General features: G+C 44.2%; 1 protein-coding gene across 2 annotated transcripts; it reads right to left on the bottom strand.

The window, feature by feature from the left end:
• Positions 1 to 18,311: 18,311 nt before the first annotated feature.
• Positions 18,312 to 59,548, bottom strand: LOC148508054 (uncharacterized). 2 transcript variants are annotated; one of them, XM_088445169.1, is made up of 11 exons: positions 59,487 to 59,548; positions 52,961 to 53,108; positions 50,729 to 50,920; positions 50,328 to 50,406; positions 50,118 to 50,215; positions 49,013 to 49,124; positions 45,209 to 45,306; positions 44,936 to 45,038; positions 29,187 to 29,284; positions 28,931 to 29,042; positions 18,312 to 21,646 (listed from the first exon to the last, which is right to left on the bottom strand). In XM_088445169.1, the coding sequence occupies exons 2-11, from the start codon at positions 53,036 to 53,038 to the stop codon at positions 19,899 to 19,901; spliced, it is 2,718 nt and encodes a 905-aa protein (XP_088301295.1). In that variant the 5' UTR covers positions 53,039 to 53,108; positions 59,487 to 59,548; the 3' UTR covers positions 18,312 to 19,898. The 2 variants fall into 2 exon arrangements, with proteins under 2 accessions (XP_088301295.1, XP_088301297.1); XM_088445171.1 differs by having other exon boundaries at positions 18,312 to 21,643.
• Between the last annotated feature and the right edge of the window lie 12,541 nt (positions 59,549 to 72,089).

Genomic DNA, 72,089 nt, shown 5'->3' with positions numbered 1-72,089 from the left:
TCTCAGTGTCTGTGCAACATTACTTTCAGGTCTTTCTTGGACTCCTGCCATATCCCTGCTGTGCCTGTAGGTTGCTGTGGAATTTGCTATATCTCCGCTCATGTTCCAGCTAAACTTCTGATGCCAGTTATCAGCCGCACTACAGAGCTCAGCATAGCCATTGCCTAAGTATTACTTTTTGCTCCACTGCTGTGGTTTCACCTTTTGCTGCACTATTTAATTTGCCTGTTGCCTCTCACTCCTGTGGACATCGAACCCATCTTCATTACAGTTGTCAACTGCACCGTTACAGATATCATCACCACATCGCGGGGCTCAACCCCGCTCCGGATTCTAGTTACACTGCAGGGCTCAACCCTGTTCCGGAACCACACCGCTTCACAGGGTTCAACCCTACTTCAACCTCATCGCATCACAGGGCTCAACCCTGCTCTGACCTCACTGCATCACAGGGCTCAACCCTGCTCCGACTTCATCGCATCACGGGGTTCAGCCCTGCTCTGACCTCACTGCATCACAGGGCTCAACCCTGCTCCGATCTCACCGCATCACAGGGCTTCAACCTCACAGCATCACAGGGCTCAGCCCTGCTCCGTCTTTCACCGCATCACAGGGCTTACTCTGCTCCAGATCTCCATCACTACAGGGTTCCACCCAGGTGAAGCTCCTCTATACCATCCTGAGGTATTAGCCTCATACTGGACTCGGGGTTCCCTACCATATTAACTTTTCTGTGTTAAAGACTATATGGGGGGTTTTCTCCTATACTCATTATTGCTTATGTGAACCTCAGTGTTGTTGAGACTTTATGTGAGACGTTGCTATTATATTTCTCCTGTGAATAAATTCTATTTACTTTTATTCCGTGCTATCGAGATTTCATGAAAAGGTCATTCCTAAAGCCACCACAGTTTATTGTGCCTAGTAGGCCTGCCTACTCCCAGGAGTCTCAAGTGTTGGCAGCCGTGACAGTTTGCACAGACTTAAAAATGAATCCGGATCTGGAACAGGCTACTGGGCTACAGGTGCTTCAGGGTTTGACCGCTCATTTGGAAGTCCAGGAAAACACTCAAGTTCAATTTTTGCAATGTTTACAGGATCTTTCCACACGTCTTGATAAACTTAAGATTCCTGTTGCAAGTACATCAGGGGTTTCTGCTTCTCATTTACGTTTACCGACTCCTACCTCTTATGATGGTAGTCCAAAAACATTTAGAGGATTTCTCAACCAATGTGAGATTCATTTTGAATTGTTACCTCAAAGTTTTACCACCTCTCATGTTAAAGTGGCTTATATTATGTCATTATTGTCTGGTGCTGCTCTTGAGTGGGCCTCTCCTTTATGGGAGAGAAATGATGCCTTAATGTCTAATTACCAAGCTTTTGTTTCTACTTTTAAAAGGATATTTGACGAACCTGGAAGATCAGTGGCCGCGTCTGTGGATATTTTGCGCATAAACCAAGGGACAGCTCCAGTTGGTCAGTATGTTGTTCGTTTTCAAACTATAGCCGCAGAACTTAAATGGAATAATGAGGCATTAAGAGCAGCATATTGGAATGGTCTCTCTGAGAGAGTTAAAGATGAGTTGGTGACTCGGGATCTTCCTGAGAATTTGGATGAGTTAATTTCATTGACTATAAAATTGATTTGCGTATGCTAGAATGAGGGGTTAAGAGGAGTCGCTCTGAGTGTTCTAAAAGTTCTCTGCCCCAGTCTCGCTCTTTTCATAGTACATCTGATGAGCCTATGCAAATTAATAAAGCTAAATTGTCTGAAGTTGAGAAGCAAGTTTCCTCCAAAAAGGATTGTTTAATTTCTGTGAGCATTCCTGACTTTGGTTCTTTGTGTCAAGAGTTTTCTGCATTGCTAGATTCTGGAGCAGCTGGCAATTTCATTTCATTGTCTTTGGTTCAGAAATTAAAAATTCCTGTTGTCAAATTAACCCGTTCTTTTTCCCTTTCTGCAGTTAATGGGACTAGAATTTCTAATGGATGTGTTACGCATCAAACAAAGTCTATGAAGTTGGGGGTAGAAGCTTTGCATGAAGAAAGTTTAGAGTTTTTTTTAAAGCTACCTTCCAATATTTTTCTGGAATTTGGAGACAGGTACATAAGTGTCTTAGGAAAGCTTGTCATAATTATAAGGTCTTTGCTGATAGAAAATGTTCGGCTGTTCCTAAATACTCTGTTGGGGATCGTGTCTGGTTGTCTACTAGAAATCTTCGACTTAAAATACCTACTATGAAGTTTGCTCCCTGGTATATTGGTCCTTTTCGTATTATAAATATTATCAACCCAGTGGCATGGAAGTTACAGTTACCTCCAACTATACGTGTACCTAACTCCTTTCATGTCTCCTTGCTTAGACCATTGATTCTTAATTGATTTCATAACAGCTTGCCTGAAGTACCTCCCATAACAACTGCTCGACGTGTGGAGTTTGAGATCGATAAGATTCTGGATTCACGTAAGCATCAAAATCAATTACAATACCTTGTAGACTGGAAGGGTTATGGCCCGGAGGAGAGATCTTGGATTAAAGACTCTGATGTCCATGCTCCTAAGTTGATATGTAATTTTCATGCTAAATTCCCTTTAAAACCTGGTGGGTGTTCGGAGACCACCCAAAAAGGGGGGGGGGGTACTATCAGGACTGCGACTATTTCAGTACATAAAGATAGATTACTTTTTCCAAGGTTCCTTTGTGGTCGTTGGAGGAGCTATCCATGGTTGCTGGTGTTCTTCACATACAGGGAATAGAGAGTTGAAGTGATCATCTGTTTCCAACGTGTTGCCAGGTTGTGGGATTCCTAGATTGCTCATTATTTCAAACCTGATTCCATTCGGGTCACATGTTCTGAACTTCCTATGGATCACAGACCTCTAGTATAAAGCCTGTTACTAACTGTGTCTCAGTGTCTGTGCAACGTTACTTTCAGGTCTTTCTTGGACTCCTGCCAGATCCCTGCTGTGCCTGTGGGTTGCTGTGGACTTTGCTATATCTCCGCTCATGTTCCAGCTAAACTTCTGATGCCAGTTACCAGCCGCACTACAGAGCTCAGCATAGCCATTGCCTAAGTATTGCTTTTTGCTCCACTGCTGTGGTTTTACCTTTTGCTGCACTATTTACTTTGCCTGTTGCCTCTCACTCCTGTGGACATCGAACCCATCTTCGTTACAGTTGTCAACTGCACCGTTACAGATATAATCACCGCATCTCGGGGCTCAACCCTGTTCCGGAACCACACCGCTTTACAGGGCTCAACCTTGCTTCAACCTGCATTGCATCGTGGGGCTCAACCCCGCTCCAGATTCTAGTTACACTGCAGGGCTCAACCTTGACCCGGAACCACACCGCTTCACAGGGCTCAACCTTGCTTCAAACTCATTGCATCACAGGGCTCAACCCTGCTCCGACTTCATCGCATCATAGGGCTCGGCCCTGCTCCGACCTCACCGCATCACAGGGCTCAACCCTGCTCCGATCTCACCGCATCACAGGGCTCAACCCTGCTTCAACCTCACAGCATCACAGGGCTCAACCCTGCTCCATCTTTCACCGCATCACAGGGCTTACTCTGCTCCAGATCTCCATCACTACATGGTTCCACCCAGGTGAAGCTCCTCTATACCATCCTGAGGTGTTACTCATACTGGACTCGGGGTTCCCTACCATATTAACTTTTCTGTGTTAAAGACTATATGGGGGGTTTTCTCCTATACTCATTATTGCTTATGTGAACCTCAGTGTTGTTGAGACTTTATGTGAGACGTTGCTATTATATTTCTCCTGTGAATAAATTCTATTTACTTTTATTCCGTGCTATCGAGATTTCATGAAAAGGTCATTCCTAAAGCCACCCCAGTTTATTGTACCTAGTAGGCCTGCCTCCTCCCAGGAGTCTCAAGTGTCAGCAGGCCGTGACACCCCCCTAGTGCCTAACCCTAACCCCCCTTCCCCTAGCCCTAAACCTATCCCTCCCGGGGGGGTGCCTAACCCTAATCCCCGCCGGGAGCCCTAAAACCTAACCCCCCCACAGCTGTCCGCTTCTGGCACCCAGTTTACCTTCGTTTGGTATGCTGGGCGTCGGGCTCCCAGCGTAGGTCTAATGACAGGCGTCAGGATTTCTTGCCGGGATTTGACAGTCGGGAAGCTGGCAGTCAGCATTTCGATTGTTGGCTTCCTGACTGCATCCCATGTAGACATCCATAGGTCTTCAGAAAATAAACCGAAAACCCGAGCCCTATGGACACACAGTGTACAGTGCTAAACCCGAAATGACACTCGGGGACACTGTCATAAGAATGTATGGGGAAGCACTGATTGGCTGAGAGCAGACACTGCCATAGCAATCATCAGTATGATCTGTGCAGTCTTCATTAAGTTCAAAGTGTTTCTGTTTGGACAGATTTGCCATAGTTTTTTCACTTCCATTTACTGCTGGTTTTGAATTGAAAGATTTAGAGCAGAAAAAAACGACTGAAATCGACATCGGGTTTCAATTGAAGCTGAAACCAGACGGATGAGAAATAGTCAGATTTTAGACAGCTAAACGCCGCCAATGTCTGTTGGTAATCAGTAAATTTATCCCTAAAAGCACAGGCAGAATGATCCATCCATTGACAGACCTCTTTTTCAGTTACCATACGCATGGAACAGATCTATGTCGTGGGCACATAGGCTGAGGTCCTTGTTTGCTTGGGGTATGTGTACAGAGATAGAGCACGTTTCTGATGCATCAGCATGGAGTGGGTCTAAATACTTATACTAATGATAAGGACTGCGGACAGAAGAACAGTGAGCACCTGCATGAAGACAGAGGTTTTATGATCATAGCCCAGGGATGATACTTGCATTAGATTAAGGTAGTAAGCAGGCCTGCTGCAGCCGGACGATAACCGGGTGACATATGCGTACAGCTCAGATTCAGGCTCGTTATGAGCATTTTCTTAACATCCAAAAAGGGAGACAAACTGGACAATAGACACCTGTCACAACTATGGAAAACAAGATCCACCTGATGTAGTAAACTCACTTCCATTCTAGTCTGTGCTATCTCATTGAATCTTAGCAGGCCTTCATCCAGTTTCCTCTCGCCGGTCTTGACTGCAGGCATCTATACATGCCGAGCATGGGGCAAGTGTAAGCTATTTTATGGGGAGCTTCTTGCTGCACTAGGGCTTGCACCTTCTCCTGTTACCATGACATCTTCTCGCCTCCTTACTATCTCTGGAAGCTCTTCGCTGCTCTTTCTCCGGCAGTGAACTCCCTCTTTGCTGCTCGCGATGTCTAATATTAGCCAGAGGGGGGAGCTATGACATGGATCGCCACAGTTGGCTTCGTGCAGGCATTTCCTATTGGCTGTCCCATGGTGGTGGCCAAGAATCTTGCATCACTAGGGCGACATGCTTTATCTGTATTTTAGGCGGCTTGCACTGAGCTATGTACACATGTTATATACCGAAAGATAAAAATTGGTGGGGGGGACACCAGAGGCGTTAAAAATGAGAAATACAATTCCTTATCTTTCATGAAATGAGTCTTCAATGATTAATTTCCAGAAAGATGAGGAAGGAGCGTTTATTTAAATTTTTTATCATATGTCTCATTTTTAATGCCTCTGGTGTCCTCCTCCAATTTTTATCTTTTCATATTTGTATGCAGTGTTAGGTGACATTGGTAGGAGGCCTACTTCTAAAGCTGGCCATAAACTAGAGTCTAGACCAACTTAAGACCCCCATACATCAGCAATTGATTGCAGCAATCGTGCAATTTGCAATCAATTGTGTATAAAAATCTTTCCCTTTTTCAATCGATTGTGGCAATTCTGCAATCGATTGAAAAAGGGAAAGATTTTTATACACAATCGATTGAAAATTGCACGATTGCTGCAATCAATTGCTGATGTATGGGGGCCTTTACACCCAAACATCCAAATGGTTGGTTGGAATGAAAATATGGTAAGGTATGGAAGCAGATGACAATCAACCATTTGCTCCCAAACCCTGGAAAATGGATAAAAACTATTTAAACAAATTGTTTAAATCAAACATTTTACAAACTTGTCTGAACAACCATTTTCGTATGTTTTCCTGTTTTTAGGAGGAAATTGCTGATTATCAATTGCTCCATTACCTTACCATATTTTCATTCCAACCAGCCAATTAGTTGGTCCTAGTGCACAGGTTCTCAAACTCGGTTCTCAGGACCCCAAACAGTGCATGTTTTCCAGTTCTCCTCACAGTATTACAAGTGACATAATTAGTTCCACCTGTGGATCTTTCAAAATGTGTCAGTGATTAATGACTCACCTGTGCACCTGCTAGGTGACCTGCAAAACATGAACTGTGTGGGGTCCTGAGGACAGAGTTTGAGAAACAGTGGTCTAGTGCACAGGTTCTCAAACTCGGTCCTCAGGACCCCAAACAGTGCATGTTTTCCAGGTCTCCTCACAGAATCACAAGTGATATAAGTGTCACCACCTATGGATCTTTTAAAACATGTCAGTGAGTAATGAATACACCTGTGCACCTGCTGGGTGACCTGGAAAACATGAACTGTGTGGGGTCCTGAGGACCGAGTTTGAGAACCTCTGGTCTAGTGTATAGCAAGCTTAAGGCTGCTTTATTGTTGTACGCACCTAGAATTCTCATATCCTGTTATTTACATATTATATATATATTGCTTAGGGAATTTATCTGGCTATTATGGAGTGACTTTTTATTTTTACATGATTGATTGATGGATAGCTTGATTTTTACCTAAAAGCATGACTAATACAAAAAGCCATGAATCAGCTTTAAGTAAAACACATATTCTTAGAAATACACGTTTTGGTCTGTACATAATTCATTTTTGCAGCGTAAATATTTGAAGAAGGGTGAAGCAAGCTCTTGGCCTTGAGCACAGCCACACACCGCTTTGGTATTATTAACGAAACCAAGGGCCTGATTCAGACCCGGACGCAACGCAGCGCACTTTCGCAGCAGTCAGGGGCCGGGTATGCAAATTCCGCGAACGCATGGCCAGGCTTAAGGAAGCCCTCTATGTCTTAGAAAGAGAGTGATGGCACGCCGGTGTAATTATGCCCACTTTTCTTTCTTAGCACACGTCATCTCCAGGAAGTGTATGATTATTCAGTAACATCGAGAGCCATCGGAGCTGCTCGCAGCCCTTGAGGTAGAAGCTACCCCGCCGCAAGCACTGCAGGCTGAAATACAACCAGGTGACGTGTACAATGATGCGTCCATGCTAAGTATGCACGCCCAAAGAACGCCGTTTTGATGCTCAGACACGCCAGCGTTCGCACATCCACTCGCCCGTTTTCCAGGACCTTCCCCTGTTACCACCCACAAACGGCACTATCTGTCACTCAAAGTAGCGCTCAGTCTTTGTGCTACGAGCGCACGATACACGATCACAGTGACTGGCTTGCGCACTGCGACCCATACGCATGCGCAGACGGGCCACTGTCAGCCATAGCGTGCGATCGCGGCTTAGCGACCGGGTCTGAATCATGCCCCAGGTTCTCTGGAAGAGCCGGAAAGATGTTTCCATTCAAGGCTGCGATAAGAGCTTCGTTTGTGCTGTGATATATTTTTCTTCCTTCATCATTGCTTCCGCTATTTGAAGATATCCAACACCAGTAGATGACATGCTTTCCTAGACCACAACTTTTGCACAGTCACGATTATACACTTGGGGTAGAATTCTATATGTGGAAATTGTGATTGCCATAAAGGCAGAAGTGACTTTTGTCACTAAAATCTAAGATAGCTGCTCCCTCACTCAGGCAAGTCAGTGCCTCCTTTGAAACCTTGTCAGTAGCAGCTATCTCATCGCCCTAAGTTCTTTGAGAAAAATCTTCTGAAGTATTCAAATGTCTATGGTGACAAACATATAAAACATCCAAGAGAGAGAGCAAGTGACGATCGTTTAGGCTAATGCACCGCAAAACGTGATATTGACGTAGCAAAGTCTTTCTTGGCCTACAAGATCTTGGCAATGGTACATTGGTAACAGCCGATTCTTCAACACTCTGTCTTCCAGCAATCATGGTCACCTGAACTCGGTTTTCTTTGCCAAGAGGCTTCATTGCTTAGGACACACTGAGAGAACACACTTCAAATAGGTCAAAAAGATTGTTGAATGTGCTAGCAATGCAAGACTTTTCATCAACATTGTAAAGCATGAATCTTTACAACCCCCAACGCCAACACCGTACTGTGGGCCTGATTCAGATTTGTGAATAGAGTAAGATAGAGCAAGTAACTCTGGACTTCATTCAGAGTCGGTCGTTGCAGCCGCACGGTCGTATAGAAAAAGGGTCCGGATATGCAAATGATGCACACGCATGTTGCGTCCCTAAGGTCGGATCGTTAGCTGGCTGACCAAGGGGTGGATGCGGTCGGTTTGCTAAAAATGCGCCCACTTCTCGTACGCATAGCACATCATCTCCGGCTATATATGGATTAATCGCGAGCATCGCATACCATCGGAACTGGTCGTAGAGCTAAAGGTTGACCTTACCCTCTCTTAAGCTCTACGATCATGTCAGTGTAAAACCTCCCCTGTCACGTGTGCCATGACACTCCTTTGTAATTTATGCACTCCCATAAAACGCCGTTCGCATAATTAGGCACGCCTGCGTTCGGATCTCCACACCCCCGTTTTCAAGCACCTTCCCGTTACCACCCTCAAACGCCGCAATCTGTCACTCAAACTACCAACCTGGCGGTGTTGAAGGAGAGAGAAATTTCTGATCGTAGCCGCTAGTTTGCGCACGCGCATTGCGAACTGTACGCATGCGCAGTAAAGTGAACATCGGCTGAGTACGACCGTGCGGCCGCTTCGACCGACTCTGAATGAGGTCCTCTGTACCTGGACAATTCATGTTTCACTGCAAGGGGTGTAAATAGATACATTTTATTTTGCATGTGGGGTAAATACTGGCTGCTTTTGCATGTAGCCCACAAATACTGCACAGCTTTATTTTTACACTGCAATTTAGATGTCAGTTTGGACACCTCCCTCCCAAATCTAAATCTCTCTGCACATTTTACATCCCCCCCCCCCCTCCCTTAAATGCAGCGTGGTGTTACCAAGATGCACAGTTACTTGCTCTTTCTTACTCTATTCCCAACTCTGTATCAGGCCCTTTGATACGTACCAGACCTGCTCCATAAGGTGGCAGCTTGCGGCAAATAAATTCCAGTGTCATTGTCTATCTCCTCCAGGTAATTCTTCTATACAGGGGAATATCTATCATGGGTGCAGGGTTTGCAGTGCGCACGGGCACCACGCTGCACCCATTTATTCAATATTTACCTCTTCGGAGTCCCACATCGGCGGTAGCATGGCTGTACACATCACCAGGAAAATGGCCACCACGGCCATTTTCCTGGTGTTTTGCGTATGTGCAGTAGGGAAATCACCGGGAAAATGGCTGCCACACCATTTTCCTGGTGACCTGCGTATGCACAGTAGACTCTGGCACAGACTAGAACCCAAAGGCTACTACTGTGCTAAGTATGCTGCTAGCCACCCGGTAAAGAGGAGGGGGCCCCAGATGGAGACTGCACATGGGCCCCCTCCTCTTAATACGCCCTTGCTTCTATCTGTATTCTATGCCCTGGGCCAGGCTTAGCTCTCCCCAGTGATGGGCGCTGCTTCTTGGTTTCAGCACTGGCATCCTGCCTGTTTCTCACCAGGCACCTCTTTACATTTGTAAGTATGAACCAACTCTCCATTGTCCTCTCACCCCTCTCCTAGTCATGTGTGTGGGGGAATAATTGAAGTAGTTCTTGCAGAAGGTCTTGCAGAAGGTCTGTTCTGAGTTTATGTGCCATTGCTTAGTGATTTTTTCCATCTTCCACTGCCAGTCTCTTGTGTAGATATGGTGCAGGTCTGTGTGCAGCTTCCACTTCCTGCTAAGCTCCTGCCTGTTCAGTGGATAAAGTGACATGAAGCTACGCGTTTCATTTGTGCAGGACTGACTTCTTCAGGGATATGGAGAAGTGGAAATTTATATAGTAGCAGGTTATTTGTACTTTCCTTAATTGTGTATTTAGATGTTAAGTAATGATTGATTCTCTTTTTATATTCATTCTTTGGGTTTCCAGTTTTCTTATGTCAGAACTGTATAGAGCCAATAATGTACATAGAATGAACGTTTGCCTTGAACCACTTGTAATAAACATTATTTTTGCTGCAATGAATGCTTGCATGATCATTAGGCTGAACAGGCAAATAGAAAATTAGAAACAAACCTTGTGGGAAAATAGTTAAATAGTCATGTGAAATTGTTATACTGGTGATGGTAGGCCAGTTGGCAATATTCATAAATATTTTGTTTGAGTAGAGTTGTATAGTAGTCTCTATGGACAAATATAATGATGGAGGCACATTCTTGGGAATGGCACTTGAACATCAAAAGTCATATAATGATCTCTATAGAGTGTGTTGGTGTGATATTTGAACTTCTATAGTTTTTTTTAAATAATTTTCTTTTATGTTTTCTTCTTTCTTTGTATCCATATGTCTTTTTTTTTTCATGGTGTTTCACGCTTTAAGAGATGAGAAGGGGTTACATTTGTTGGTGACATCTGCGAGAGACATCTTTGTGTATCTAACTTCCTTTTTGCTAGGGGAAGAGTGGAATTGGGAAGATATTTGTTTACAGTATCCAGTATTCTAAAGAGGTCTCCTATCCCAATACTAACCAGGCCCCTTCATGTTTGGCCTCCAAGATCGGACAGGTTTGGGCATTTTCGGGACTTTGTTCACATGTCTTAGGTCCGTTCACTCTTTGTGTGTTGTTACCCCTTTGCTCAAATTCCTTTTTGAGATTACTCACTGGTGTTGTTCTTGTTTTTTTTTCCAAAATCTCAGAACATTTATTCAAAGTCAAATTGTGTCCTCTTGTCGTTAAAGTATTAGTGGTGTAAATCCATTTTGCCTCCTCTCATGTTATATCGAATGTACCCAACTCCAAGGTACTTGAATCTTCTTTATGGCCATAAATGAAAGCTCTGATTGTTCCTGATTATGCTTTAGCCTGAAATGATCTGATACTCTGTGTTTAGTAAGTTGATGTTCAATATTTTTTGTATGATTCTGGTGCTCAATTGTCTTATTGTCTGGCCTAAATATTGCAGGCGACATGTCCTTTGCTGTTGCAGGTTATTATTTGTTTGAGTTTGCTGCTTTTGATGTAAATTTAGTATTTGGGTTTCTTGCTTTGTTATTTTGTGGCTTCTGATATTTTATTTATTTTTTAATTTGGGGATGTTCTAAAAAACACTTTTTTGCTTAACTTGTACTATATCCTTTAGTTGATTGTCCTTGTGCAAAATCGCCCAGTGTTACCATATATGTTTCTCCCTAAGTCCATAGGCTGAGAGTTGAAATGAGTGATAAAATGCATTATGGACTTCATGTTTCTTCATTTTATATTACAAGTCAAGAGGCTCTGGACCTGATTCAAAGGTTCACTCCATTGCAGCCCCTGTTGCATGTTTTTCGCAGCCGTGTCTACATTTTAATGCTAATGCCGCAACCACTGGGCTTTCTACTGAGACACCCACTGGCTTTCGGCGCTTAATCTGATGCTGTGCACTGCTTTGGCAGAACACGCAGCTCAGAGGCACATCTATTAATTTCTTCTATTTTGCTCTGTGTTCTATGGTGTTTTTAAACACAATTCTTAGTAAATCCGTGAGTTATATTCCTGTCTATGGAAAGTACTCGTGTGTTGGTCTGATGGTCTATTGATTTATATTTGCGTGTTGTGTCATCTCTGTGTGGGATCATGTTTGCCTTTAGTAAATCTCTGTTGCAAATCAGGGAAAACTCGTACGGGAACGCAATCTCGGTCAGATACGACTCTTGGTAAATATACCGCTAACACTACACTAATATAACTAATTTGGTTTTGTCTTTGTAGTCCAAACTGGTAATAGTACTGATGTAGCACCCCAGCTACATATAGATTAATAGTATTAATTTCTGTTTATCAATTTTGGTGGGACTTTCTAAAGTGGTCTGTGTGTAAATCACTGCAGAACTCTGGATGGTATGCAATTGGGAAGCCGACTGCCTAAATACCGGCAGCCGGCTTCCCGACTGTCATATCCCGGCAAGGGTGAAATGCCGGGCGTCTAGATGTAGACGCCCAGCATTTCCCCGACGCCGGGAGACCGGCGCCCGGCATCCCGATCGTAGTGATGCCGGGCGCCACGAGCAGACAGCCGCGGGGGGGGAGGGTTAGGTTTAGGTTTAGAGCTCCCGGGGGGGACTTAGGGTTAGGCACCCCCCCGGGGGGGTTAGGGTTAGGCTACGGGGAGAGAGGGTTAGGGTTAGGCACCCCCCCAGGGGACTTAGGTTTAGGCAGCGGGGAAGGGGGTGGTTAGGGTAGGCACTTGGGGGGGAGGTTAGGGTTAGGCACCCCTAAGGAGGGTTAGGGTTAGGGGGGTTAGGTTAGATTAGTAGATACTCACCTATCCACGATCGGGATTTCCAGCGCTGTCGGGCTTCCGCTGCCGGGATCTCTGCTGATGTCGGGCTGCCGCTGCCGGCATGGCCGGCGGTATTTCATACCAATTCCCTCTGGAGAGATGCAGAAGTGTGTCTTTACAAGCTGCAGAGACACTTCCTGAATAAGTGGATGGCTGTGATGCAGATTCCACCATGCACATTAAAGCATACATCTACATGTATAAATGTAAAATATACGTTTCTGAGTCTGGTTCAGGAATATACTTTGGTTTGGCGACTGTACTATGCAGAGTCACAGGTATCTCAAGACACAGCTCTGCATGCTATTTAAAAGTCATATTTGAACGCAATTTGCATCTGCGTAATTAACGTGAATGGCATAGGATGCTACAACAAGCCCACAGTCCCTAGTGTGTGAATATATAGACAGCACCCGCTGTATTTTCAGTTGCAATCTAATTTAAAAGTTTATAAATTGAAGCTTATAGCTAGAAAACATTGTTTTTCGAAGTGTCCTGTGGTCTGTTTTTAAATGTTACTAAGAAGTGTTAGTCTGAAGTTTTTGGAGGGTCTTCTCTTTTCGAACCACATTCCTGCAGTGTTCCCGTCATGCAACTTGTTTCAGGTCTGGAGTTTTCCTTTCCATATTTCTGCTACAACCATTCACATTCACTCCCTATTTTCTTGTACATGTTGTACTTTCTAAGGTCTAAATAGTTTCTCTTTATGGAGAATTAAAAGTCAGTGGTGCTAAAATCAGGTAGTATCCCCACCCCTACTATGATCCTGCATATTATTTATTTTAGAGAAAAGGACCGTAACTCACCCGAGAAAATGTACCAAATTGTTTACCGCTCTTCAAGTCCTATGAGACCTGATTTTTCTTCAGAGAATGCTCTTCATTACCAATCCTGATCTCAGATCTAGAAAACTGGCCCTAACCTATCATGCATGTGACCACAATAATAGGAATAGAGAGGCCTGATTCTTAATTCTAATTGGTAAACTAAATAATTTTCCATGCACTGTTGTACATGTCTATGATCTAAGGATGGCCATCTGTCGATTAACATTGATGGCATAACTAATTCGACAGGGAAACATCGATGGTTTCAACCACCGAAGGCAAGTCTGCTCTATCACTCACCAGGCCAATGAGAGGTGGAGGAGTGGGCAGGGCTATGCGGGTCGTGTTAGGGACAGAGCTGAGCTCTGTGTCTCGGGGATAGGGGAAAGAAAAGAAAAAAAACATTGCCAGGCTGTGCCATTGATGGCAATAACCATAAGATCTCCTCTATCAATGACATGGCAACATCTCTTATAAAACTCACTTCTAAAAACACGCACTTTAGTAAATTTACCCCTAAGACTACAAACATCTATTGCCCATACCTTTATGAACAGGAATATATTGTATACAATTTCCTTGTATTTCTAACTTATTAATAGCGCCTATTTTTGTGTTAATCAGTCTCATTATTAATTTGTTACACTTAAATACTTTTGGGTGTGGTGACACCGATTTGACGGACAGATACTTATCAAGGCTGCTCTGTGCACATTTTGAGGATTAATCCAATTTCCTCTTGTACTAGAGTTGTTTGGTTCTCCAGAAATCCGAGCCCACCCGACTTTCATGAATCTGTACAGATCCAAGTCGCAGTTCTAATCTCCTGAAGAGGTCCGGATAAATCCAAGTAATGGTTCTGATCTTCCAGCAGTTTGGATTTAAAATCATTTTAGCTGTTTTAAAAAACATTTAATTTTTTTTATCCAGATCCTAAACCAAAGCACCTGGAGATCCGCGCATATCTCTACAGTTTGCTAACCCTTCAAAAACAGAGGACTTCTGTGACCGGACGCCTTTCGTCTAGGCCGGCCTTGGTCACGGGTTAGCGCTTTTGGACTCCCACTCACCGTCAGTGACCGCCTACCACTGACACCGTCCACTGCGCCCTGGGCGTTTACTGAAGCTGCCACCACCAAGCTCCTTTCAGCGGCGCTTGGTACCGCTTTTTACGTACAATCAGGCTCCTTCCTCGGCACCTGGAACCGCTTCTGCTGCGTATGCACTTGATTAGCTGCCGCCACACCCCCTGATTGGTGTCGGCTGATTCCTCCTATTCCCTCGCAATGGACCAGGTCTGCACGGTAGCTTGGCAGAGGGCTTGAACTTGGAGACGCGGAGCTCTTACCCAGAACAGTAGGAGAACGGCATAGCATTTGGCGCAATTCTTTGGTCGCAGGGTACAGATGTAATCGAAGTAAAGGCAAAAAGGTGTTTATTGCTCAAAGTCTTAAAGAAGACTTGTCCCTTCTGAATGAAGGGGAATACTCAGCATACAAGAAATCTTATCAGTCAGCAGTTCTTCTCCACAAAGGATTTACAAAGATGTACAACATACAGGGCTCACAGGCCCTCTTTTTATATAATTCTTACACACAATATCACAGGGACGTAAATCCGCCCTGTGTTCCTCTCAACTAATCATGCGGTGTCACAAAATATAAATAACCACGTATTACATTTCAAAGGAGTCACCCAATTTCCTCCTTTCTAATCTACCACCTAAAAGCAGTTGCTTCCTAAACATAAACTGATTTAGCATCCAGTATAACTGTCTCCTAAAATGTTGATATAACATTTCACAGGAAATGGTAAATGACATTTATCCTTTGATACATTTATCACGCAGTGACAACATATCTATGTAGAATAACCAGCAATAGTATTCGCTTTCGTCTTCCTGCAATATACAGGAAATCAGGAAAAACAAACATTTTTTTCCCCAGAAGTGCAGACACACAAGAGACAGTCTCAGGGACATATCAAAAGAAGATTTGGCCATTGACTAAGGCCCTACGGATGAGTTGTCCCTGACTTTAGTACGGTAGTGACAACCCTTACAGATTGGATTAGGGAAGCACTTCCCAAGTCAGTGGACTGGATACCCGCTGGTGAGTTGGCATTCCAGTTATTGAAGGAGGCTCTGGTACCAGCTCCAGTGCAGATGGCGCAATTTGAGGACCAGGACATTGTGATACGAACGAATGCTTCATTGCACGGGCTTGGAGCAGTACTGAGCCAGTAGGAGCCATATGGGCAGGAGCACCCTGTGGCTTGTTTGAGCAGGATACTGCTATGGTGGGATGTGGGGTATGCCACAATTGGAACACAGTGGTTGGCAATTGTTTGGGCATTGGACCCCCTTCCGCACTATGTGTGCGACTGGCCCCCCAAAGGGGAAACTGACAGACTGTTGTGGTGGAGCCTTGGACTTCAGTGTGACTATTTGGACATTGTGCACCGACAAGGAAAGGCCCACAGCAAAATGGATGAACTGTCTAGGCCAGAGCCAAAGCCCCCCAGGTAGCTTCCCTTAACCCCCCCAGGAGACTGCAGGACCAGGAGCCAAATTGTTGGGACATGGCCCTCTGGTGGCCCGCTTGAGGGGGGGGGGGGAAGTGTGGCCGGAGGCTGGCCACGAGGCTAATGGCGGCCGCAGCACTGACGGGGGTTAACCCCCTGTGCTGTGGCACCATATTTAAAGGGAAAAAGGGTGCTAGGCGCCATGTATAAATGTATTATCGGCGCTAAGCGCCATCTTTGAATTGTATTACCGGCGCTAGGTGCCGGGTGTGTGGCTGCACAGGAAAAGTGTGGGCAGAGTGTGGCTGCACGCTGGGAGACAGGGAGAGCCAGCTCCCACTGCGACCAGCTCTGAAACAGTTAAAAGCACAGGACACAGTGTAAAAGCACACTGCACATGGTTTATAATAAACTGTATTAAAGTATATATATATTGCTGTAATGCACTGCAGCTGATCTGCAATGCATTAGTGCATGAAGCAAAGTATATTTAATAGGCTATGCACTTATAGGAATATGGTTCAAGAGCATTTTATTGTAATGGGGATTGGCCTCCTGACATAGGAAGTGATGTTAATTATCCTGACCTATGGTAGTGGTCAAACCCTTTATGTAACAAAGCTTTCTTTGAAGTGCATTCGAAGGTGAGACCAGGATGGAAGCTTTCTGTGTGAAGGGAGTCAATGGCCAAATCTTCTTTTGATATGTCCCTGAGACTGTCTCTTGTGTGTCTGCACTTCTGGGGATAAAAAAAGTGTTTTTTTTTCCCGATTTCCTGAATATTGCAGGAAGACGAAAGCAAATACTATTGCTGGTTATTCTACATAGATATGTTGTCGCTGTGTGATAAATGTATCAAAGGATGAATGTCATTTACCATTTCCTGTGAAATGTTATATCAACATTTTAGGAGACAGTTATACTGGATGCTAAATCAGTATATGTTTAGGAAGCAACTGCTTTTAGGTGGTAGATTAGAATGGAGGAAATTGGGTCACTCCTTTGAAATGTAATACGTGGTTATTTATATTTTGTGACACCGCATGATTGGTTGAGAGGAACACAGGGCGGATTTACGTCCCTGTGATATTGTGTGTAAGAATTATATAAAAAGAGGGCCTATGAGCTCTGTATGTTGTACATCTTTGAAAATCCTTTGTGGAGAAGAACTGCTGACTGATAAGATTTCTTGTATGCTGATTATTCCGCTTCATTCAGAAGGGACGAGTCTTCTTTAAGACTTTGAGCAATAAACACCTTTTTGCCTTTACTTCGATTACATCTGTACCCTGCGACCAACAGAATTGCGCCAAACACTATTCCATTCTCCTACTGTTCTGGGTAAGAGTGGAGTCAGGGACAGGCGGTCACTGACGGGGAGTCCAAAAGCGCTAACCCGTGACCAGGGCTGGCCTAGACGAAAGGCGTCCGGTCACAACTTCTATTTTCTGTTCAATAAAAGTATCATCCTCTCTAGGTAAAAAATATCACAAAAATCAGAGACTTACATATTTAACCCCCCCACCCTCCAATAAACCTTGTATTTTTTATCCCCTCCCAATTCCATTTTAAGTGGCAAAAAAATAAAGTTAACTACCACTACCAGGAAAAATTAAAGAGAGTAAAGCAGATTTTTCTGCATGGTGCTCCCTGGTTATTTTGTACCTTGACAGCACCATTGGCATTAAAATGAATACGCTTATTAAAGTCCTCTACCCTTCCTTTTAGAGTTCGAGGGGTTTATTGACAAAGTGTCGGGTTGTAAAACTTGACACTTCTGTTCATGTTTATATTTAAAAGAGCAGTACTTTTACTAGCAAGATGCAGCTAGTGCGCCGGAACGTGCAAGTCCTGGGATGCCCACTTTCAGTACCCGAGCACCCTGCAACTCCGCCAGTGGTTATGCATACTCCATCGGCTCATCATCGTGTTCACCACCGTCACTTGCTTTCAATGAGTCCCATAACGCGCCCACACGACTGATTATTTTTTGCGTTCACTTTAGGCCACCTATCAGTCACACCCAGGAATGCTCATGGTTTTGTTTCACCATTTCTAGTGCCAGTGGTCCCGCACACAACAGCGCATTCGTCCGTACAAACAGGGTAACGCATGCACCATAGGGGTTTTCAGAATATTTTGTGCATGTGCTGTAGGAAATAACTGCTTAACTGTGCAAGCATCAGCATTGTGTGCACCTCTCAATCATGTATAATTTGGTGTTTGCTTTTCCAAAAACACAATAGAAACATGGGGGTTAGATATATGAAGCAGTGAAAAGAGTGAAGTGTGTCAGTGGAGAAGTTACCCATGGCAACCAATCAGCTCCTACCTATCATTTTATAGAATGTACTTGTAAAAATGTAACTTCAAAGCTGATTGGCTGACATGGGCAACTTCCCCACTAGCACACTTTGTCACTCCAATTAAACACACTCGATCACAGAGCGTTTAACATCAATTTATTAAGAGAAACACAACTTTTAAACTTACAATATAATACAGAAACTTCAGTGAGTGATCTATGAGCAGCTAAGAGGATATTAAAGAGTCATACAATCAGTAGGCTCTTAAGTAATGAAAGTAAATCACGGTTTCTGTGGTTTCTACAATTGGGAAAAAGAAAAGAAATAGGTAAACAGCAGTAATACAAAACAAGTCAAATACATTCTGATGTAATGTCCAGATTGTCTCATTGTAGAGCTGGGCTCCATTGTACACTGCCCACTGAAATACAGCTTTTACTGTCCAAGTTTAGTCAGTGAAGCTGAAGCAGGGTGTTGATAAGTCTTGATGTTAGAGGAAGAAAGAGCTTTGTCCCAAATTAAATTATTGCTGCAATAGAGTAAGGGGACCTGGATGCGTTTCAGAGCTGACTTGCACGTTCCTCAGGTGGCTGAATAGACCTGCCTTAATCCCAATATATTACATGAAATATATCAATTTATTCAACCAATTACATATCAGCTGCAAAAGTGAAGCAATGAACAGCCAGGAAACCCTGTACACAGCACTGAGTAAGCAGTTATATTTTCCTCTTTCACGGTCTGTTACTAATATCTCATTAATCACCTTTGTTTCACTTCTCATAGCAGTGTAGTCAGTTTATTCATTTTGAGTTACAAGAACTCATTGTTCTCTTATAGTATATTTGACCTTTTGCAGACTTGCCCTAGCCAGATCCATACTGTGTATATAACTGCATTTATCACATGTGCATGTTACACCTTTACTGCTTGCAGTTTGCCGTTCTCTTACCTGGTTCTTTCTTACGTTACTTATGTTTTCATGCCTACCGAATCACACACTAATATACTGCTGTCCTTCGCCTTACACCACAATTAACCCACATACAGATTTTCTTTTCTATATTTTTACATCAGACTCCCATAATTTTGTACCAACTATTGCTTTCAATATTTTTTTTATGCTTTTTGGTTCTGTTTTAAGCATTTTTTTTATATCAGTCTAATGTATGTATTTTATCTACACTTTATCATGAATCTCAAATTTTTGCATCAAGTTTCTACCCACTCTAACCCACTGATGAACAACAGGGCTGCGAAAAGGGACACACATTGCCATTAATTAAAAAATTAAATCACAGCCCTAAAAACTACTTCTACATGCCCACATCATTCATCCCAAAATTCCCCTCATTTGCTTCAAAATTCCATGTTCTTCAAAGCTCCCACTTTCTCCAAAATAGCCTTACATGCCCTTAGACCTTCACTTGCTACAAATTGCACCCACTTGCGCTCAGAACCCAAACCCTCAAATCCCACATGTACTATTATAATCCACCACATGCGACTCACACCCCACCACGTGCCCCTCAAGACCCTTACATGCCCATCAGTCTTCCCTTAAAACAATTTACACATTCAAAACATACAAAATGCCTTCTCACCAGTGTGAAATATACAATGTTTAACAAGACTTGATTTTTGTATAAAACATTTCTACACTCATAGCTTTGAAATGTTTTTCTTTTGCTTATATGAGTTCTCTGAATTACAGTTTGATCATTTTTCACATTGGAAACCCATCTGCGTGACGTTTCTGATGTTTAGTAAAAGATGATTTATGTGTAAAACATTTCCCACAATCAGAGCATGAAAATGGCTTCTCGCCTGTGTGAATTCTTCGATGTTCAACAAGATGTGATTTTTGTGTAAAACATTTCCCACACTCAGGACATGGATATGGCTTCTCACCTGTGTGAGTTCTCAGATGTTCAGAAAGATGTGATTTATGTCCAAAACTTTTCCCACAATAAGTACACTTAAATGGCCTCTCACCCGTGTGATGTCTCCGATGTACCACAAGAGCCAATTTGTGTGTAAAACATTTCCCACAGTCAGGACATGGATAGGGCTTCTCACCTGTGTGAAGTCTTTGATGTTCCACTAGATTTGATTTTCGTCTAAAAAATTTCCCACACTCAAAACATGGAAACGGTTTCTCCCCTGTGTGTGTTCTCTTATGTTCCATAAGACTTGATTGATATGTAAAGCGTCTTTCACACTCAGAGCATGGAAATGGTTTCTCACCTGTATGAAGTCTCTGATGTGTAACAAGATGTGATTTCCATGTAAAACATTTGCCACACTCAGAACATGTAAATGGTTTCTCACCTGTGTGACTTCTCTGATGTTCCACAAGACTTGATTTATATGTAAAGCATTTCCCACACTCTGTGCATGGAAATGGCTTCTCACCTGTGTGAAGTCTCTGATATTTAACAAGATCTTGTATGAATTCTTCACCACATTCAGAAGATGGAAATTGTTTCTCAGCTGCATGAATTCTCTGATGTATTATAAGACGTGGTTTATATGCAAAGCATTTCCCACATTCAGAACATGGAAATGGTTTCTCACCAGTATGAAGTCTTTGATGTTTAACAAGATCTGATTTCTGTGTGAAACTTTTCCCACACTCAGAACATGGAAATTGATTCTCAACTGCGTGAGTTCTCTGATGTACAACAAGAGCTGATCTATATGTAAAACTTCTACCACATTCATAACATGAGAACGGTTTCTCACCAGTGTGTGTTCTCTGATGTTCCATAAGGCTTGATTTATATGTAAAGCATTTCCCACACTCAGAACATGGGAATGGTTTTTCACCCGTGTGAAGTCTCTGATGTTCAACAAGGTTTGATTTCCTTGTAAAATATTTCCCACACTCAGAGCATGGAAAAGGGGTCACACCTGTGTGAATTATCTCATGTTCAAGAAGATTTGATTTCCGTGTGAAACATTTCCCACACTCCGAGCATGGAAATGGTTTCTCACCTCTGTGAATTTTCTGGTGTGTGATAAAAGCGGATTTAACTGTAAACCATTTGCCACACAGCGAGCATAAAAATGGCTTCTCGCCTGTGTGAAGTCTCTCATGTCTAACAAGAATATATTTGTTAGTAAAACATTTACCACATTCAGAACATGAAAATGATTTCTCCTTTGTGTGAGTTTGCTGATGTGCTACAAAGGCTGACTGATGCATAAAACTCTTACGAGATTCAGAAGAGAAAAATGTTTTATCACCTCTATGAGCTGCACTATGTGAAGCAATTTCTGCATCATCAGGAGAACATTTCTCATAATAAGACAGATCAGATGAGATATCTGCTTTGTGCAGTACTGGACGTATATTTAGTGTAATTGCGTTTTCTGCTAGATACTCTTGTGTGATGTTTTTATTTTCGCTTTCAAAATCTGGGGCCAAAATGAGATATCCCACTGAGGTATTCGTGCTTCTGCGTCCATCTGCTGGAAATAAATGTATGAAAAATAGACATCATTTTCTACATTAAGGATCACATTTACAATATGATTAATGAGTTCAAGATCTTCCAGTGTTTAATCTCAATTTAAAGCAGAGATTCACAAACTCCACCATTACAGTCCAGGTTTTAAGGATATCCATGCTTTAGAACAGGTGACTTTAGCACCTCAGTCAATTTGATTTAACCATCTGGGCTCAAGCATGGATATCCTTAATACCTGGATTGTAATGGCGGAGTTTAGGAACCTCTGCTTTAGTGCAATTACAGTTTCAGATCTTTAAACAAGAATGAATATAAGACAAAGACAACTTGAATAAACACTAAATACAGTTTTTAACTGATCGTATCACTTATTGAAGGAAAAAAAAGTTATCCAATACCAAATGGCCCTGTGTGAAAAAGTAATTGCCCCTTTAGTTACTAATTTAAATGTAACTACATTTAATCTACAATTATGGTCAATTAGGCTAGAGACAATCAGGCTTGACAACTGCCAGCACTGTTGTAGCTAAACATCACTGAAATGGAACCTTTCCAGCAGCTTTAGCACATATTTTATCCAATTTTGAGGACCGGTGACTCGCTTTTCCAAAATGGGTGGGTCCCCGGGGACACTCTTCGCTGCAGCCAATCCCTAGCTGCCAAATAAGTGACTGATGTATCCTGGCCAGGCTGCAGGCTATAAAAAGCAGAGGCGGAGCAAGGACATTCATGTTCGGCGCCTCTCTTGGCATGCACTGGCTGCAACGGCATTATAGTGACATGATGCGGATCCCTGACCAGGTGTGAAGACGGCCCCTGCTCCCGGCGTACTACAGTGTGCGTGAGGCTGTAGAAGATGGTGTTTCTGCTGTGGCTTCACTAACAGGAGGATTCCAGTGAGTCATAGCGGGTAGTGGGTGGGAATTTCATTACCACACGTGTGGGGAAGGGGGGGTTTCTGAGTACCTAGAGACCCCCCATCAGACAGATTCCCCCCTACACTGGTTGCAGTGGGGGCACAACCAATATGGCAACCCCCTTCCCATATCCTCCATGATTCGCGACATTACATTGCGACCCTTACCCCCTCCCTACCCCCAAGTACTGCCTGCCCCTAACCACCTCCTTACCCCCCAGTACTGCACCAGCTATCTACCCTTGCCCCTCATTACCCCAAGCACTGCCCTTGCCCCCTCATTACTCCAAGCACTGCCTGCCCCTACTTGCCCCCCAGCACTGTCGCAAATGCCATTCCACCCCTACCCTTACTACCTTCTACCCCAACTTCATGCCTTTACCCCTAGCTCTACACCAACTGCTGCTTGCCTTTAACCCCAATGTTTTAAAATGAGAGTTCCTGGGGATGCACAATTTTTTTCACTTAGCGTGATCACTGTTCCAGCAATGTGAAGACGGGTAAAAGATCTCAACAAGCAGCATATTATGCTGTGATCAAAAGTTATTCCAGAAGTAATGAGAACATTATTGAAATGCATAAGGTTACAAAGCCATTTCTAAGACTCTGAGACCCCAGCGAAACACAGTGAGAACTATTATTTCCAAATGGAGATAACTTGGAACAGTTGTGAATCTTCACAGGAGTGCACGGGCTACCAAAATTACTCCAACAGCGCATCGACCACTCATCCCAGAAGTCACTAAAGAATCCAGATTACCATGTAAGGAACTGCAGGCCTCACTCGCCTCATTCATGATTCCTCCATAAGAAATGGACTGGGCAAAAATAGGTATCCATGGGAGAGTTATAAGGCGAAAACCACTGCTAACCAAGAGGAACAAAAAGGCTCTTCTCACATTTGCCAAAAAACACATTAATAACCCTCAAGCCTTCTGGGCTAATGTTCTTTGGACTGATGAGTAAAAAATGGATATGGTTTCTGTTACATCTGGCATAAAGCATACACAGCATTCCACTAGAAGACCATCATAACAATCACACATGGTGGTGGTAGTGTGATGGTGTCGGATGCATTGATGCTTCGGGACCTAGATGACTTGCCATAATTGACGGCATCATGAATTCTGCTCTCTGCCATAAAATCGAAGGAGGAATGTCCGGTCATAAGTCTGATCTGAAGTTCAAGAGCAAATGGGGTTAGTTTTGCAGCAAGACAATCACCTGAAGTACAGGAGCAAGTACATCCTTTGAATGGATTTAAAGAAACAAAATTACAGTTTTGGAGTGGCCTAGTCAAAGTCCTAACTTGAATCCAATTGAGAAGCTGGGCAGGAACTTAAATGGGCAGTTCATGCTTGTAATCCCTCTAGTGTTGCTGAAATAAAGCAATTCTACTAAAAAGAGAGGGACAAAATTCCTGCACAGTGATGTAAAAGAGCTGATCTTCACATATCGGAAGTGTTTGATTGAATTTGTGGCTGCTAAAGGTTAAAAAAACAGTTATTAAGTTTAGGGAGGGGGCATTCATTTCTCACACGAGTGATATAGGTGTTAGATAAACTTTTTTTCTTCCATGAAATTATTTAAAAAGTGTATTTTGTGTTTACTCACGTTGTCTTTGTTTTATATTCAATGTTATTTGAAGATCGGAAACAATCAAGTGTGGCAAATATAGAAGAAATTTGGAAGGGGGCAAAAACTTTTTCACACCCCGGTACAGAGAGCAAATAGGACTCCTGCTCCACAGAAAAAACATTGGCTTAAATATAACAAAACTACGATACCAAGCACACTGCATAGACAATGACTTGCAGATAGCATAGCCAAATTAGACACCACCCAAAATGCAGACTTTGATAACCGCACCCCTATTGCCAAGCAAGTGTTACCGCCTGCCTGTTGCTAAAAGTCGCACAAACCCTAGAGAGCTTGAAAGCTCTGCAAACATGAGTACTGTAAACCCATGGCAAGGGTTTTAATGCTGATTTATCTCAACGCTCTGAAAGGTGGATTCATAGGAAGCAAGACACCCCCATAACAATGAAACAGCCTCTATACAGTATGTCCATCTGGTTAACCTCACGTGGCACAGCCCAGAGGTCACAGTCAAGCTACTCATTTTATCTACTAATAAACGACACTGATTCTGACAGGGCACCTCAGCCTCAACACACACACAGGACTGCACAGACTACCCAGTCCTGATTGTCCTAAAATGCCAACATTTGGGGTTTTTATCAACTTAACAGGTGTTGCCTTGTTTAAACTGCTTTTGGGTCATTCACAGAAACTACCTACCAATCCTGCTATACAGTAACATACTTGCACAGTAACTGCTGGCGCTAGGTAAGCTCATACTGCGATGTCTGTATATGACAGTATAATTACAGCTAGACACCACAGCGCCCTTCCCCAGCTACCTCGGGGGTGGATTGAAAGATCTACAGTAAAAATCTTGACAATGTCTAGATAGACACCGGGGGCCAAATATATTAGGGTGAGTTTAGAAAATGTGAGAGTTTAGCAGCAATCTCTCACATTGGTCAAGTTTTATCGTCAAAATAGGACTACATCTGGATGAGAATTTAAATCGTGAGAGTTTTTGAGTCTAAAAACATGCGAGTTTGCACATTCTCATACTCTATTACATAGGGCGAGTTTGCATGTTCTCATACTTTACTACATTGGGCGAGTTTGCATGTTTTCGTACTCTATTACAAAAGTCCAGGAATGATGATGTTTGTCCATGAAAGATGAAGTTTTGTCTCTTTCTGAGACCCGATTTTTTTTGTGGGAAAAATCCGAACCTGCTCATCTCTAGTTTGAAATAAATATTCTCATACATTACTACATTGGGCTAGTTTGCATGTTTTCGTACTCTGTTACATCGGGCAAGTTTAAAATGTGTGAGAGTTTATTGCTAAACTCTAACATTTTCTAAACTCTCACCCTATTACATTTGGCCCCAGATGTTAGACAGTCAATAGGTCGACAGGGACAAAATGTCGCCAGAGTCAAAGGGTCGACACAAAAAATGGTCGAAATGTTTTTTTTTTTTTCTAAACCTAACTCTCCCTTCTGGGGCCTAACCCTACACATTGGGGTAGGTGCCTGGCCCTAACTGTCCCTTCTACTGCCTAACCCTCCGGTAAGTGCCTAACCCTAACCGTCGGGGTAAGTGCCTAACCCTCTGATAACTGCCTAAAACTAAACCTTTAAAAAATAAAAATAATTTAAAAAATGTGACGACCAATATTTGTAAAGACCTTTAGACAAAGTCGACCATTAGTACAGGTCGACCTTCTGACCCTGTCAACCTATTGAATGTCTAACATCTGGTGTCTATCTAGACATTGTCAACTTTTTTACTGTAGATCTATAGACCGGATCCCAGCTATCTCTATCCCAGCCGCTGTCATCTCCTGCCATATGGTGAGTGTGATGGGGGAGCCAGCGTGTGTTGCTCAGTCGCTACCATCAGCCTATGGCTGTGCCCAGCTTCTGTCCTCCATTCCTGACAGTCCAGAGCTTCCAGGATCAGGAAGAGGCCGCAGCGAAGTCACCGAGAGCAGGTAGCGGCTATCCCAGTGCCAAACCATGTCCACGAAGGACAGTACACACTCCAGTGGGACCACAAACACAGGACTGCACAGTAGTGGGGCCCAACTACTGTATGAGGATGTCCAGGAGACAGGACACGGCTACCATGGCAGACAAGCCATGCCCTGTGCAGAAACAGGTGACCAAATTTCTATCAGCAGTCATTTTTCTATAACAGATGTATTTATTAGGCTAATATAGGCTAAAGCTTCTCTTCAGACAACCACTGAGAGGTAATGAGATCAGCGGGACACAGCAATAGAGCAAAAGCATCTGGAAAGAGAAGGAGAACAGACTATGGCACAGACAGAGGAAAGCAGAAAGCAGTAAGGGGAAAGCAGGATATTAGACAGATCAGAATATAAAGAGCAAGAGTACATAGCACCCAAGCACAGGAATCAGAGGTGAGAGACATTGCAATAACAGGTGTGTGGTTATATTTGTATCTGTGCAGGAAGGTGGAGCTTGTGTGTTGTGATCTTAGGTAGAGGGGAGGAGACTGGTCAGATCTCTTGGCTGGTTGGATATAATGATGTGAAGAGAAGAGAAGCCTGGACTGGGCCCTGATTCAGAGATTTACAGGACTCTTGATGTTCAAATAAATTTCAAATGATTGAATATCTGCGCATGCGCAGAAGTACCACTACGCACATGTGCGAATCTGCCCCAAATTGACATGCAGCTGGCGATTGGGAGTGGAAATGAGAGGCGTTCCAAAAGGAAAAACAAAAACTGAAGCGCGCTGAAGCCAGGGGCTGCCTCCTTGGATGTAGCTACACCGGCCCCCGGCTGCAATATTTTGCCGGACATCTTGAGGGTTACTCAGATCTCCGAAGTTCACGCAGATGATCAGATGGCTGTGTCTTTGGACATAGCAGCGGATCACAGGAGCCGGCAGCTGTTTTTTAGTGTACATCTCTGAATCCGGCCCACTCTGCGATGGTAGTGACAGAGGAGGGTGTAGGATAAGAGAGTGCTGTAGTGACAGAGGAGGGTGTAGGATAAGAGAGTGCTGTAGTGACAGAGGAGGGTGTAGGATAAGAGATGGCTGTAGTGACAGAGGAGGGTGTAGGATAAGAGAGTGCTGTAGTGACAGAGGAGGGTGTAGGATAAGAGAGTGCTGTAGTGACAGAGGAGGGTGTAGGATAAGAGAAGGCTGTAGTGACAGAGGAGGGTGTAGGATAAGAGATGGCTGTAGTGACAGAGGAGGGTGTAGGATAAGAGAGTGCTGTAGTGACAGAGGAGGGTGTAGGATAAGAGAGTGCTGTAGTGACAGAGGAGGGTGTAGGATAAGAGATGGCTGTAGTGACAGAGGAGGGTGTAGGATAAGAGATGGCTGTAATGACAGAGGAGGGTGTAGGATAAGAGATGGCTGTAGTGACAGAGGAGGGTGTAGGATAAGAGATGGCTGTAGTGACAGAGGAGGGTGTAGGATAAGAGATGGCTGTAGTGACAGAGGAGGGTGTAGGATAAGATGGCAGTAGTGACAGAGGAGGGTGTAGGATAAGAGATTGTTGTAGTGACAGAGGAAGGTGTAGGATAAGAGATGGCTGTAGTGACAGAGGAGGGTGTAGGATAAGAGATTGCTGTAATGACAGAGGAAGGTGTAGGATAAGAGATTGCTGTAGTAGTGACAGAGGAAGGTGTAGGATAAGAGATGGCTGTAGTGACAGAGGAGGGTGTAGGATAAGAGATGGCTGTAGTGACAGAGGAGGGTGTAGGATAAGAGATTGCTGTAGTGACAGAGGAGGGTGTAGGATAAGAGATTGCTGTAGTGACAGAGGAGGATGTAGGATAAGAGTGCTGTAGTGACAGAGGAGGGTGTAGGATAAGATGGCTGTAGTGACAGAGGAGGGTGTAGGATAAGAGATGGCTGTAATGACAGAGGAGGGTGTAGGATAAGAGATGGCTGTAGTGACAGAGGAGGGTGTAGGATAAGAGATGGCTGTAGTGACAGAGGAGGGTGTAGGATAAGAGATGGCTGTAATGACAGAGGAGGGTGTAGGATAAGAGATGGCTGTAATGACAGAGGAGGGTGTAGGATAAGAGATGGCTGTAATGACAGAGGAGGGTGTAGGATAAGAGATGGCTGTAGTGACAGAGGAGGGTGTAGGATAAGAGATGGCTGTAGTGACAGAGGAGGGTGTAGGATAAGAGATGGCTGTAATGACAGAGGAAGGTGTAGGATAAGAGATTGCTGTAGTAGTAACAGAGGAAGGTGTAGGATAAGAGATGGCTGTAGTGACAGAGGAGGGTGTAGGATAAGAGATGGCTGTAGTGACAGAGGAGGGTGTAGGATAAGAGATTGCTGTAATGACAGAGGAAGGTGTAGGATAAGAGATTGCTGTAGTAGTAACAGAGGAAGGTGTAGGATAAGAGATGGCTGTAGTGACAGAGGAGGGTGTAGGATAAGAGATGGCTGTAGTGACAGAGGAGGGTGTAGGATAAGAGATTGCTGTAGTGACAGAGGAGGGTGTAGGATAAGAGATTGCTGTAGTGACAGAGGAGGATGTAGGATAAGAGAGTGCTGTAGTGACAGAGGAGGATGTAGGATAAGAGAGTGCTGTAGTGACAGAGGAGGGTGTAGGATAAGATGGCTGTAGTGACAGAGGAGGGTGTAGGATAAGAGATTGCTGTAGTGACAGAGGAGGGTGTAGGATAAGAGATGGCTGTAGTGACAGAGGAGGGTGTAGGATAAGAGATTGCTGTAGTGACTGAACAAGGAGAATATGTGACTCTGTTCTGTAATAAGTGATTATTACTCACCTGTGCTGATATCTGTAGGGATTTCCTCCTCCTTACACTGCTGGTCACCCCTCACATATATCTCTTCTTCTTCCAATACATCTTCTATCTTAATATCAGTCAGATCATCACCCTATACAACCCATAAAACAATAAACAGCATATTAATGTTTGGTATATTAAATAATAGAGGGGTCAGTATATAAGACACACACAGCTTCTCTACAGAAGTCACTTTGGTATGAAGATATTTGGCGAGTCCCCAAATCCTACCTACCTGATCCTCCTGTGGGGTCCGGCAATTCTCCTCTGTACAGTCCTGTGAATAAAGAGGACGGGGACATCTCTCTGGGGTATCTCTGTTACCAGCTCCATCTGTAGGAGACACACAGTGAGTGAGTACATTGTATATATGTGATTATATATTGTGTGTACATGAACATATGCAACCCATAGGGATGCTGCATTTACTTAGTAAATAAATAAGCATATGTTGTATATAGTGTGATAGAAGCACTGGAGAAGTTAGGGATGGCGTGTATATGTGTCCCAGATTCCAGCAATATGTATTTTAACCCCCAGGAAGAGTCTGTTTTGCAAACAGATCTGAGTGTCGGCTTTTGGTAAAAGCCGGAGAATGGGTCCTGGGGGTGTGGATGTGAGAGAGAAGGGAGGGCTCCATCCACAGGGCCGTTTCAGGTGTTAGGCCTTCCAGCCTGTGAGCAGGCTAATTAAAGAATACACCTGGAAGTGGCTCAATATAGCTGTGTAAGAGTTTTGATGCAGTGTTTCACACACCCTGGGGAGAACAGACACTGAGGTTTTGTTCAGAGACACTGGGACATTTTGAAAGTGCTGTGTTTGTTTCCTGGCTGCTGTGTGTAAGGAGGTGTCCACATACCCCAGGAGAGGGACCCCCTACCCCGATCATATCACAATTGGTGGAGAATGCACGCAATGCACACTGGAAATTGCAGCAAGAGGAAAAGTTCTTCATTTAAAGTGACAGACACCAATTTGTTGTGTTGGATAACAACTCGTGTTCTGTGAAGTCCATGAAGGTGGCATCAACAGGTGCTTAGAGAAGCCAGGTTTTGCTACAAACCTACAACTAAAGACAACATGGAGGACATTGTTAAGGCCTTGCTCCAATCTAACAAAACTCTGCAAGAAGCTACCAGGGCTCAGCAAGAAGCTACCAGGGCTCAGCAAGAATCCACCAAGGTGCAACTATTGGCCTTTGAGGCAGCCCAGAGGCAACAACAAGTCGCCATCGAAGCAACCCGCCAGGCCCTAGCGGAAAACAGCCAGGCCATAAAAGAGGTGGTACGACACCTAGTAGCCCGGTCTGGAGATGCTACTACTGGACTTCCAAACGACACTCGCTCCATTCGGGCAGTCACTTTCTGCAAAAGATGACCGAGAGTGATGATGTGGAACCGTATCTTACGGCCTTTCAGAGAACCGTAGAAAGGGAGAGTTGGCCCAAGGAACAGTGGGCAAGTCTTGTGGCACCCTTCCTATCTGGAGAACCACAAAAGGCCTACTATGATTTGTGCCTGGCTGATGCCAAGGACTATGCAAAGCTAAAACGGGAGATCCTTAACTCACTTGGGGGGTCACCTCATTTGTTCGGGCCCAACGAGTCCACCGCTGGGAGTTCCAAATGGAAAAGTCTCCACGCTCACAGATGCACGACCTCGTCCATTTAACCACAAAATGGCTACAGCCCGAGACGCTGACAGGACCGCAGATCGTGAAGAGAGTCGTGGTGGACCGGTATCTGCGATCGCTACCTGCATCTCTGCGCAGACCAGTTAGTCGAACTGGTGGAGAGGTATGTGGCGGCTGAGGAACTGTTGAGTGTGTCCCACCGAGCCCCGGTTCCGCCTACGGCGATCTTCCGTGACTACTGGTAAGACTGATCCAGGGGAGAAGGGTGCTGGGCGGTGGAATGAACTTAATACTGTGGGTTTGGAACCTGGGGATAGGCCAGCCAGGCCAGGAAGGTTCTTACCCTATAAGAGACTTGATAATAATATGATACAATGTTTTCGATGTAGTGAATTGGGCCATATTGCTGCTAATTGTCCACTCAGCTCTGAACCTATGCATTGTGATACTACTTATGTCCGTCTCAGAATGTCTTTCTTTACACAGCCTGCCTGTACTGCTGACCAACAGGCTGAGACAGATAAGCATATGTGTAAGGTTACTGTAGAAGGCAATTAAAGTAGCGGCTCTGTTAGATTCTTGCAGCCTGGTTACACTTATGAAAGCTGAACTGGTGAACCCTTTAAAGCGCAAGGGAGGAGCTGTTGGTGTGACCTGCATACATGGAGATACTCGGTATTATGTTACTGCGAAAGTGAACATAGAAACACAGTGTGGTTCCGCTATAGTCTCTGTGGCTTTGGTGCCTGGCTTGAAGTATGATATAATGTTGGGGAGAGACTTTGCTCACTTCTGGAAGTTGTGGGAAAGCCGATTTGTTACCAAAGTAAATAATCCCGACCCATTTGAGAAGGTTGCTGATGCAGTAGCAGGGGAAGTGTCTTCAGAGTCTGAGAAGTTCCCTTTTTCTTTCGTGATTGGTGAACCAGAGAATACGGAGATGGGAAGTATTATTAAGGATAGAGCAGCTCTGTCAACCGTCCCGGCCACTCCAGTAAACTTTGGGCCTTTGGTTCCTGAAGTGACAATAGCTCAAAACCCTGTTGACCGTTCAACAGCGTGAAGTTAAGGAGTTTCTTATCAGAAATAGGGTTTTGTTCTCAGATGTACCGGGCAAAACCACAGTCATTAAACATGACATAATCAACATAATCACTGACCCAGGGGTTAAGGTTAACCTAAAGCCCTGTAGGTTACCAGAAGCCCATAGGGAATCAGTGTCTAAAGAAATAAAAAAAATGTTGGAACTGGGTGTAATTGAAAAATCGCATAGTGAGTGGTCAAGTCCCATTGTGCTTATTCCAAAGCCTGACGGGAGTGTAAGTTTCGGCAACGATTTTCGAAAATTGAACAGTGTGTCAAAGTTCGATGCCTACCCAATGCCAAGGGTGGATGAGCTAATTGAAAGGCTAGGAACAGCCAGGTATTTAACCACGCTAGACTTATCCAAAGAGTATTGGCAAGTGCCGTTAACTGAGAATGCCAAAGAAAAGACAGCTTTTCCGACGCCAAAAGGATTGTTCCAATATAAGATGTTGCCCTTTGGGTTACGTGGGGCACTAGCTACCTTCCAAAGGATGATGGACAGAATTCTAAGACCCCATAGACGGTATGCTGCTGCTTGTCTAGGTGAGGTAGTCATTCATAGGCCTGATTGGTAGTCTCATTTGCCCAGAGTACAAGCAGTGTTGGACTCCATCCATAGGGCAGGGTTGACAGCCAACCCAGAGAAATGTTGCCTAGGGATGGAGGAAGTAAAGTATCTTGGGTTACACCATTGGCAGAGGTTTAATAAAGCCACAGCTTAATGACAAGGTGGTTCTTGGCATTACAAATTTTCAAGCTCACAATAGAACACAAACCAGGAAGCCAGCTGGCCAATACAGATGCTTTGTCACATGTCCATTGTTTGGGGGCTGCAGTTGTTCCGCCCAGAGGTCGAAACAAAGGGGGGGGATATGTGATAGAAGCACTGGAGAAGTAAGGGATGGTGTGCATATGTGTCCCAGATTCCAGTAATATGTATTTTAACCCCCAGGAAGAGTCTGTTTTACAAGATCTGAGTGTCGGCTTTTGGTAAAAGCCAGAGAATGGGTCCTGGGGCTGTGGATGTGAGAGAGAAGGGAGGGCTCCATCCACAGGGCCGTTTCAGGTGTTAGGCCTTCCAGCCTGTGAGCAGGCTAATTAAGGAATACACCTGGAAGTGGCTCAATATAGCTGTGTAAGAGTTTTGATGCAGTGTTTCACACACCCTGGGGAGAACAGACACTGAGGTTTGTTCAGAGACACTGTGATATTTGAAAGTGCTGTGTTTGTGGTAAGGCAGTAGGGCCTTGCCACTGGTAGAGAGGAAATTACCTGTCTAGTCAGTGCCCACCTGGGCTAGGATTTAATTTAATGTTTGTTTGATAATTGGAGTTGCACAATAAAGACTGGTGCCGACCAGCTTGCACGAAAACCCACGACTGGAGTGTTTGTTTCCTGGCTGCTGTGTGTAAGGAGGTGTCCACCTACCCCAGGAGAGGGACCCCCTACCCCGATCATATCACAATAGTTAATATAATATATCAACCAGGAAGGCAGGACCAATGGGAAATTTGAAGACCAGTAATCCCTAAATAAGGGGATATATTTCTACCAACAGTCATTTTAGGACATTCTCAAATGATATGGAAAAATGTATGTCCAGCGTCTATATATCTGTAACAGTGTGAAACACTTTAAGCAGCACCATAGGAATGCGGAGTCTTCTGCACATAAGCTTATACCTGGTCTCTCCTACCTTGCTAGTGTTGGGAGATATGGTATATGATGTCACATTAACCTGGTATAGAGTTTCCTTTTCGTATCCTGGCAAAGGATTTTAGTGGCAGGGATAGCAAGCAGTGAGCAAAATAGCAATGTGCATGCTTTATTTAAACTTAACAGCACTTATATTGAGACGGAGTTCGTAGTCAAGGACTGAAGGGTGCGTAGCCGATTTCGGTACATGGAGGAGTCAAATTGGGAGCATTTGAAGTGGGGAATCCAGACAAGCCAGGTTGACACAGGTGAGCAACACAGGGGGCAGACAGAAGCAGGTAAGTTGGACAGAACGGTTCAGTGCAGAGTTGAGCAATATTGCGAGCAGGCAGATATGGAGAGTTCAGATGAACCAGGTGGGTACACAAACAGCTAGTTCAGGGAGCAAACAGAAATAGGTAGTCAAACGAGCTGGATCCTCACACTGTATAAGTTCAGTATCAGAGTGGGGTGAGCCAACAAGCAAACAATGCTATTAATTACCTACCGACCTCCTATTAGATTTGCCCCTGCCTAATACCATCAGTAGCAGGGAAGCGAGGGCAGAAAGATCACCTGGTAATTTGCACATACGCGGTTGCATTTCCCCCAGGGACTCATGGCAGACTGGCACTTCTCTTGCAGCATGCAGGAAAACGTGTTAAAGGTAGGTGAGCTATCAATCTTTGCCAGGCTCTCAAGTTGTTTAATCGTAATAGGCATATTTTCAGGAGCAAAACGGGGAACACATACTGACATTACTCCCCTTCTTACAAGGCGCCTTTTCAATCAAAGATGAATTGTCTTCAGACCCCAAGGTATTTTCTTTGAGTACTTATCCTTTCCATTTAAAAGGTTAGTACAGATGTTTGTTCTTATATTTAAAGAAGAAGTAGCGAAGCATAATTAGAGGACATAGAGGCCACTTTATATTGAGATGTATTTTTAAATATTGGACGAATCTTCTGCATAGATTGTGGTAGCTGTACTTTGACTACAATAGAAGATGCTACTGAGATAGTCCACAAGTTTGTTTGTAAACTTCACTGATGGTTAAGCAAGTTTAAAATCTTGGTAGAAAGCCGGACCCCATCACCAACCTTACTGTCTGGTTCTGAGGACCATTCCTTTTCTGCTTGCATCAAGAGTTTTGCCCAAATCTTTTTAGGGTCTAGGTCTAAGGCTCCGTACTACTGGTACACTACTGGAAGGCAAGGCATCAGGGAATGACTGCAGGTCACGAATAGCTGGCAAATAATGGACTGTGTAGAGTAGATAAGTGCTGACAATTGTGGTAAGCGGAATCGGTCAACGTAAGAAATTCCAGCAAGTTACCTCACAGGAATAAAAGGAGAGTTATGGTAATTACCTTTGTTAACTCTTTCTTCGAAGTCCATAGGGTCCACAGGGAGACAATGGGGTGTAAGGTGGGACCTGGAGGACCGGACACCAACAGAAAAGCCTTTCAATCCCAGGATGCTCTGGTCCTTCCCCCTATACCCCGCCCACAGCCTGATTGCAACTAATTGTTAACAAGCCCAAGGCAGGAGCAGGAGAGAAGAAAGAGAGTTAACCAATAAGTTTTACCATAACTGTCCTTTTCTTCTTCAGGGTCCATAGGGCTCTACAGGGAGACAATGGGGATGTCCCAAAGCAGTTGCTGAAGGGCGGGAACGCTCCTGAGCTGATAGGAGAACCATACGCCCGAAGGAAGCATTCTGAGAGGCAAATGTATCAAAGGCATAAAACCTAAGAAAGATGTGGACAGAAGACCAGGTGGCCGCCCTGCATAGCTGTTCAGCTGAGGCGCCACACCGGGCTGCCCACGAGGGACCCACAGAGCGAGTAGATTGACCAGATAATGTAGCCGGCACAGGAAAGCCAGACTGCGTGTAAGCCTATGAAATAGTCATGCGAATCCATCTGGCCAGAGTCTGTTTGTTAGCTGGCCAACCCTTCTTGTGAAATCCATATAGGACGAAGAGGGAGTTTGATTTCCTGATGGAAGTAGTACTGTCCACGCAGATCTTCAGATCACAGCCCACATCCAAAGAGGCCTCACCTGCCGAGAGGTCTGGTGATTGAAAGGCCGGAACCACAATTACCTAATTTGGGTGGAAACGAGAAACCACCTTGGGAAGGAAGCCCGGGCGTGTTCTAAGAACAGCCCTGTCCCTATGAAAGATTAAAAAGGGGGAGCGATATGAAAGCGCCCCTAAATCAGATACCCTACGAGAAGATGTGATGCCCAGAAGAAACGGAGTCTTCGCAGTGAGCCATTTGACATACACTGATTCCAGGAGTTCGAATAGAGGTTCCTGAAGTGCTTGGAGCACCACTGCCAAATCCCATTGAGCCACAGGAGGGACAAAGGGAGGTTGTATACGTAGAACACCTTGCAGGAAGGTGTGAACACCCGATATAGGAGCAAGTCTGCGCTGGAACCAAATGGACAAAGCAGAGTCATGGACTTTCAGAGATGCTAGGCGGAGGCCTAGATCCAATCCAGCCTGAAGAAAGGCAAGAATTCTAGACACCTTAAAAACTTGAGGGTCATAGTTTCTCAGAGCACACCATTGGAAATATGTATGCCATATTCTGTGATAAATCCTGGTTGAGGCCGGTTTACGTGCTCTGAGCATGGTCTGGACCACAGAGCTAGAAAATCCCTTAGCCGTTAGGAGGGATGTCTCAAGAGCCAAGCCGTTAAAGACAGACGGGCTAGGTCCGGATTTAGACATGGACCCTGAGACAACAGGTCTACTCTTAGTGGAAGTTGAAGAGGAACGTCTATGGAGAGACTTTGAAGATCAGAGTACTAATGCCGTCTGGGCCAAGCCATAGCTATCAACAGGACTGTGCCTGCTTCCTGCTTGAACTTTCAAAGAATTCAAGGAAGCAGGGATATTGGGGGAAAGAGATATGCCAAATGGAAGGTCCATTTCACTGACAATGCATCCACGAAGGCTGTATCGGGGTCCCTTGTCCTGGTTCCATATACTGGAAGTTTGTTATTGTGTCGTGAGACCATGAATTCCACATCCGGCGGACCCAATTTGTACAACAGGAGCTGAAAGACTTCTGGATGTAGAGACCACTCTCCTGCATGCACGTCGTTACGGTTTAGGAAATCTGCTTCCCAATTGAGAACTCCCGGGATGAATACCGGGGAGGTGGGTGGGAGATAGTGTTCGGTCCATGTGAGAATGTGGGACACTTTTGCCCGACTTCGAGTGTCTCCTTGGTGACTGAGGTAGGCCACTGCCCTGGCGTTGTCGGACTGTACTTGACTGAGCCTAGTCCTGGATCCAAAAGGGACGACCCTTGTCTAAATTGAATGTCTGTAGCCACCAGGCTAGGGACAGGCGAAACTCCGGGGGAAGCCCATCATATGGAGTGAAACTGAGCGAACTCAACCATATCGAAGGTGGACACCATTAATCCCAATGTATGCACTGCAGCGTGAATTGACACTCAGCGACTGCGGAGCAGTCTGCGCACTCGGTGTTGTATTACTGAGATCTTGTCTGTTAGAAATATTCTTTTAACCTGAGAGTCCAAGAGGGCTCCTAAATGTACCATTCTTTGAGAAGGTGTCAGGGAAGACTTTTTCCAGTTGATCAGCCAACCGTACTTTTGTAGGAAGGCAATTGTTACCTGCAGATGGCGGTGATGAATCTCTGGGGAGCTGGCCAATAGCAAGAGGTCGTCTAAGTACGGGAGTAGTCTGATCCCTTGATGACGAAGGTAGGCCGCCATAACTACCATAACTACCATGATTTTGCTAAAGACCCGAGGGGGCCGTTGATAGGCCAAATGGTAGAGCCTGAAAATGGTAATGTGCTGCAGGATAGCAAACCAGAGATATGGTTGATGAGAAAGCGCTATAGGTACATGCAGGTAAGCGTCCTGAATGTCCAGAGACACCATAAAATCCCCAGGCTCCATAGCTAGGATAATAGAGTGGAGGGTTTCCATAGGAAACCTGGGCACTCTGATAAACTTGTTCAGAGATTTGTGGTTGAGGATTGGCCGATGAGAACCGTTGGGCTTCTGAACCAGGAAAAGAGTAGAATAATAGCCCTTGCCTCGTTGTGAGGAGGGGGCCTAGAATTATTATTACTGAATTCAGTAAGGACTGAATGTCTTTTTGGAGCAGCAGGGTCTTGCTTGGGTCCGATGGAAGTCCTGAGCAAAAGAACTGGGGGGGGGGTCGCCCTAGGAAGGATAGGGCATATCTGTAGGAGACCACTTTTCTTACCCAGGCGTCTGATGCCAAACTGGGCGAATTGAAGCTGTCGGGTCCCCACCCTGGGAGCCCCCAGAGAGAGGCCCGACCAGTCAGGCTGTAGGTGGATGTCTTGTAGCCCAGGCATGTTTGGCCCTAGGCTTGGAGGCCTTGGCTGATGCCGTGGAAAGGACTGACCCTTAGCTTTTCCTTAAGGGCGAAAGGACTGAAAGGATTACGTCCGAGGCTTTGTATTATATGCAGAGGGCAGGAACGCTGTCTTGGAAGCTGCCAAAGTAGTCACAATTTTATCTAATTCTGGACCAGATAGGACATCTCCAGAATAAGGAAGAGACTCCAGAGCCCTTTTTGAGCCTGAGTCTGCTTTCCAGGAACGGAGCCAAACAATACGGCGGTCCACTATTGAAGTGACAGATATTGTGGATGCCAGGAGAACCATATCCATAGCTTCTTCTCCCAAGTAGGAGGCTGCATCTCGAATGTGAGATATGTAGGATAGTTGTTCCCTTGAAGCATCATGGGGAAATGTCTCTTCTAGGGCCTCTGCCCCACTCTCAATGGCTTTTGCCACCCAGGCCTTAACCCTAGCAGGACGAGTAATAGCTCCTGTAAGAGTATATGGATGTGTGACAAGCTTCTATATGCCTATCTGTAGTCTCCATCAAGGAGGTTGCATTATGGATGGGTAAGGAGGCATTCTTAACCAGACGTGTTACATGAGAATCCACTGCTGGGGGAACTTCCCATTTAGTGCAATCAGTAGCTGGAAGAGGGTAAAAGGAACTTAAACGTTTTGGAATTTGAAACCTTTTACCGGGCATATTCCATGCTTCGTCCATGTGATCAGATAGCTGGTCAGTGAGGGAACTCTGGTAAAACTACCTTTTGTCGTTTAAAAAGTGGTTGTTTTTTTGTTAGGAGCGGGTTCTTCCTCTTCTATTTGTAAAATAGATTTTACAGCTCTCACAAGAGCAGGTATATTTAATATAAAGGGTGGCTCCTGGTCTCCCGATAAGGATAAGGAGTGAGAGAGGTCTGCGTCTTCTGCCCAGTCCATCTCCTGAGACCGGAGGCTAGACTGCGTAAAGAAGTATTCACCCCGCAAGCGAAGGTCTGCCTTACCCGTCTCCTGGATTCCGGGGTGCAGTGTGGGGAGCCTGCTAGCTAGTCCCCATCAGAGACCCGCCGGGAGTACCTAGCCGGGGCTTGGTGTCACTGCGCCGCGTAGGGGTGATGGAGCAGCTGCGCAGACGTCCAAGGGACTTTTTGCTGCTGCTCAGTAGTCAACACACTAGAATTAAAAATAAATCATAAAAATAAGTTTGGGCTGCTTGAAGCAGCCCCACTGTTAAAAATGGTGAACCAGCTTCTGCCGGACACCAATAAGACTAAGTTGCCCTCAGGCTGTGGGCGGGGGAAGGACCGCAGAATGCTGGGATTGAAAAGCTTTGCTGTTGGTGTCCGGTCCTCCAGGTCCCATCTACACCCCATTGTCTCCCTGTGAAGCCCTATGGACCCCGAAGAAGAAATAATATTTGAGGCACCGGCTCACCCTCTCCTTTTGACCATTCGTTTGAGGGTGGTTCCGAGAGGACAGTTTTCGCTAAATTTGTGTTTCATAAGCAGGAAGTAAATTGTTACCTCTGTCAGATATGATGGCTTGAGGACAACCATGAAAACTGTTAATATTTTATTATTATTATGAAGAGAGGAGCCCATGGTACAAAATGCACCACCTTAGAGAATAGGTCTCCAAAGACCAATATTTTGGCACAGCCTTTGCACGAAGGCATATCTGAGATAAAGATCTTTCTTTGCCAGGATAGGCAAAGGTTGCAATGTACCGCTAGGTAGCATATGTGAAAGTGTATTATGAGCACAAGTCTCACAATCCTTAACATATTCTTTAATAGATTTAATAAACTTTGGCTACCAGCATTGACAAGCAATTCGTTCTAGTGGGGAAGTAGTTAATTAATCGGCATCCACAATGTCGACTATCACATTACTGGCAGCATAATGTCAACCACAGTATGCTGACACGGTATTAACGGGAGTTAAAGCATTTTAACCGGGATGGCACTGTAACTTTAGACATGATGCTCTGCTAACATTACTATAGTGTCGACATACTGTGCTCCATGTGAATGTCGGCAAATCATACAGATTCCTTCTGAGTTTTTGTCCATTTCTGGATGTCCAGCGGTTGGGGACTCGTGTTGATGTTCTTACTCCAGCCGTTGGAGTAGGAATATACACTCAAGATTTAATTGACAAGTGACCATCCTGTAGTTCTTTGGCTCCCAATATTCAACAATTGTTTATCAATGGATAGCCTCAAACATCTAGTGGCCATAGCTATTTGCTATTGAAGTGTCTGAGGTCAAATTAATGCTACGATCTTCTCTGGTAAAATGGGCAGTGTAACCAGAGACTGCAAATAGAGCCCATCTGCTCATTGTTTCTTTAATCCCAGCCTGTAGGTCACAATGATGTTGTGATAAATATAAATGGTGATTGGATTATTTACACCTTCTAAAATATGTTGCCCTCATTCAGTGCCATAGCTATGGCTGTCACCAACTAAGTACATTTGCTCTAATGGTGAAAGTTTAGTTGAAAAAAAAAAAAAAAAGGTGCAAGGATGCATTAACTATTTTGGGCCTTACGCGCAGACAAGATGGCGATCACAGATGTCTCCAAAGCGTCCATCTCTAAAATATATGCCAACTGTGGGCATGGATGACTCATCACAGGTATTGATTGCAAACGGCTTTTGAACTGTTTAAAAGCTTCACTTGCTGGAGGAGACTAGAAAACTGGAAAGGCCTTCTTAGTTACCATGGTTCAACAGTTTTTGAGTAACTGCTTACAAGCCATCTGTAATAAGCCGCATTCAATTAGTGGCAAAAACGGCTGGATTTTTTTTTGCCATCGGGCCAGAAAAACCTGCGAAAACGGCAAACAAGCATAAATGAAGTAAAAAAATTGGAGGAAAGTTTTCTCCATCCCAGACCAGGAGAAAAAAAATGCAAAATCCCTATTTTTGGTTAAAAGTGTGGGGATTTCTTTCAGAACCCTTTGGACAGCCCCCCTAATGATAAATTAACCCCCCAAAAATCTGTACATTGTGTACTTTGGCGAAAAATGGCCACGCAAATTTTGGGTGAAAAAAAACAAAAACGTATTGGGTCTGATTTTTTGGGGAGCAACATGGATGCGCCAAGTGTTTTAAACATTGCACGCGGTCGGAGCAGGCGGTTTTTAAAATAGCTTTTTTACTACACAAAAATATACTTTCACCCATTTTAACGTACCCTTAATTTACATGGAACAGTAATTTCCTGGGAAAAATATAGCTATCATTTTCAAAGTTTTTTTTTTTCCACTCAAAATTTGTGCTGTCGTTTTTCACCAAAGTGCGCAACGTACAAATTTTTTTGGGATCATTTGTCATTAGGGGGTGGGGGTGTCCAAAGAGTTCTGAAAGAAATCCACACATTGTTAGCCAAAAATAGTAATTTTGAATTTTTTTCCTCCTGGTCTGGGATGGAGAAAACTTTCCTCCAATTTTTTTTCTCCATTTTCGCCTGTTTACCGTTTTTTTGGGGGGTACAATCGGCCAATTTCACGGTTTTCGACGCTAATTGAATACTGCCCATAGTCGGCAAAACCCAGAAACCGTTGAACAAACTTCACACAGCATGTGTCAGATACGGACGCTAATGCAATCGCAGCTAGGATCCTGCATGTAGCTAATGCTGCAGCTGCCTGTAAATGTACCGAGACGCCCACCGGCGGCTTTGCAGATCCAACCAAGTGCGTACAAAGACACAGCGGTGGTCGCATATCCTTCCATAATCGGCTATCAGACTAACCCTATGGAATCCCAGAATGGAACTGAGACACTGGCGCCATGTTTCCGGTGTATGGGATCGCAGTAGTATGCCGAGACATGCCCAGCAAACAGTCGCGGCACCTCTGCGTTTTTGCTGCCACTCCCCGTATTCGCCCCCAAACGGTCCCTGAATGTCAATCACTTTGCAAAGAAATCCTCACTGTGCCCGAGGGGCATGCGCAGTCGGCCGATAATCGCTCAAATGCGTAAATATCGGCAATGAGTACATCTCTGAATCAGGCCCTCAGGACAGTGCTTTTATCCACCTGAACGGGCTCCGGTCTAAAGATCTACAGTAAAAAGGTAGACAATATCTACATAGACAACAGATGTTACACATGCAATAGGTCGACAGGGACAAAGGGTCGACACACTAATGGTCGACATGTAAGGTCGACAGGTACAAATGGTTGGCGTTAAAATGGTCGACACAAATTAGGTCAATGCATGATTTTCTTTTTTAGGATTAGGCACCTATCCCGACGGTTAGGTTTAGGCACCAGGAGGGGGGTTAGGGTTAAGATTACAAAACCAAAAAACAAGGTGTCGACCATTTTCACGTCGACCTTTGACCCTGTCGACCTATCGACTGTCTAACATCTGGTGTCTATCTAGACATTGTCTACCTTTTTACTGTAGATCTTTCAACCCACATCCCATCTGAACACCATTAGCGGATATCATATGACCCAAGAACGCGATCTGCTCAATCTCCAAGTTACATTTATCTATCTGAGCATATAGTCCATGGGACTTAAGTGCTCCAAAATTCTTACTACATGAATCTGGTTCTCGATTAAATCTTGTGAATAGAGAAGGGTATTGTCTAAACACATGACAACAAATTGGGCTAAGATGTCCCTGAAGATGTCCAGATGTTGAAAGGCCGCACGTATCTTGACCAGGCCAAATGGCATAATTATTGAAAAGGTCCATAGCTGGTTCGAAAAACTATTTTCCACTCATAATGCATTATTATTTATTGGTAGGGGTGTACCAGAGATACTGCGCTATGTCCTGGCAATTCTACTACTTCTATTCTAGACTTACACTTTAGTGTTCTGGAAAAGGATTCCAGTGACAGGGTACTATATGGTAGCAAGCAGTAAGCAACTGAGAAGTGTCAGCACAAGAAATGTGAAATCTTGATTTAGGGGTCTATATACTAAGCAGTGTTAGGAGACAGAGTGAAAAGTGATAAGGTGCCAGCCAATCAGCTCCCAACTGTCATCTCACAGGCTGTGTTTGATAAATGACAGTTAGGAGCTGATTGGCTGGCACCTTATGACTTTTCACTCTGTCTCCTAACACTGCTTAGTAAATAGACCCCTTAATCTTAACACTTAAATTAAGTTTACAAGGACTGATGCAGGAATCTGTGCAGGGGTGGATTATCCACTAGGCGATGGAGGCAGCCCCTAAGGGCACAGTGAGCCCTAAGAGACCCAACTGCCTGAATTATGAAACTTTTTTTTTCATAAAGAAAAAGATACCTCTATTGTGAGAGAGGCGTTTTTTCAAGTGTGTACCGCCGGGCAGGTGACAGACAGATTTGCACTTTGGTTGCATAGCAACCAATCAGACTCTACTTAACATTTATCTAGCACCTTATAGTAAGTTAATAGCTAGAATCTGATTGGTTGCTATGGGCAACATCTCCACTTCTAAAAACCCGCCCTTTAGTAAATATACCTCTAGGAGTAAATATCGTCTTATGTACCCTGTAGCGCTATATGATGTAGGTACATTGCCCAGCAGAAACAGCCTCATGCCCACTACAGTCCCATTCTCACAGCCCTGTGCTCAGTATACCTGTCTAGATAACCTTAAGACATATCCTGGAGCAGTGGGTTTAGGCATGATCATTATTATTAGCCTTTATTCATAAGGCTACACAACTATCCACAGCGCCGTATAGAGTAAGACATAAAACTGCCTAAACAGAATAACAAACACACATAATTATAAGATGTGGGCATATAACTATAACATATACTAGGTGCTGAGACAATGGATCTAGGGGAGGGAAGAGACACCAGGAGGGAGGACCCTGCTCGCGAGAGAGTTTATAGCCGCGTGAAATATTTTTCCTGCCTAAAATTGCATGTACAGCAGGTGTCCTGTGACCCATTCACTGTATAACTTTATGGCTGACTATGGGGGAGATTTATCACATCTTGAAAAAGAGATAAAGTGGAGAGATAAAAGGGTCTATGTACTAAGCCTCGGAAAGAGATAAAGTGGATAAAGAGATGAAGTGGAGAAAGATAAAGTACCAACCAATCAGCTCCTGTCATTTTTCAAACACAGCCTGTAAAGTGACAGATAGGAGCTGATTGGTCTGTACTTTATCTCCATCCACTTTATTCCTCTCCAAGATTTGATAAATCTCCCCCAATGTTTTTCTGTTTCTCTCCGGACAATCTAAAAAAAACACAGCAACACATCCTATCCACTCCTCTATAGTCCCCAGGTGGGCATGAAGATAACATAGAACACAGTGAAGCAGCCTCTATATGTCACTCTGGTCAGCTCCAGCCCCAGCAGGCAGAGCCAAGCTGCTGATATAGGTTGAAGCTGTTGTGTAGACAAGCAGGGAGAGGGAAGGAGAGCAGCAGGGCTGAGTGGTACAGCAATGTAGGACATAATATGCAATGGTGGCAGCCCAGAGCGGGGGAGGAATCAGGACAGAGGAGGAGAATGGAGCAGGGCACAGAGAGAGGAAGAAAGCATTAGGGCTGGGCCGGACACAGCACAGAGACAGATCAGCAACAGTACAGAGCATCCAAGCGCAGAGACTGGGGGGGAGCTACTGTGCACTGACGGGTGTGTGGTTATTGTGCTGTGTGCGTGCGAGAAGGTGACTTTTGTGTTGTGAAGGGGTGTGTGTCATTTTAGGGTGAGGAAAATCACTTACTACTTTGCTTTATTAATTCGGTGTTACTACGCACATATAGAGAACATTACATTCAGGTAACATTACATAAGGAAGATAGTGGGTAATGTCACATGTGGTATGCATAGGGAGGATCACAATGGAGATGTCCCTTGTACCAATGTATGAGATACACCAGAGAGTGTGAGGAGGAGACTGGTCAGATCTCTGGGCTGGTAACACACAGTGACATGATGTGAGGGAGAGAACAGGAGTATAATAGGGGCTGATGGCTCCTGATGTATGAGATACACCAGAGAGTGTGGGGAGGAGACTGGTCAGATCTCTGGGCTGGTAACACACAGTGACATGATGTGAGGGAGAGAACAGGAGTATAATAGGGGCTGATGTTCCTGACTTCTCCACTGGCCAGACACACTGCCCTCATTAGTCTGTACTAACAGAGGAGGGTGCAGAATAAGAGGCTGCTGTAGTGACAGAACAAGGAGAATATGTGACTCTGTCCTGTAATAAGTGATTATTACTCACCTGTGCCGATATCTGTAGGGATTTCCTCCTCCTTACACTGCTGATCACCTCTCACATACGTCTCTTCCTCTTCATCTTCTACTTTAATAATGAGATCATCGCTCTAAACAACACACAAATTAATAAAACACCTTAAAACTATCTGATTAATTCATTGAGATGAAACAGAAGAATATCAGTGTATAAGACACACGCAGCTTCTCTATAGATCATATAGTGATAAATCAATTTTGTATTTCAGCATCTGGATAATATTTCCTAAACCCCACCTACCTGATCCTCCTGTGGGATCCTGTGATTCTCCTCTGTACAATCCTGGGTATAAAGAGGACAGGGACATCTCTCTGGGGTATCTCTGTTACTGGATCCATCTGTAGGAGACACACAATGACTGTTAACAGCGTTTGCATGTTGTGAGCAACCCATAGCTTGATAGGCAAAGCAAGACTGACTCCTTATGCTGCATTTACTAAGTATATAAGAAGGCATACCTTCTCTGTCCAAGTCAGTTATTTCTAATACAAAAATAAAAAAAGCTATAATCAAAAAGGAAATACATTAAAGAACTGAAGGTGCTGAATATATTAAAATACCACCAATATCACTGCTGTACCAGCTCACTACACATGCTAAAAATATATCTTATACAGGATTTAAAGGGTTTGCTGCTAACATCTTGATGCCAGATACCACAGGACACCTTCACAGTCCTTGTGGAGTCCATGCCTCGATGGGTTAGAGATGTTTCGGTGGGACGAGGGCAGGGTTGCATAAAATTGGATTTTTAAAAAATAAATAAATCAAAAACGGATTTGATTTAAATAGGTTTTTTTATAAATATTTTTTGTAAATAAACATTTAAAAATATGAAACATTTACTTAAAAAAAATATTAATAAAAAATCCTATTTAATTGCAAAAAATCTAATTTAAATCAAATAAATCCGTTTTGATTTTTTTTTTTTTTTTTTAAATCTGATTTTTTTATGCAACCCTGGACGAGGGGGACCTACACCATATTAGGCAGGTGGTTTTAATGTTATGGATGATCAGTGTATACATACACAACAGTAATAGTGATCAGCGCTACACCATACAAAGTACGTAATGTCCTTTCTTTAGTTCCTTCTGTATATGTCCCCAAAGCCCTTCTTTTATACACTCCCCTTTATACGGCTGGCTGGTTCTTCTACAAGATGACTTTTGTTTTTTTTAAAGTCAATATAGTGATTTATGTAATAGGGTGAGAAAACTGCGCCATCTAGAGATCATGTCAATTGCTCATCTATAAATGCCTTTTCTGGGGGCTGAGCTCCTCTTGTTTGTCCCCATGGTCCATTATAGTATATTAAATATACAACACACAATAGTGTAACTCTATGGCTATTCTGTATATTCTAAAGTGCTCAAGTGGCCAAAAACACACCTTTATGTGTATAAAAAAAACACCAACCCGTGTTTAAAGTATACACTGCCATAGATATTAACAATACACCTTAGAGGTTAGGTATATACCAACCAAAGAAATTTGCTTATTTGAAAATATAAAACACTGCGGTTTCTTAAGTAATTTCAAAATATGCGTAACAGACGCCCAGATAAACTGCGCTAATCGGTTGCCTTATAGCATGGATGGGGAACCTCAGGCCCGGGGGCCGTATAAGGCCCCCGGAATCATTTGGTCTGGCACTCTGAGCTGTTTGCTGCTAGCCTCCCCTGGCTAGAAGGGTGCTAGAATGGCACCCTGCAGCCAGAATCTATGCAGCAGTGCTGCCTGGAGTATCCTTAGGACGCTTCAGATGGTCACACCGATGCCTTACAGCTCCCCGAAGTATCCTCAGGATGCTCCAGGCATTAATCACCGGCATTGGGGGCCCCGCCCCCATGTGACATCACACGGAGGGGGAGTGTCCTGCACTGGGCCCGCAAATAATATTATATATATCAAAATGGCCCTCAGCAGAAACAAGGCTTCCCACTCGTGCCTTTTAGGCTGGAGCTCCGAATGTGGCAGTATATTGACAAGAAAAAGAACATATACATGGTGTAATATCTTTTACACAAATTTTATTCACATACAACACACAAGAAGATTATGCCCGTACATTGAATATAGATAAACTCGCTAGTCTGTAAAACCGGTCCCAATTCTCACAATTTCTTAGAGAAGAGTGTGTATGGCAGGAGTATTCAACATTCGGCCCTCCAGCTACTGTGGAACTACATATCCCAGCATGCACTGCCACCGTTTATCATTCCCCAATAGAAAAACTGTTGCAGGGCATGCTGTGATGTGTACTTCCAAAACAGCTGGATGGGCTGCATGTTGAATACCTCTGGTGTAGGGTAACCTAGTGGACCATAAAACCTTGCTCCACATTATAGGTGGGTCATTCTGATGTTTTGTGGTAAACATGTCAGTAATGGCCTCTTTCTAGCCACCCGCCCATACAGGCCAGTTGTATGTGGAGCTCTTGCTATGTGTGGCTGGTGCACACTCACTCCAGTCTCAGCCACTGACCTCTGTAGTTCCTGCAAAGCGATAGTTGGCCTCTCTGGGCTTCCCTTACAAGTCTTACTCTTGCTCTGACGCTGAGCTTGGGGGGATGGCTGCGTCCGGGCAGTGCCTGGGTGGTAGGATCCAGCTTCCCTTTCCTCACAATTACTCCAACATTGCTCACTGGGTTATCCAGGCACTTGGGTATCTTCTTGTAGCCTTTCCCATCTTGGGCATGTCTATAACATTATCTTAGATTTTCTTACATCAGTTTTTGGTCTTCACTTACTCAACTTTCCTTCAGATTCACAGTATGACCAATTTTATTTAAATCGGGGGGAGAGTCTGGAGGGGTCTGTTATCCATAAAAGTTGACTTTGGGCCCGATTCAGAGCTGTTCGCTGCTGGCGAGAGCTCACTCTGAATCAGGGCGTGTTTTTTTTTTCTCCAGCCCACTCGCAAAGCTGTGGGTGACCACCCACAGCTTGTGCGAGCGGCCTGGAGTCCGTCGCGATTATCGGGCTTGCGACGAGACCCTGTGGTAGGGTCTCGGCTCCCGCAAGCCCGAGTGGACTTCCTGCTCTAATAGAGCAGGAAGTCCAGTACTGACATCACTAGTGATGTCAGTAGGGCTGCCCACAAAAGCCAGGCATTCCTAAGGGAACGCCTGCGTTTGTTCAGCCACCCCCCCTCCCCGTCTACAAAACGGGACGAGCTGTCACTCACCATCGACAGCCGCCCCGTCTTGTAGCGAGACCCGTAGCGACTGAGCTGCAGTCGCAGGACGGGCCTCGTGCATGCGCACGCCGGAGGCGGCGCATGCGCAGTGGGGGACCATTGACCCGCTTGCGAGCGGGTCTGAATCAGGCCCTTTGTTTTTTAATGAGTCACAGGTAGATGCTGAGTGAAAGCCAATTGTTAGGGCAATATCTTGTATCTGTGTAAACTTGGAGCTTCCACAGCACAGGGATTAAATACCTATTCAAGCAACAATTTTTGTGTAAACAAATCTAAAAACAAATAACGAATTAGAACTTTTAAAATTGAGTCTAGCAGTTCAAATAAAACATACTGTCTGGATTCGATCCAAGGCTGCTGCGATACACATATGTTCCCTGTACATTTCTACATTTGGCCATAGTGCTGGGATTTAAGCCCTTCAAGTACACATTTTTTAATTATTTTAACATTCACTCTCCCTGATGCGTTTGCTCTGTGAGGCACGTACCCCCCCTAATAATACCACACAGACTGTATGCTCATCACTATCTCCTTTGGCCTGATTATTTCATTCCTCTCTGACACACCATAATCCTGATAAAGTGAGGCTGACAAGAGACATTCCTACCTTACAGCTTGTCTGACATCTGGAGGAGAACATTACAGCAATAAAAGAGTTTACGGAGATCTGTTCATCGTTCAAAGAGAAGATCCCATAATTCTGGACATGCTTGATTGCCTGGGAGCATTATTGAGATTATTTTACCATTTACTAATATAGTCTCCTTGGGTGGTATGTCCATATGTAATGTTTTATTGGGAATATGAAACTCTTCTCTGTAATAAGTAATTATTACTCACCTGTGGTGATATCTGTAGGGATTTCCTCCTCCTTACACTGCTGATCACCCCTCGCATACGTCTCTTCTCCTTCTGTATCTTCTACCTTAATCGAAAAAGTAATCTCTTCATCCTAATAAAGCCAGAAAGCAAAGACGTAACAGTTTATCAATGTCATCTCTGCAGCTCATATAGTAAAAAGTCACTTTGGTACTTTAGTATTTGGATGAGTCAAGTGTTTAAACTGATGAGCTATAGTGTGTATTTTACCCGACAAAGACAGTGGGGATCAAAAAACCCAAAAAAACTACAGTATGTACCAAAGGATATGTTTCGGCCAATCAGCAGCGGTGTCCATAGCTACCAATCGGATACTCCTAACCATGGATGACTGCACTAGTCTTCGAATCAGAAGAAGAGGAGAATCTGGTGAGTATGTTCTCTCGCCCTCCCTTCTGCCCCCTGGATCCAATACGGGCTCCTGCAGCAGTGCAGCTGATCAGCAAGGAGAGCTAAACGCGCCGGGTATCAGATGTTTGCGCTAATAAGGAATTAGAACGCAGTGGCGATGTGGAGCTGGGATGTCGAGTGAGACATGTCCAGATCTGAAGGGTAGAGGTAACGGATGCTTGCCTTTGCTGCTAAAATGACAACAAGCAGCAGGACTGTGTAGTAGTGTGCAGATACAGCCCTGTTATTTTCTGCACGTGGAATAAAAAGAAACCTGTGATATGACTGCAGTAACTGTAAGGGCTTGTGGACAGTGATTTGATGCCATATAAAATGCTTGTGGTGGGTTTGATGACCATTATAAGCGGCACCTATGGAGGTGTGAGGAGATATGGCAGTATATAAAGTATATGGGGAGGTCTGAGGGCATGTGGGGGATCTGTGGGTCTGGGGTATGTGGGGTGGTCCGATTGCATTTGGGGAGGCTTGAGAAGCATTTAAGAGGTACATGGGGAGATCTGATGGCATGTCGGAAGAACTAAAGATGTGTATACAATACATCTGAGGGGAATTTAAGGGACATTTTGGGAGGTTTGATGACATTTTCTATTTAAATGATAGATTTCAAAATCATACAAGCTTAATGCGATCACCTGAGACCCTAAATTCCATCTACCTGATCCTCCTGTGGGGTCCAGTAATTTTCCTCTGTACAATCTGGTGAATAAATAGGACGTGGACATCTCTCTGGGTTTTTTCTGCAACTGGGTTCATCTGTAGAAGACACACAGTGCCTGAGTTTATATGTTATTATGATATGTGGTGTGTATCTAGGTGGCACTTAAAACTGCTCTCTCCTTTGCCATAATTTAAAGACTCCTCTTACCCAGTGATGTGAGGGGCCGGTGATTCTCCATCATCACGTCCTTGTACTGATCCTTGTGTTCCTCTATATACTCCCCCTCCTGCATGGAGAAATAGACAGTGACATCCTGACACCTTATAAGAACCTGACACACACAATGATACAGTCATCACCCAGACACATCCCCTGGTGTTACTGTATAATGTCCCATTCCCAGCAGTCACCTCTCCAGTCATCACCCAGACACATCCCCTGGTGTTACTGTATAATGTCCCATTCCCAGCAGTCACCTCTCCAGTCATCACCCAGACACATCCCCTGGTGTTACTGTATAATGTCCCATTCCCAGCAGTCACCTCTCCAGTCATCACCCAGACACATCCCCTGGTGTTACTGTATAATGTCCCACTCCCAGCAGTCACCTCTCCAGTCAGCAGCTGAATGATCTTGTTGGTGAGTTCCAGGATCTTCTGGTCATTGTCTCTCTCATGTATCAGTGATTGAGGCGGAGGCACCGTGATGGGGCTCAGGGTCCTGCTCAGTCCTCCTGACACACTGGGACAGCTGCTGGGTGTCTCACACTCACCGGATGTCTTCTTCACTACGGTGTAATCCTGTGTATTGACAGATACATCAATAAAATCTAAATGAAACTCCACCTATACGGCACCATGTTTCTTATGCAAGTTATGCATAATAAAGAAGAAGGGTCTACTGTACAAAAATACAACCCATATCCTATTTGTAACCATTTCCGACCTATAGGAAAGTGCAGAGTATATAGCACTTCTCATTCTGCTCTTGACATTTAAAGATGAGTCCTCATACATCTCACCTCCCCAGTCAGGTCCCTGTGTTAGTAATAGAGATAAGAGTGATGTCACAGTGACACTCCCAGACTCCCTCACCTCCCCAGTCAGGTCCCTGTGTTAGTAATAGAGATAATAGTGATGTCATTGTGACACTCCCAGACTCCCTCACCTCCCCAGTCATGTCCCTGTGTTAGTAATAGAGATAATAGTGATGTCATTGTGACACTCCCAGACTCTCTCACCTCCCCAGTCAGGTCCCTGTGTTAGTAATAGAGATAATAGTGATGTCATTGTGACACTCCCAGACTCCCTCACCTCCCCAGTCAGGTTCCTGTGTTAGTAATAGAGATAATAGTGATGTCACTGTGACACTCCCAGACTCCCTCACCTCCCCAGTCAGGTCCCTGTGTTAGTAACAGAGATAATAGTGATGTCACTGTGACACTCCCAGACTCCCTCACCTCCCCAGTCAGGTCCCTGTGTTAGTAATAGAGATAATAGTGATGTCACTGTGACACTCCCAGACTCCCTCACCTCCCCAGACATGTCCCTGTGTTAGTAATAGAGATAATAGTGATGTCATTGTGACACTCCCAGACTCTCTCACCTCCCCAGTCAGGTCCCTGTGTTAGTAATAGAGATAATAGTGATGTCATTGTGACACTCCCAGACTCCCTCACCTCCCCCAGTCATGTCCCTGTGTTAGTAATAGAGATAATAGTGATGTCATTGTGACACTCCCAGACTCCCTCACCTCCCCCAGTCATGTCCCTGTGTTAGTAATAGAGATAATAGTGATGTCATTGTGACACTCCCAGACTCTCTCACCTCCCCAGTCAGGTCCCTGTGTTAGTAATAGAGATAATAGTGATGTCATTGTGACACTCCCAGACTCCCTCACCTCCCCAGTCAGGTACCTGTGTTAGTAATAGAGATAATAGTGGTGTCACTGTGACACTCCCAGACTCCCTCATCTCCCCAGTCAGGTCCCTGTGTTAGTAATAGAGATAATAGTGGCGTCACTGTGACACTCCCAGACTCTCTCACCTCCCCAGTCTGGTCCCTGTGTTAGTAATAGAGATAATAGTGATGTCACTGTGACACTCCCAGACTCCCTCACCTCCCCAGTCAGGTCCCTGTGTTAGTAATAGAGATAATAGTGATGTCACTGTGACACTCCCAGACTCCCTCACCTCCCCAGTCAGGTCCCTGTGTTAGTAACAGAGATAATAGTGATGTCACTGTGACACTCCCAGACTCCCTCACCTCCCCAGTCAGGTCCCTGTGTTAGTAATAGAGATAATAGTGATGTCACTGTAATATTCCCTCACCTCCCCAGTCAGGTCCCTGTGTTAGTAATAGAGATAATAGTGATATCACTGTGACACTCCCAGACTCCCTCATCTCCCCAGTCAGGTCCCTGTGTTAGTAATAGAGATAATAGTGATGTCACTGTGACACTCCCAGACTCCCTCACCTCCCCAGTCATGTCCCTGTGTTAGTAATAGAGATAATAGTGATGTCACTGTGACACTCCCAGACTCCCTCACCTCCCCAGTCATGTCCCTGTGTTAGTAATAGAGATAATAGTGATGTCACTGTGACACTCCCAGACTCCCTCACCTCCCCAGTCAGGTCCCTGTGTTAGTAATAGAGATAATAGTGATATCACTGTGACACTCCCAGACTCCCTCATCTCCCCAGTCAGGTCCCTGTGTTAGTAATAGAGATAATAGTGATGTCACTGTGACACTCCCAGACTCCCTCATCTCCCCAGTCAGGTCCCTGTGTTAGTAATAGAGATAATAGTGATGTAATTGTGACACTCCCAGACTCCCTCACCTCCCCGGTCAGCAGGTGGATGATCTCCAGGGTGAGATTGATTATCCTCTCAGTCACGTGACTCCTGTCCTTGTCCATCCTTGGTGAATAATTGACAATGCAGAACGTGTGACTTAATAAAGACTCTGGTTCACCACAGCTCAATTGCCTAGAAATAAATATATTATAATTAACATCACAGATTACACATGTAACACATTCCAAAAATGTAGATGTTTGGCTCAATTCCTTATGTTTTATGCACTGGAAGACATACCACCCTAAATGCTTCCGGTTAAAGTTTGCAGCTGTGTACAGAGTACAGGGATGTCTATCTACCCTCTTAAAATACAAAAAAATAAAATAAAAAATGCCACATATAAAAAAAATATCTCTAGTGCAAATGTTCCAGAAAAAACTCCCAGAAAACAGTGTATAAACCAATAATGTTAGTGGTAGATCTAAGTAATATTCACTTTTGAGAGGAGGTATTCATGCATATATGAGTCACATTCATGCTGTGTCAATACAAGCTCCCTGATGATAGTGAATCATTTGTTTGTTCCTTAAACAATGAAGTGTTTTTTAAAAAAAAGGTGTGGATTCGTATTCTTACTGCATAGGCACGAGCAGACAGTCCTTTAATATAGTCTTTTAAACAGCAGAAGGAGTTTTAGTAAAATGTTTTCTTATTTTAAAAATGGATAAAAATTCAAGCATCAAGCTTGATGAATATATTTATAACACACTATTTGATCACTATAATAAAGCGAGCAAGATTATGGGGTCTATGTACTAAACAGTGATAAGAGACAGAGTGATAAGTGATAAGGTGCCAGCCAATCAGCTCCAAACTGCCATCTCACAGGCGGTGTTTGAAAAATGAGTTGGGAGCTGACTGGCTGGCACCTTATCACAGAGGCCCTGATTCAGAGCCGGACGCTCTGACCAGAGCGCTCGCTCTGAATCAGGGCCCACCTCCATTAATATGGAGCGTCCTCCTGGATGCTCGTATAGCTGTGGGTCACCACCCACAGCATATACGAGCGTGCAGGATGATGGTCGCGATGGTCTTGACCATCGCGACCATCGAAACTGCGAGCAAAAGCCTGCGGTTGGGTTTTTCAACCGCAAGGCCAGGCGTGATTTTGGCTCTATCAGAGCCAAAATCACTCCCACTGACATCACTAGTGATGTCAGTGGGGCCGGATTCAGACGGTAGGCGTTCCCTTGGGAACGCCTACTTCTGGCAGGCACGCCGCCGGCACGCCCACCAAAGGGGGCGTGCTGACAGTCACCATCGACAGCACGCCCCCTTTGATGAGACACTCCGAGCGAAGGAAAGTCCTTCGCTCGTCGGGTCTCGCGCATGTGCACGACGGAGCTCCCTCCGTCGTGCGTATGCGCAGTGGGGACCATCGACCCACTTGCGAGCGGACAGCCGCTCGCGAGTGGGTCTGAATGACCCCCAGACTTATCACTTTTCAATGCTTAGTACATAGACCCCTATATGCCTATAGTCATGGCATAGCACTCCCGTTAGGCTGTTTTAGCGGTGGCGCTGTGGCCCTGCACGGTTTCAAAAGGGCAGGATGCGCCCTGCCCTTTTGGCGGCACTCTGCTAAAACAACATGGTCAGTGCCGTCCCCACCCATGGGCCGTAGTGTCCCACAGGTGGGAAAAATTGCGACGCAGCGATCACCGCTAGTGAATAGATGCACACGGCATCTATTTACAGAGAGAGGAGAGCTTGGGGGCAGCCCGGCATATCTGTGGGTGCCGGGGAAGCCCCCTTTTTGGAAGGGGCGTGCTGGTTTGCCCCTTCTAGGTCCGATGCACTGCCCGATGCCGGACCTAGAGTGAATACTAATGGCAAACTTATTCAGTTTCACACATGGTGTGTGATGTCGGATACTGCTTTTATACGAGGCATGAAAATGCAGGGAAGGGGTAAATGAATTGCAGAGTGCAGCTGGAAGTGAAATGCAGGAGAGAGCTTTGGTGGAGAAGTGCACTACTTGGGAGGTGGAACATGGGGGAGTATTTAATTACAGGTTATATGAATGCCATAGATTTAATTACAGGAGAGGATAAATAAACGACTGGAGGGGGGAGTGTCACAACTAGGACTCACCTGGTCTTGTCTATAATGATTAAAATCTCCACTCACCCTTATGCAACCTATTCTGCCGCAACCAAGACTGGGTGTCCCAAAAATAAAGTCTGGCTGGACATCGGAAGCCCGACATTGAATGGTTGCCGGGATTCCGACATGGCCATCGTATCATAGTCATATAACGTTATATTGTGTGAATGCGCAGAAGCAGCCAGAGTTTTACGCATTTGTGCGTAACCTGAGCTGCGTACCCCACTTCTAGGTATCCGCAGCTGCATACAAAGCAGTCAGCCATCGGATGGGTATCAGAAAGCTGCATCTGATGGCTGGCAAACATCGCAAAACCGCTATTCAATGAAAAAGTACTTCAGTCAGATCGGGGACATCGATGGTTGCTAACTATCGTCTTCCAATGTCCAGCTCTAGCTGGATGGTGTTCAGTCTATAGTGTTCACTCTAGGGCTGGAGTGGGGCAGGGGCCCGTGGGTAAAAAGGGTGTCTGAAAAGGGGGCGCGGTCACTCAAAAAGGTGATGTGTCCTTAAGTGATGCCCCCTTTTCATAACTTTAGGCCCAGCACTAACGGAGATGCTGGGCCTAAAGCTCTGAGCTCAAGAGCTCTTCCTGCAACGTAAACAGTTGCCGTGCGCATGAGCACGGCATCTATTCACCTGACGGCGATTGTTTCACCGCAACTTAGCCCGTGGGTGGGGGCGGTAATCAGGGCGCATTTTAGCTTCTTAAAATGGGAGCAGGGCGCAGCGCCCCGCAAAAACAGCCTAGCGGAAATACTAATCCTAATTCCAAGCACATAAATACATTTAAAAAAACAGACGAGAGAATTTATTATATGCTGTGGAATATGACAAAGTAGCCTCAATGCTCCAGATAAAAATACAAAAATAAACACAATAACAGCCTGCAAAAGTTTTGCCTAAAATAAATGTGTATTAAAAAGAGAAAATTAATTTACATTTAAGGGCTATTCTCCAGAAAGTGAACATAAACTACAAAAAAAATTGAATTTCACTAACCAGCAGTTTGTTTATATGTATTAAATGTACACATTCCAAAGTATAAGAAACTACTTTGATTTACTTCTAAGCTACGTTTTTCATTACACCAATCGTCAATTATATTTATAACAAAGTTTTCGCAGCACTCTGGGTCTAATTAAGACCCGCTCGCGAGCTAAGGACGCTCGCAAGCAGGTCGATGGTGCCCGAATGCGCATGACGGAGGGAGCTCCGTCGTGCGCATGCGCGAGACCCGGCGAGCGACGAGGAATCCGTCGCTCAGGGTCTCGCACCAAAGGGGGCGTGCTGTCGATGGTGAGTGACAGCACGCCCCCTTTGGTGGGCGTGCTGGGGGCGTGGCTGCCAGACGGAGGCGTTCCCATGGGAACGCCTACCGTCTGGGGCCGACAGAGCCAAAATCACTCCAGGGCTTGCGGTCACCGAGACCCTACCGCAGGGTCTCGTCGCAAGCCCGATGGTCGCGATGGTCTTGACCATCGCGACCATCATCATGGACGCTCGCTATAGCTGTGGGTGGTAACCCACAGCTATACGAGCGTCCAAGAGGCCGCTCCATTTTTAGAGAGGAGGGCCCTGATTCAGAGCGAGCGCTCAGGTCAGAGCGTCCGGCTCTGAATCAGGCCCACTGTTCTGTAAATTGTAACTGTTTGGAAGTACCTTATCTTTGTTCACTACCCAATATGTGGTATTTTCAAATTAAATATGAAATCTGCCGTATAGCTTAAATATGCACAGAAATATTAACATTTAAATATGCTAAACAGCTCCGTCCGGCGCATCAATGTGAGAGGCAACATTTTCATACTGTACTAATAATAATTATCACAAAACAAAACCACCACAGCTCATCTTTGTAGTCTGAATATGTAACTAAAATCCATGAATTAATCTAATTGTTTATATTCGCTCTAAAATAGAGAAAAACAAAAGTGTCCTGTGTATCAAGCAAATTAAACTAAGGGGTCTATTTACTAAGCAGTGTTAGCAGAGAGAGTGAAAAGTGATAAGGTACCAGCCAATCAGCTCCCAACTTTCATTTTTCAAACACAGCCCTGTGAGATGGCAGTTGGGAGCTGATTGGCTGGTACCTTATCACTTTGCACTCTGTCTTACATGTGTTGGCCATTTCCACTGTTTAGTTCTAGCGTGCTGAATCATTACTGAAACTTCAACTTCAGACCCAATAACCTGCGTCACCTCCGCAGGATACTGCTGTCCACTGTAAGTTACCAATAACCAGTTTTCCGAACATGGAGGTTTCAAGGAGGAGTGAGGGGTGTCACACTTCTAAAAGTGATTTATTCCCTGTACAGTCCTATATGTGACACACTGACATTAGACTTAAGGCCCCCATAGACGGGGCGAATTTTTTCACACGATCTGGCCGTTTTCGACTGATCGTAACGACCAATCGTGTGAAAAGTAGGGATGTGCAGGCTCGGATAGGTTAGAATTTGCACGCCGAGTTCGGATTTTTCCCTCCAAAAAACGGGACTCAGAAAGAGGCAAAACGTCATCTTGCATGGACAAACATCATCATTCCTGGACAAAAGTCCACAACCAGCACTGGGCTGGTCAGAACCAACCCTGGTTACCAAAATAAGGGGGACAAACGATATAGGGGTCCCCAGTGTTCTGTGCAACCAGCACTGGGCTCTGATCCAGTCCTGGCTGGAAATACAGGGGAAAAAAATGAGTACACACTACATCGTATGACGGCGCAATCTATGCACCACATCCAATGAACGACTGCAGTGATCGATGGATTGGGCATACACACTACACAATGGTCGTGCAGATTGGTCGAATGTACCAATATCGCACAATATATCGTATAGTGTGTACCCATGTATACACACTGAAGACCCTGGGGATATATTTAATAAAGTGCAGGTTTTTAAAAGTGGAGATGTTGCCCATAGCAACCAGATTCAACTTATCATTTAGCTAGCACCTTCTAGAAGATAATAGCTAGAATCTGATGTGTTGCTATGGGCAACATCTCCATTTGACTCAGCTCAGTGACTACAGGCAGCCTTTGTTACCTGACCAGGAACTTTGTCCTACACACTAATCCTTCCTCGTTTCATCATTGAGAATTAAAATTAATTATTTGACCTCCATTATCTATTGTCTGTTATCCACGTCACTGACCACTTATTAGCAAGTTTCAACTGTTTGCAGCAGCTATTATAATGAGACACCAGAGGCTGCTCTACCTGTATTTACTGTATAATACAGAGGTTCCCAAACGCGGTCCTCAAGGGTCCCCGACAGTTCAGGTTTTCGAGATATCCACGGTTGATCACAGGTGACTTGGGCCCTCATTCAGAGCCGAACGCTCTGAGCAGAGCGCACGCTCTGAATGAGGGCCGCCCTCCATAAAAATGGAGCGTCCTCCTGGACGCTCGTATAGCTGTGGGTCACCACCCACAGCCTATACGAGCGTGCAGTTTGATGGCCGCGATGGTCGTGACCATCGCGACCATCGAAACTGCGAGCCGGAGCCTGCGGTTGAGGTTTTCAACCGCAAGCTCCGGAGTGATTTTGGCTCTATCAGAGCCAAAATCACTCCCACTGACATCACTAGTGATGTCAGTGGGCCGGCTTCTGACGGGAGGCGTTCCCATGGGAACGCCCCCGTCAGGGAAGCACGCCCACCAAAGGGGGCGTGCTGTCAATCAACATCGACAGCACGCCCCCTTTGATCAGACACAACGAGCGAAGGACTTTCCTTCGCTCGTCACGTCTGGCGCATGCGCACGACGGAGCTCCCTCCGTCGTGCGCATGCTCAGTGCAGAACATCGACCCACTTGCGAGCGGACAGCCGCTCGCGAGTGGGTCTGAATCAGGGCCTTGATTAGTAACCTCAGTCAATTTGATTTAACCACCTGTGCTCATCCATGGATATCTCTAAAACCTGAACTGTCGGGGAGCGTTTGGGAACCTCTGGTATAATATTATATCAGACTAATCCACGTGAGTATAAAAACAGGGCACCAAAGTTTGAACTGTAAGTATCAAAACAAAAGACCAGAGTCTGCTCTACCAGTATAATTATAGAAGGCACCAGATTATGTTACACCTGTATTATAGTATCGTGACACCAGAGCCTGCTCCACATGCTTTATATAATCACAGGGCATCATGGATTGCTCCACCTTTACCATGATTATAACATCACATCACAGCTTGGACCCTCATATCATAATATTAGGGCACAACAGCCTGCTCCACTTGCATTACATTATCATAAGGCACCAGGATGTCTATCTGACAGTAGAGTCGGCTCCAACTGTGTTATAGCAACATTGCAGCAGTCAGCTCACCCCGTATAATAATAGCAGGCCACCAGAGTCCACCTGTATTATTATAATAACATAAAATCTAATTACCTGCTGCTGTCAGGCACAGCGATATCTCCTCTCCGCTTCCTGCGACTCAGTGCGGTCACCCGGAAGAGGCTATAGAAAAAAAAAAAAAATCAAATCTGATAATTGGAACGCAAAAGGCGGAAGTCGGGTGGGCCGCTGAAGCCAAATGAAACGCAGAAGCCGGAAGTTTGGTGAAGCGCAGAAGCCGAAAGTCGAGTGGAACGCAGAAGCCGAAAGTCGAGTGGAACGCAGAAGCCGGAAGTTGGTTGAAATGAGCTGTCATAATGCGCATATAATATAGATAACCTGTCCCTGTAGCCACTTAGATTAATTCCAAGTTTGTGTCAGAAACCTCATTTTGCAATCTAGACGAGCAGGAAGGATTTCCACCCTTTCAGCAGTTTGACTTGTATTGCCTTGTGATCCTGCAAGTTCTGCTACCCACACCTTATTTACTTCTACTGGCTTTATATGATATGTATATAATGTGTATGATGGGTATATAATTGTTATTGTTTCTACATCCCTTGAATATTTCTCTGCCTTTGAATATATTATATCTAGACAGAGGATTGTGGAAAACTGTTATTATTGTTATTATTATTATTATTATTATTATTATTATTATTATTATTATTATCATTTATTTATATGGCACCACAAGTGTTCCGCAACACCTTACAAAGTACATAAACAAATAGATTGATTTACAGTACAATACAATACAATACATTACAGGACATGGATAATATACATTGCTACATTCGCGACCATTACACCCAGATAAGCAACAATGCAAAGCAACCAAGTGTTAGGTACCCTGGTAGAGAGTAAGAAGTAGATGAAGGTAGAGTAAGGAGAAGCACAAGAGGGTAGAGGGCCCTGCTCATAGGAGCTTACATTCTAAGGAGGAGTCAAACTAGAGGTTTACTGGTCAGTATCATAGATTATATATATATATATATATATCCACACTGGCCCGGTAACAGAGGGGTGAATGGGGCACAGTTATACCAGGCCTGAGGTACAAAGGTGCCCGGGGGTGGCTCACAGATAAATCCAGCTCTAACCGCTGCCTGTGCCGTTGGTCAGCAGGGCGCAAGTACATGTAGGGTGAACCGGGGAACGTCTGGCACTGGAGGTGGACTGGCTGGTCCAATAAAGTTTTTGTTTATTGCGGAGCAGTCTGCGTGACGTCATAACAACAGAAGGGAGCGGGTGAGACAGAAGGGAGCTGGAGAAACCCTAGGGACTGGAGAGCTGAGGCTGGAGAGACACTGGGAGGCTTACATAGCTCACATGAAGTGGAGACTGAACGTTCATATAAAGTCTATTTGCAGACTGGAGCTTAATTCAGATAAAAGCAAGGTGTAATTATGGACAGGATTCCAATCATGTGAAATGATGCCCGTTGTAATATCAAAAAGACCCCAGCTCGTGCAAAGGCCAATGGTCAAACAACCAGGTTCAAAGTGACAGTACCGTGGTATATTGGTTGCACTTTAGGGCCGAGTTCTGGATCTGGTTTCTGTCTTAGTCAGACCCTCGGGTGCGTCTATATGCATGTCCCGGCATATGGTGTGTGCAGACCCAGCTAGGGTAGATCCGTTTCTATAGTGGGAGAAGGCAGACTGGTATGTGCCAACAGATCCTCCTGTTAGATGTAAACAGAGTCAGGCTATATGAATATATCACGTGCTGCAGTGATAATGCACGGTATAGCAGGGTAAAAGGTAGAGGCATGCTGTGAGCAGTTCTAGTGCCGTCTTTCCTTGTCTCAACTGTATATCCCGGATTTGTCTTTAGCTAGGAGTCAGTGAAATGGGCTGGCACTTTCTTCAGGACCATATGCCATATCTATACTAGGAATTTATATATAGGGAGAGTCCATAAGAACTAATCACCTTATGTAACTCCCATTTACATAAGGCAATGAAGGGGTGTATTTGGTCTGCAAAAATTTTTATTTAGGTGGTGGTACATGTCAAAGTAACATCCACATGAATGCCAGGACCCAAGGTTTCTCAGCAGAGCATTGCCCAGAGGATCATACTACCACAGCCGGCTTGCCTTCTTCCCATAGTGTATCCTGGTGCCATCTCTTCCCCAGGGCAACAACGCACATGCACCCAGCCATCTACAGGATGTAAAAGAAAACGTAATTCGTCAAGTCAGGCCATCTCCTTCCATTGCTCCATGGTCCAGTTCTGACACTTATGTTCCCATTGTAGACACTTTCTACAGTAGATATGGGGCAGCATGGCACTCTGAATGGTCTGCAGCTAAGCAGCACTATACACAGAAAGCTGCGATGCACCATGTGTTCTGACACCTTTCTGTGGCAGTCTATTCATGCTGCTCTGTGAAGGCAATCCAAGCAGGACTGTGGCAGCCAAAGAGCCCAGTCAGTTAGGAGGCCAGTGGGTGCCAGGAGGCCAGTGTCAGACCTACAAGATGCAGGGAGGACCATAAAACTCTGATACTGTGTCTGTGTAAGGTTGTGGCAGCTAAGTCCCCATCTGCAAGAGCCAGGGAGGACCACTAGACTGTGTGAAGTTGTAGATTGGCTGTCCTTATAGTTCGGGTTGAGGAAATAAGGTAGTGCTCTGTGTGAGGACTAGAATTTTGTTATTTTCTGTTTATGTATGCTGACGACAGTAAAGCTCCATTTAATTTATTTAAACCTGGAAAAGCTGCGGGTAGACCTCTCATTTGATCACTGCACCGCTAACATTCGCAATATGGTGGAGAATGCAAGCAAATTGAGATCTACACAGGAATATATGGAATAGAACAATAGTTTAAGGGAAAATATGGTTGCTTTCTGCACAGCATAATGGAGACAAGAGGGTGTAGGCCAGTGTTTCCCAACCTCGGTGCTCAAGGCACACTAACAGTCCAGGTTTTAGTGATATCCATGCTTGAGCACAGATGGTTAAATCAAAATAACTGAGGTACTAATTAAGACACCTGTGTTCAAGAATGACTATCGTTAAAACCTGGACTGTTAGTGTGCCTTGAGGACCGTGGTTGGGAACCCCTGGTGTAGGCACAAGGCACCCAGCTCTGGTGATTATTTTGCGCTGTTTTTAGTGGATTCTAGATGGGCTACCGATTGACTGTATTACTCACCATTCTGCTCCCTGAGTTCTCAAACATTATTTCCAGCACCTGACTCCTGTGTTCAGGATTATTGGTTGAGTTCATCTCAGTTGGTTCCAGGGACGGACTGGGAGCCTTCCAGTGATCACTGACCTCTTAGATGACACCAGGCCATTTACTGTATGGAGCTAATCAGTAGAGGTACAATATTGACCACAGTAAGAACACAATCTCATATCCCAAATATAAAAGTAAAAAAGTCACTTATATTAGTTCAATCCAAGTAATGTTTCTCCCAATAAAGAGCCTCGGTCCTATGGGTGGTCTTGGTTTTCAAATGCCAGCTTCCATATGAAGTAATCCTCAAGAAAAGGGAAACAAAAAAAACAAAGGGAGAACCAATGGTGTAGTAACTCTAGGTAATCCTCTGAACAACGTCTTCCCCTTTAAATCCTCAGTATACAGATAACATACCGTACTCACGTATAAAACGGAGTATGTAACACCAAAAAAGGTTTCTTTATCCTCTATGTAACCGGTAACAGAAGTGAAATTCTTAATATATCCAGAAGTGTAATGTCAATAGCAATGAAAAAGATGATGGGTGTACCCAAACTCACAATCAAGCAAGTTGAGATGGACGTATCAAGGTTTCTTTATAAAATCGATACAGTCTCTCCTCCTTCGCCAATCCTCTTTTTCATCTCATATCCATAAAGCATGTTTTAAATTTGTATATATGAAATTAAGTATTAGGATTTATTTCAACACTTTTATTTAGCATATAAAATTCAATGACAATCGTATACAAATGGAGCAGATAGAAAGGATGCAATTACCTGAAAACGTGGATACAAGTCCGGACTACCACGCTAGCAGGGAAGTAAGGCTCGAAGTTTAGGAATGTATCCTAGCCCATCCACCAACGCGTTTCGACCTCAGTCTTTGTCAAGGTGTACCTTGCTGGGGCTGGGATATCAGTTTAAATACCCTCACTCGTCCCTCCTTCTCAATTAGGGGCGGAGTAGGGTCATCATAAGTAAATAAAACAAAAAATGCAGCTAATTTCTTATGTATATATAACAAACTCATCATATGTAATCTTTATAAATATCACCTCAGTGTTGTGGTTATTAAATATATATATATGTACACATCCCGAAGTTCCGTGTTATGCGTTCCACGTCTGGACATATTTCCGCCGGAAGTTCATCCTCATTGGCGGCGGCCTACATAGGTCGCGAGCAACAGGAGAACTGAAGAGCTCCATTCTACCCTAGGGCACCAACACAGCTGATGCACCTCTAGTATGTCATTTCCCCGGCCGGAAACACCAGGCCTCCACGATCCAGGCAACATGGCTGTGCGTTCCAGTACATATAAACAGATATATATAAAACAACTATGGTGGGGTCTACGCCAGATTCCGTGAGTGCCAATGTCACTGCACATGTGCCGATGTCCGGCAGCACATGTGCGATAGGGCAGCAGAGGAATCCTACGGTAAATCTGATGGGCAAAAGATAAGCACGAGTTGAAATGTGATTATATAGATAAAGCCTACTAATATGACAGAAGAAATTCAAGACACGTCAATAGAATTAGATATAGACAATATCTTTATATAAAAAACAAAATCTTTTACACAATAGTTAAACACATTATGAATATACCAACTTGTCTGATGTACCAGCTCAGGTATGCATATTTGCTGGATAAATCTCCTTCAAATATACTGTAAAGAGTAAAAAACTGCAATGCAAGTTAGATGGACTACATGTACCAGGGTAGGATTCAAACCAATAAAGAGTTCTTTTTGCACTCAAACATATAGGAGCACATTCAATTGCCCGGCTGTCGCATCCAGTTTTTGATTAACGTGGCTATGCATGTTCCCAATCCTTGCACTATTCAATTAAAAAAAAAAGGGCGCAATAATTTTTCTGCAAAAACCCGTAGGAATTTAAAAAAAAAATAAAAGTGGGGAAATCAGCTTGTATCCTAAACAAAATCAAATAAATATGGGATAACAGTATAGATGTTTATTACAGTCCCAAGGAAAAACATTTTTCCCTTTTAAAATGTTTAAAATGGATGATTTGTGCATTTTTAAATAGCAGTGGAAAAAATTATTGAAGCAAAGTTTCCATTAAAATAAATGCTGTAATTAAATTTCGGGTATATAAAAATGGCAACAAGTTGATTTTAGGTCATTTGGAGCCAGTTTAAAAAAATATTTAAAAAACACCAGTAACTCCCACCTGCAAGGTTAAAATACCTATCCCCTCGATACACCTCTCCCATATCTTTTAACTCAATTTTCTTTGCAGAATAATACCCCAATAATGACATGTAATTATTGGCCCAATTAAGCTAATTGAACGTCTAATTGGTCATATTAAATGTAATTTAAATAGTGGTCACGGAATTGTCGCATGAGAGGGGTCCACTTTACCAGTATAATCTGGCTGTATTCTTTGGAGTCCCATGGTGCATACGGTAGACAGCTGCTGGAATCTTACTAAACAAGGCTGGAGAGCTCAATATTCCCGGGTCGGCGCCGCCCACACCAGAGTCGGGTCTGCATAGACCCGGCTTTCCCGGCGTGAAAGTGGACGCTTGGAGATGACATCATCTCCAAGCGCCACTGAAGCCGGACTAATCAGCCGGCTAGCAGCGCACTCCAGGTCATCGTGACCCGGAGTGCGCTGTTCTTACAGCAGGGTTTCACGGGTTACACCCGTGTTAAACCCTGCTAGTTACCTAGGTTGGATTGCCAGGTCACTCGACCCGGCGATCCAACCCTCTCCCCTTTTACACCAAGGAGCTGCCTGGGTTAACCCTTCAATAACCCGGGTTTTAGCTCCTGTGTAAAAGGGATATAAGTAGGAGGCCCAATGCATGTGCAAAAAACCAGGGTTTTACCTCTGACTGGCTTCACCTCTATTCTGGAGGCTTTATTAAAGTCATTGAAAGAGGTGAGACTAGAAAGTGGCCTATCCATTAGCAGATCTTTCTAAAAGACAAAAGATTTATCTTATGAAAACTCCCGGGGCTGCGGTGACAGACATCTGTCATGTACATGACAGATTTTTGCAAACGACGAACGATATTGCATGACATCATTCTGGGAGTGGATTTTTTTTTAATGTTTTTAATGTTTCTATTCATTTTCAAAAATGGTTCGTCGTTTACCGGGACAGATATTTCTAATATCTGTCAGCGATAAACGATAATTGACCAACATGTTGGAGAGACAAAAGACCCAATTTGTCGGCCGAGGGAGTGCGCATTTTTATCGTTCAGAGCCTATCCATTAGCAGATAAATTGAATGACTGAACGATAAATCGTTCATCGTTCAAATTTATCTGCTAATGGATAGGCCCCTGAAACGACACTGCAGAGACCTCCGGGTCCTAAGTTCCACCTCTGTGTATGAGAGATTATTATTACTATGTAGTAGGGATGGGACATTGATAGAAATTATTGACAGTGCCAATGTTTTTAACATTGGTCACAAATTCTTGTTTAGTCCTAAACATTGGCTTTGGAACCAATGTTAACCGATGTTACTATTTTTTTTTTTTTGTTAAAGAAAGCTGGCTATTTAAACATAAACCACACTAATAAACTTCTCAAATCATCCCTATGTTATATTTATCTGCTGCTGATTGGCCCAGCCCAGCAACTAGTGACTCACCGACACTAAAAACGGCCGTTTTCGCCGCTAATTGAATACGGCCCTAAGTGAGCAGCACCAGTACCAGTGAATTGGAAGTGGGGTGGGCCCGAGAATAGCTGAGCTGTGGAGATGAGGCTGCCCCCCCTGTCCTATGTATTGCTGCTGATTGTCTGACCAGACTGTATTTCACTCTGTAAGCCACCGCCTCCAGCAGCTAGCCCAGTGTATGTATTGTCAGAGCCAGCCGGCAGCCCAAAGCACACACAGACAGTACTAGAGAGAGAGACTGTCATTCACACTGAGAACCAAGGACAAGGCACGCATAGCTCATCACATCACCCCTTGCAGGTCCAATCACAGCATTTGCTGACCCTGTCCCTGAAAAACATCAGAAAACATTGAGGGAGAAACCTACTGGATCCTCACCATCGCAGGGTTACACATCAGCCATCAAAACATTGCACAACATAGATCTGCAATCCGGTCTGCCCTACAAACGGGAGGGAGAGCAGCCGGTGGCCCGACATTTTTTACAGTGCAGACATGCACTGGCCACCTTAAAACATAAAATCATTGACCATGTTCCGATTTCGTTGAGGGGAGGTGACAGAGCTAAAACACTTTTGCAACTTGAATCCAGATGGATATATCGTCTGGATACTCTGTCTCCCCATGGATTAGATGAATCGCTGGGTTTGAGCAGTTTTCCTTAATGTACCCATGTGGTAGATTTACATCTGTAGTTATTCATTTTGATATACACATTTTTACTGCTCTTTGACATAAGTTCTTTCATTTTCCTCTTTAGATTAAGTGCAACCTTTTGAGCTTTAGCTTAAAATGATCGATTTCCCTGTTTTAGCCTATTTGCTTCATCACTCTCACACAGCTGAGCTGTTTTGCTCTTTTAACACTAGATGGTGCTAGAGCACTAATTATATAGATGCTCAGATGGTTTTATTATCACACACGTAATTGTTTTTTTTACAAACTTTTTTACATTTAGGATCATTATTACATTTAGCCATGGTCTTGGTTAGACGGTTTTAGATATTAGACACTTTGTCTTTTTTTTGCACATCACTGTATTTTTTAACACTGCTAAACACGTTATTTCTACAGTTAAACACTTGTCGCATCCGTACGGCCCCCCGAAAAACCAAAATCCAGACCCAATACTTTAAACCAATTTTCAACATTTTTTTTTCCCCAAAAGTTTGCGCTCTCGTTTTTAGACAAGGTACGCAACTTACAATTTTTTTTTGTGTATAATATAAAGCAGAAGGGTGGAAATCGCACAGGACTATTGCATAAAGCCCTACTAAGATCTTTCAGATCAAAATTAAGGCAAAGATTCCTAATTACCAGAACCAACTTGTGAAAAATATTTCTTTAACCACAAATCATGGATCAATTAAAGCATTGGTGGTGCTCCCCAGAGTCAGCAAAACATAGTAATAAACACAGAGAAATAAAGAAGACTACTTTTTTGGGGGCACTGCTGTGAAAAATAGTTTTCAATTAAAAATTAACTTTTAATAAATTCACAAATAAAATAATGGTTGATACAAACAAAAAACAAACACCATTCACATGTAACATATAAGTGACAGTCATAAACTGAACATAAAATTTCAATCTATCGATGCGAAATATAAATTGATTGAATCAATTATAAGCCTAATTGGCTTTGATAATGACACACACAGAGAGTCCCGCAGATCAATAGAAACCAAACCAAACACTGTCAGAAAATTAGCCAGGTCTGCCTAGTTTAATATGTCACGTATTGAATGTACCTTGACTGTAACTTATATGTTACATGTGAATGGTGTTTGTTTTTTGTTTGTATCACCCATTATTTTATTTGTGAATTTATTAAAAGTTAATTTTTAATTGAAAACAATATTTCACAGCAGTGCCCCCAAAAAAGTAGTCTTCTTTTTTTCTCTGTGTTTATTACAATTTTTTTTTGTGGTAAGTTATCATTAGGGGGAGGGTCTGTCCAAAGGGTTCTGAAAGAAATCCCCACATTTGTAGGCAAAAAATAGGGATTTTGCACTTTTTTTCTCCAGGTCTGAGTCGGTGAAAATTTTTCTCCTGTTTCTCACTATAAAGTGCAATAAATTATCGCTGGCGTTAAAAATCGACCGATGATTGGCCGACAATCGCCGGCTTTTTTATCGCAGGCAAAATTATCGCTGCTAATTGAATACGGCCCATAACTGTATGTATATCTTGATAAATTGTGAATTGAGGGGTGTGGAGATGCACACGTGTTTACAAGCTTGTGTGTGCATTCCACACACAGGTATATGTATATGAATGGGGATTTACCCACACTTATTTATAGGAGCTATTTTTAATATGAGTTTCTGGTGAATGAGGATATACCTATTAGTATTTTATGGACTGCAGTTGATATTCATAATATGAAATTATCTAAATGATAAAGTATTACTAGTATATGTGTTGGATTTTGATATATATAAACCTGCAACTATTATTTGTATACTACTGAAATTGACACTCATTGAGAGCATTGAAATGAACGGAACAGCAAAGGTTAAAATTCACTAATTATTTGGAACCAATGAAAATCTAGTCTATACTATATAAAGCATTGATTTGGAGGAAAGGCTATTCCGCTTGAAAAAGTAAAGAGAACTTTAACGGAGCTGAAGCCCGCGATTAAGCCCCTCCCCTCCCTGCATTTGGCTCTGCCCCCTTTTTAATGATCGCTGTTTTCTGCTGCTGCCTCTGAAACCAGGTAAGCAGTAATGTATGTGTGTGTGTGTGTATGTATGTATACATGTGTGTGTGTGTATATATATATAATTATATATATATATACAAGTCCAAGTTAGGTCCACACCTATTTAAGCATGTTCCTGGATTAAGTATGTTATGATAATGACTATGGGGTGCTTACCCAGAGTGACTATTATAAAAATGTACTTTATATTTTTTATTTTTTCATGTTTTTTTGGCAATATTGTTCTACATATGGTGGTATGGCAAATACTGGATTTAAGTAATCATTTTCCGGCCCCCAGCGATCAGTACCTAACAAGATTTGACGCTAGTTATGTGTTTAACATCCGTAGGGGTGGTGATTTCATTGCAGGGCTCATCACCTTGGGATTGCGCTGACAAGCTAGTACTGTTGTTCCGTTAACAGGAAGTGCTAGGGGGTTACCTTTAGAGATGAGCGGATTCAGATCTCAGAGATCTGAACCCACCCAAACTAAGGGGATCCGAGTCAGATCCGAGTCAGCTCAGGTTTTCCCGTCTGACTTGGATTTGAAAACAAGGCAAAACATCATCATCCCATTGTCGGATTCTCGCGGGTATTGGATTCTATAAAGGTCCCGCGATCGCCGCCATTTTTATTCCGGCTGTGGAAAGTGAAGAGGGAGGGAGCAGGGATCTGTGCTGTGCTGTTGCTGTGCATAGGGGCTGGCTACCGTTGTCACTCAGGGGCTGGCTGCTTAATGTCCATATAGGGGCTGGCTGTTGTCCTGTCCATAAGAGCTGGCTGGTTGTTGTCTATAGAGGGACTGGCTGGCTGTTATCCTGTCCATAAGGGCTGGCTGTTGTCTATAGAGGGGCTGGCTGGCTGTTGTCCTGTCCATAGGGGCTGGCTGGCTGGCTGGCTGTCTGTAGTCCATAGGGGCTGGCTGTTGTCCTTCAGGGGTGCTCTTCACCCACCCCCAGTGTGAACAAAAACAAACAAAAAAAATTTCTGTGTGCGTGTTAGCAACACCTGTCATCAACGTAGGTACACAGGGGTGCTGTGCTGCTATCTGTCAAGGGGCTGCTGCCTCTTTCAGGGGTTCACCCCCAGTGTGAGAAAAAAACAAAAACTTTTTTTTTTGTGTGCATGTTAGCCACACCTGTCATCAGCGTAGGTTTTGCAGGGGTGCTGTGCTGCTGTCAATGGGCTGCTGCCTCTTTCAGAGGTTCACCCCCAGTGTGAAAAAAAAAGAAATAAACATTTTTTTGTGTGTGCGTGTTAGCCACACCTGTCATCAACGTAGGTGCGCAGTCGTGCTGTGCTGTCTGTCAAGGGGCTGCTGCTGTCTCTTTCAGGGGTGCTCTTCACCCACCCCCAGTGTGAAAAAAAAAATCAAACAATTTTTTCTTGTGCTCGTTCAGGTGCTCTTCCTCCCAAGTGCCCAAAAATGTGCCCAAATCAATTAATCAATCAATGTGTTTTGTGTGTGTGTGTGTGTGCGCACTAGCCATGGCATCACAAACACCTCTGCTGAGATTTGCATAAACATTTTCAAAGGAGAAAAAAATAGAGGATATGGTTTAAAAAATGGAATAAAGCAGCTAAAACTGCATTCTCTGATTATAGTGTCCCAACTCCCAGTCCCTACCCATGGCCCCTCTACCTGACTTTCAGTGAGTCAGAGGGACAACTCCATGCAACCGTATTCCAGAGTGCAGCTGCTCTTCCTGTAGCCCAGGTCAGAAGATGTGTAGGGGGTCTGGTGATATGGACTAAAATGGAGCTCACATCCACTAAAGTGGACAATGAATCCCGAATCTAACAGGGAGCGCAGCTGTAATTTATACACAACACAGGATGGGATGACGATATAGGCTTGGGTGATGGTATAATCTTCTTCACACAATATTAATTTGTCCCCACTGGAATCCACCATTACAGGTGCCTCAGTAATTTTTGCACGTAATTGACGGTAACGGTCCTTCTCGTAGAATTTGTAGTTCATTTTGATGGACATCATCTTTTCCACATTTTGGGGAAGTAGTCTCAGGCCGATCACTGACAAGGTTCCCGGCTGTGCTGAAAACTGTTTCTGAGTACACACTGAAGGTGGGCAGCTCAAGTAAAGCAAAGGCAGTTTTTTTGTGTAAGGGCCTTCAAGGGGTATATTTATTTATTTAATAAAGTTTCTAAATATGAAAAGTGTTCATGTTGCCCATAGCAACCATTCAGATCCTGTCTATCATTTTCTACAATGCAATAGTAAATATACCCCCCAACCTAAAAACTCAAAAGCTCTTTTGGCCCCCAGTATCATCTCTATGCTGATGACACTCAGATTTTCCTTTCCTCCCCTGACCTATCCCTCTCTCTTCTCACTCATATCTCCAACTTTCTGTCAGCTAGCTTTTCCAGGATTTCCAAGTGCTTTCTTAAATTTAACATGTCTAAGCCTTACCTGATCATTTAACCACCCTTCCACAAAACCCCACATCCCACAATTTCATTATCTATGGATGGCAAAACTCCTCTAGCCTTCAAGTGCGCTGTCTTGCAGTTTTCCTTGACTCCTCCCTCTCCTTCAAACCACACAGCACCTTCCACAGCATTGCCTTTTCCATCTCAAAACTTTCTTACCCAGGATGCTACTAAGACCCTCATCCACTCACTGGTCATCTCCAGATTGGATTACTGTAACCTCCTATCTGGCTTCCTTGAATCCCACCTCTCTCCAATCCAGTCTGTCCTCAATACTGCTGCCTGGCTCATCTTCCTCTCCAAGCATTCTACATCTGCCTCCCCTCTCCTACAAGACCTCCACTGGCTCCCCTTCCCCTTCAGAGCCCAATTCAAACTTCTCACACTTGCTTACAAAGCCCACACCCAATCCTCTAACACAGTGGCGTAACTTCATCCCAGGTGCCCGGAGGCAAGATAAATGTTGGTACCCCCCCAAGCTAAAATGTACCACCCCCAGCACCTATGCCAGCCCCAGATGCCACCGCCCCCCTTATGCAGTTCCTTTTATATAATGCCCCCAGTGGTGGTCCGCCTTTGTAGTGCTCCCCAGTAATGGTCCATCCAGTAGTGAGCCCCCTGTAG

Source organism: Taudactylus pleione, unplaced genomic scaffold (genome assembly GCF_031769625.1).
Source record: "Taudactylus pleione unplaced genomic scaffold, aTauple2 ptg000377l, whole genome shotgun sequence".
NCBI lineage: Eukaryota > Metazoa > Chordata > Amphibia > Anura > Myobatrachidae > Taudactylus > Taudactylus pleione.
Note: the sequence above shows the minus strand (reverse complement) of the source record. Positions and strands in the feature narration are given on the sequence as shown.

Bases quoted from the DNA above. Each gene is read 5' to 3' on its own strand.
- LOC148508054 (XM_088445169.1), bottom strand. From the start codon at position 53,038: ATGGACAAGGACAGGAGTCACGTGACTGAGAGGATAATCAATCTCACC. The intron at 50,216-50,327 runs GTAAGAGGAGTC...TGTCTTCTACAG, and splicing joins CCGGCCCCTCACATCACTGG to ATGAACCCAGTTGCAGAAAA. The intron at 49,125-50,117 runs GTAGATGGAATT...TGGCTTTATTAG, and splicing joins GGACCCCACAGGAGGATCAG to GATGAAGAGATTACTTTTTC.